This window comes from Hydra viridissima, unplaced genomic scaffold (genome assembly GCF_058129835.1).
Source record: "Hydra viridissima isolate aposymbiotic clone 2 unplaced genomic scaffold, HvirCarnegie_v1 scaffold_14, whole genome shotgun sequence".
Lineage (NCBI taxonomy): Eukaryota > Metazoa > Cnidaria > Hydrozoa > Anthoathecata > Hydridae > Hydra > Hydra viridissima.
The window spans coordinates 3905543-3976541 of record NW_028324313.1 but is presented as its reverse complement, the minus strand read 5'-3'; the positions used below and the strand labels follow the sequence as shown (position 1 = coordinate 3976541).

The 70999-nt window shown below is 28.8% G+C and overlaps 6 protein-coding genes and 1 non-coding gene across 15 annotated transcripts in view; 4 read left to right on the top strand and 3 right to left on the bottom strand.

Annotated features, from left to right (window-relative positions):
- The window catches only part of LOC145193177 (cilia- and flagella-associated protein 184-like), a 16109-nt gene extending 10399 nt beyond the window's left edge, over positions 1-5710 (bottom strand). Inside the window, exons 1-8 of the mRNA XM_090071307.1 lie at positions 5660-5710; positions 4118-4191; positions 3361-3565; positions 1138-1229; positions 926-1009; positions 619-688; positions 281-395; positions 78-156 (exon numbers count right to left, since the gene is read on the bottom strand). Of these exons, the coding sequence (XP_089927433.1) occupies positions 78-156; positions 281-395; positions 619-688; positions 926-1009; positions 1138-1229; positions 3361-3565; positions 4118-4156 (684 nt within the window). The 5' untranslated portion in view covers positions 4157-4191; positions 5660-5710. The remainder of the gene's footprint in view (positions 1-77; positions 157-280; positions 396-618; positions 689-925; positions 1010-1137; positions 1230-3360; positions 3566-4117; positions 4192-5659) is intronic.
- A 6823-nt stretch (positions 5711-12533) lies between these two features.
- Positions 12534-24589, bottom strand: LOC149878907 (uncharacterized). Of its 4 annotated transcripts, none has more exons than XR_016446815.1 (14): positions 24292-24589; positions 23957-24043; positions 21827-23499; positions 19888-19962; positions 17858-17893; positions 17652-17770; positions 17151-17180; positions 16593-16736; positions 16475-16519; positions 15833-15887; positions 15610-15704; positions 15480-15534; positions 13048-13210; positions 12534-12965 (listed from the first exon to the last, which is right to left on the bottom strand). XR_016446815.1 is itself a non-coding variant. In XM_090071345.1 (14 exons), coding segments are annotated over exons 2-14 (2586 nt in total). In that variant the 5' UTR covers positions 24030-24043; positions 24292-24589; the 3' UTR covers positions 12534-12964. The 4 variants fall into 4 exon arrangements, 3 of the variants coding, with proteins under 3 accessions (XP_089927471.1, XP_089927473.1, XP_089927472.1); XM_090071345.1 differs by having other exon boundaries at positions 15811-15887; XM_090071347.1 differs by having other exon boundaries at positions 15811-15887; positions 23957-24034; positions 24292-24565.
- A 3292-nt stretch (positions 24590-27881) lies between these two features.
- On the top strand, positions 27882-34894 carry LOC149878906 (uncharacterized). Of its 4 annotated transcripts, none has more exons than XM_090071787.1 (3): positions 27882-28002; positions 33287-33430; positions 33513-34894. In XM_090071787.1, the coding sequence occupies exons 2-3, from the start codon at positions 33322-33324 to the stop codon at positions 34574-34576; spliced, it is 1173 nt and encodes a 390-aa protein (XP_089927913.1). In that variant the 5' UTR covers positions 27882-28002; positions 33287-33321; the 3' UTR covers positions 34577-34894. The 4 variants fall into 4 exon arrangements, with proteins under 4 accessions (XP_089927913.1, XP_089927914.1, XP_089927915.1 ...); XM_090071788.1 differs by lacking the exon at positions 27882-28002 and adding an exon at positions 28806-28936; XM_090071789.1 differs by lacking the exon at positions 27882-28002 and having other exon boundaries at positions 33091-33430; positions 33516-34894.
- Positions 32017-32087, top strand: Trnag-gcc (transfer RNA glycine (anticodon GCC)). Its single transcript has one exon. It is a non-coding gene; the product is annotated as a tRNA-Gly (tRNA).
- A 4787-nt stretch (positions 34895-39681) lies between the features above and the next one.
- Positions 39682-41042, bottom strand: LOC149878905 (uncharacterized). Its single transcript, XM_090072138.1, has 2 exons — positions 40389-41042; positions 39682-40042 (listed from the first exon to the last, which is right to left on the bottom strand). Exons 1-2 carry the CDS (start codon positions 40806-40808, stop codon positions 39686-39688), a joined length of 777 nt encoding a protein of 258 aa, XP_089928264.1. The 5' UTR covers positions 40809-41042; the 3' UTR covers positions 39682-39685.
- A 1922-nt stretch (positions 41043-42964) lies between these two features.
- Positions 42965-61359, top strand: LOC145197769 (uncharacterized). 2 transcript variants are annotated; one of them, XM_090071583.1, is made up of 24 exons: positions 42965-43145; positions 47924-48035; positions 48238-48584; positions 48875-49849; positions 49981-50143; positions 50325-50481; positions 50881-51083; positions 51199-51480; positions 51992-52069; positions 52265-52552; positions 52636-52788; positions 52877-53101; positions 54132-54364; positions 54586-54768; positions 56556-56679; positions 57823-57969; positions 58089-58186; positions 58362-58793; positions 58903-59076; positions 59267-59423; positions 59593-59796; positions 59877-59945; positions 60073-60287; positions 60696-61359. In XM_090071583.1, the coding sequence occupies exons 2-24, from the start codon at positions 47930-47932 to the stop codon at positions 60807-60809; spliced, it is 5127 nt and encodes a 1708-aa protein (XP_089927709.1). In that variant the 5' UTR covers positions 42965-43145; positions 47924-47929; the 3' UTR covers positions 60810-61359. The 2 variants fall into 2 exon arrangements, with proteins under 2 accessions (XP_089927709.1, XP_089927710.1); XM_090071584.1 differs by having other exon boundaries at positions 43014-43140.
- Positions 61360-67792: 6433 nt separating this feature from the next.
- Positions 67793-70471, top strand: LOC145187691 (uncharacterized). Of its 2 annotated transcripts, XM_090071975.1 has the most exons (7): positions 67810-68172; positions 68249-68350; positions 68476-68913; positions 69263-69432; positions 69663-69727; positions 70140-70246; positions 70343-70471. In XM_090071975.1, the coding sequence occupies exons 1-7, from the start codon at positions 67956-67958 to the stop codon at positions 70438-70440; spliced, it is 1197 nt and encodes a 398-aa protein (XP_089928101.1). In that variant the 5' UTR covers positions 67810-67955; the 3' UTR covers positions 70441-70471. The 2 variants fall into 2 exon arrangements, 1 of the variants encoding a protein (XP_089928101.1); XR_016446959.1 differs by lacking the exon at positions 69263-69432 and having other exon boundaries at positions 67793-68172.
- Positions 70472-70999: the final 528 nt, after the last annotated feature.

Sequence of the window (70999 nt, the reverse complement as noted above, 5' to 3'; positions counted from 1 at the left end):
TAATACCATTCAATTTTTTTTAAAAAAAAAAAACTATTAACAAAAACTAAACAATTATTTTAAATAAAGCATCTTACCTTACTTGCTATTCTTTTACCAGAATGACTACTGATAGCATTTCTTCCAATGTTGTACTTGAAGTCAATAAATGCTTTACTAATGACAACAACAAATTATATTACTATTCTTTTTGTTGTTGTTGTTGATGTTTAACAAATGATTAAGTAATTTTAAAGAAATAACTCCAGAAAGAAAAAAATTTTCTTTTCCAAAAAATTACCTTATTTCCTCTACTTCTTTTAACTTTTCTCCACACCTTTTTCTAAATTCCTCAACTTGAATTCGAATACTACTTGTTTGATGAGCTTCCTCGCTTTGCAATTCTTTGAAATTTGCTACCAAAATTAAAAGAGAAAAGATGATTAAAGTTTGTTAGGAAATCAAAAAAAAGCAAATGGAGACCAAAACCTGAACTTCATTTAAGTAACAATTATCCACAACATAAGTTTCTACTTCTTGTGTGTAGTTCTTCAATAATGACAAACGAACAAATAAAGTGGTTTAAATCATCGTTGTAACTTTTTAAACTATGGTATATGTTTGTTAGAATCTACTTACTAATATACTTTGTGTAACGCTGGTCTTGTTCATTTTCATTTTTTTCTATATCCATTCCTTGTTCATCATTCTAACAAAAAAAATTCCTAGTTAAACAGATTTTAATACTTAGCAATTTGAATGCATACAATGACTTAAAAATGATTAAAATCTAAGAAATGGGAGATTAGCTTTATAAAGGCTTAACCAAAAAGCACTAATGTTAATTAACTTTTGCAAAGATTGAAAGTAAAACAGATATTACAGTATTACAATTTGTTTACATTAAAAGTTTATGTTATACTACAGACAATTAAAAAAAACTGACTCTTTTTTTTTGGAAATACTCAGCAAGTTTGCGCTGATATTGGGTGTTGTTTTTTTGCAATTTCAGTTTCTCTTCCATGATTTCCTACAAAAAGAAAGATTTAAGTAATACTTAGTATTAATATTACTAATAAACAGTATTTAAAGTTTTAAGACTGTTACATATCATTTTAAATTACCAAATGTTGGTTGAACCAAATCACAAATTATTACTTTATACTGCTTAATAAGTTCTTCTCTGTCATAATCTGCAACAGCCTCTGGTATATATTTTTCCCCATTTAAAATGTCTTTGTTTTGAAAATCTGACAAAACAATAGGGAAATAAGATTAATATTTAAATTTATACTCAATTAATACACATAAATATAACAGATATGTTATCAAACATATTTTCAATAAAATAAAAAGGACACTAAAGGATAGTTTTTTAAAAGAGCTATTATATTGCTCAAATTCTTAAAAATTAGTTAGGTGACTGAATAAGTAAATTGAGTAACTAAGGTTCATTATTAATCTACAAAAAAAAATATTTACATAAGTGTGTCCTTTTTAGCTTTTACTAAAATAGTGTTTGTCATAAACTGCATAACTCAATTGGGATAATGAAGTTGTGAAAAAAACCATAAACTTCTTTTTTACTTTATTTAAAGATAATTATAAAAATACACTTTAGATGTTTTTTTGGCAAAACATTTGAAAGTTAAACCATCAGTTAAGCTCCTTTTAGAGTCATAACAAAGTGTTTATTTCAAGTTTATTAGGAAAACTGATGTCTACACTTTTCAAGCAAAAAGAAAATGATAGGTCTTTTTAATGTAACTCACTAAAGATCAGTTATAGAATTATTTAAACAAAGTAATAAGTTAACTGTACCATCCATAAAATTCAAATTGTTACCTTTTTTTAAAACTTACCATTTAGTGAATTTCATCTTTTAGCTATGAGATTACTATTTAAACCTTTTTTAAAGATTCCATAAAACTTCAGTTTTCCTCATTATCTCAGGCCCATAAAATTCATTTTGGCAACTCAACATTTTCCTTTAGCACTGTTACTTCAGTTTCAATCTCAGCAATGGCTCTTTATTACAGATTCATTATTACTTGATTCATTATTACTTCATTATTACTTGATGCCTATAGCAAATAGCATTAAACCTAAAAGTTTAAGTTAGTAATGCTACCATAGCATTCAGCTCATTATTACTGCCATAGCATTCAGTTCATGAGTGTTTGAAGACTTTTGTGTAACTATAACTTATGATGACATGAAAACCTTTTTCCAGATAACATAGAAAAGGGTAAAGTATACAGTTATTGGCATGCTAAACTTATTTTATTATCACCTAGTGTTGTGCTAGACTTTAAAAAGATTTTTTTAAATAGTAGTAGGTCACATTCTCCTATTTTCATTTTTACCAAATATTATCATTATTCTGTGACTGATATAATGGGTACAAACAACTGAATTGTGTATTTTAATAATTTTAGTTATTAGCATGGGGTGCCAATAATTTAATTATTTATTAATTATATATACTAAAACTATTGACATATAATAGATTTTAAAATTATTTTTCATTAATAATCTAAGAAATTATTAATAATCCTGTTAATTATGTAAAACTATTTATTGACAAAATGCCAAAAGAAAAAAAACAAACTTTGAAAGCATATAAACATTATAGAGGCTATTCAGTTTAGTGAATAATCTCAAAATTTTGGTTGGTGAAAAAATTTGGAGTCCTTTGATCTACTCTACAATTCAGATTCAAAAATCCAAATAAACAAAATTTTTCATGTAGACCTTCAACAGTGCTAACTAACAATAAAAACACACTGGTAAATTGCTTTATATTCCAATCTCACAAGAACTTTGCACCTGCCAATGTTGCAGCATCTAGGCCTTTAAAAGCAGGTTGGAAAAAATGTCTTTTTGATGAGTGGAATAAAAATCTAAATAGTATAGTTTCTAAAAACAATTTGGCCCTAATTTGGGATAAAACTTGAAGAAAACAGTAAAATCTAAAGTTTTAATAAATGGCTTTAACACTTGTGGACTTTTTCAGGAAGACATTTAAAGAACATACATATTGCAGGAGAAAATTAGTTTCCAACAAATATTTACTTTATCTAATAAAAAAAAAGATTTGTAAAAAGACAGGTTGTAATACTTTATTACTAGCAATAATAAATTGCCTGTAAAAATTACATTAAAAAAAACAACAACATTAAACTGTGGTTGAGATTTTTTAATTCTGTAAGGATTAAATTAAGGGTTTCAGAGTGAAACTATTTTATAAAATTTTTAACATAAATTGAAATAATTTATATCATTATATCATCAGATACACATATATTAAACTAGACTTTATTGCAACAGGTCATAAGGTCATAGACTTAATATACTTTATATAAGTATCTGGAAGCTTACTGCTAATTTCTTCAAAATTTTTTTCTTCAATTTCATGACTGTTTTCCTGATCTTCTTGAATAGATTTTTCATCTTTTTCTGATATTGAACTTCTGCTTGACAAATAACTAGATTGAGATGATATGATATTGATTTCTTTGAGTAACTTTGGGCTTTGTTCTCTATCTTCTGGCTCTGCAGCATTTACCAAAATCTCTATTTTTTCCTAAAACAGATTATTTATACAATAGAAATAAAGAATTTAAAAAGCCATTGACCACTTAAAAAAAGGTAAGAATTTTTAAAAGAACAGCCCATATCTTTTTGAATAATTCCAGCTGACAACTTGAAAATCAAATTTCCAGGCCTGATTAAATGAATTACTCTAAGAATACCAACTTACACTCAACCAAAATATTGTACTGCTTTTTATGTAAGCCTCTTAAATTTGCAAAGCTAAAATTTTATTTTCTTTGCACTTAACTGGTGGTTTCTTGTAAACTCGGAGAAAAACTGTGCATTAAAAAGTGAAACATATCTTTTTAATTAAACTAAATTCCAAATTTTAAAAACACAACAAAAAGATAGTAAATGGTTAACACAACAACTATTCAGTACAGAAAGAATAAAACAACCTTAAGACCTCTGGTAGTCAATAAACACATATATGCAACTGTTGTAACATTAACCCTATAGCCATATGCATGGTAAAATTCATATAAAAAGCTACTATTGTTTTTACACTACGTTAACAGAATTTTTATTTTAACAAACTCACATTTGATCCAGTTGTATTTTGAGAAATTTCTTCACTCATCTCATCTATTGATATCTTGAATAAGCTAGACAACTCTATTTTAGTCAAATAAATTTAAAACTTTGATATGATCATTTAATTGTTAAATTAAAAATAAAATGTACACTGTAAGAAATAAAAGTAACTTCATAAAAAGTAACATTACATTACAACTATATTAAGTTATTATTATTATTATTATTATTATTATTATTATTATTATTATTATTATTATTATTATTATTATTATTATTATTATTATTATTATTATTATTATTATTATTATTATTATATATATATATATATATATATATATATATATATATATATATATATATATATATATATATATATATATATATATATATATATAATGTTTATGCATACTTTTTGTAATTTTTGAAAAATAACCTTTAGTAAAAATATTTTAATTTTTATGCAGAATACTTTAAAAGTACTTAAAATTTATTAAACTTACATACAAGGTAATTTGAATTAAGCAAATTGTGCAGCTTAACTGCGCAAATACAAATAAACAGTCAATGAACAGAATTTACTAAAGCTTTACTATACATATAAACAACATATGGAAATTAAATAAAAGTCTTTAAATATTTCAACCTGTGTTCCATACAACACTGATTTTTCTTCTTTTGATTACAACTTGTTTTAACGTTGTTTAAATTTCAAATTTATGTGAAGGAGAATGTTTACATTAAAAACAATCTTGCCTTGAAACATTTCCATTTAAGTGGTAACTACTGACATCTGGTGGCTGATATCACTACTATCATAACATTATAGCCATTTTCTTTTTATTGAGCTCTAATTTGTAAATTTATGTCATTTAAGCAACTTTTGAATTTGGATATTAAATGTATAATTAATAAAGGGTCAAAATTTATATATTTTAAACTATGTGGAATACTCAGCTGATCTCTGTTTTAGATAATAGCATATCACCAAAATTCCTTAGCTATTTATTTACTTCTACCCATTGTACCTTAGAAAAGTTAAACAGAAGGTACATTTTAAAGTTAATAGTTAAACAGAAGGTATTTTTTTGATTGAATACAGACATCATATTCCTTCCATGTTAATACATTCCAGAGACCATTTCAATGGTGACATGTAGACAGGTTCATCATTTAAATAAATAATTAATAAATATGTAACGAAAATAAAGCACATTTATAATTAGGTAAGGTATCACGCCTTCATAAATCAAAAATACATTATATCTAAATGACTTAAATAAATAATATTGTTTCTACCTGTTTGATTTCATATTTTATCTCTATTCAAATATCCTGATTGCTCTTTTTACTGACGACTGTCTTTTAAGAAAGCGAGAACAAGTTTTCAAAAAATAAAAAAAAGAGTCATAGCTATATTAAAGTTTCTGTCTTTAGTCAATATTTTTAAAATTTTAACTATTAGATTCAATTTCTTCACAACTTAAAATTTTTTAAGTTAATTACGTCCGAACACAATGAGTGCGAATATTACAATTACCATAGTTACCTAAAATCCTTATAGAACCAAACAAAGATGGCAACCCGCAATTTCGAATGAAATAAAGAAATTTAACATTTTAAGCTACTTACTCACAGTGGCGTATCTTAGGATAGGGCAGGCAGGGCACGTGCCATGGGCGCCAGCCTGAAAGGGGCGCAAAAGAGGCTTGGTTGCGATACAATAGGCGAGAATTTTGTAAAATATAAGAAATAATATATCATATAAAATAAATATATTATATAAAATAAAGTTTGTAACATCATTTATTAAAAAATTGTAATTAAGCACTTTATGTGGGGGAGGAGGGGCGGAGGTCGCTGTTTGCCCCAGGCGCTATATACCCTAGGTACGCTACTGCTTACTCATCTACACATTTCAAGGTTCTCATTTTCTAAAAGTTCATGAATTATTGTTCTATTGGAGTGTATCTTCGTGTGTTTACTCAATCCAAATTTTTATAAACTAAACAAAAAATTTGAAATAGAAGAATTTTTCTCAGAGTATGAAAAGATTAAAAAAAAAAAAAAACAGAAAAAAGTAGAGGTATATTTAGCATATCTTGGAGACCAAGTTGTGAGATAAAAGAGCTTTCTGATTTTTAAAAAATTAGAAAATTAAAAACATATAAAAAATTCGTTGGTAATGTTGTTCGCTAAAGCTAGGCAAAAAACCCGTAGGTGATTTAGACAAACAATTAGCCATTATACAAGCAATCTAGGAAAACTACTAATACCTCCTTGATACAACTTTTTGACTTTGAGAAAAAGAGAAATCTATCTTTATGTGATATTGGCTTCTTTTCTGAAGTTCTTTCGTTCTTTTTTTATAAAGAGCATATAAAATGCAGTAGTTCTGATGACTTTTCACTAATTTTTCATTTTTTTTACTTTTTTTGTTAAAACTCCACAGAAAGATGACCTCTTGTTTATGTACTTTCACATAACTAAAAAAATAGTATTAGCTTTTAGAACGACAGTTTCAGAGAATAACTTTTTATGTAACTAAATGGGAAGTTTTTACAAAAATACATTATTCTTTGTATGCAATAATATTAGGGTAAGTCCGGGAGATATTGTCACTCGTTTATAAAGCACTGTAATTTGACTTGCACATAACTAAAGTGATAGTATTAACTTTGATGCACTTCTTGTAATCAAAACTATTCCTTAAATTTTGCATTAGAGTGTTGGACAACTAACAGCAGTGGAATATTTATTGTTCCACTGCAAAGAAATTTTCAGCGTGTTTTAAAACAAGTTAATGAAAAAAATGTATTGTCGTTTAGAGCAACAACAGTAATAAATAGTGAAGATACAATGTGTTAGCCATCTGAAAGAGGAAAATGGAGATGTTTTCTTCAGAAACTGCCTTTAAACTCTTAACAGGCAATTACTCTTTTATTTTAGAAGAGTGCCTAAATAAAAGGAAGATGTCATTCTGCCGAGACAATTAAAACTGCTGGATTCAGCATTTTTTACAAACGATAAGTTAAACGTATCATTTAAACAAAATACAAGTTCACGAAAATAAAAATGTGAAGTAAATAAATCTATATAGTGGCACCTATAAAACAGATTTTTAAAAGAAGTAAGATTCAGATAAAATTACTAATACAATGTATTCGCATATTTACACGCATATATATATATATATATATATATATATATATATATATATATATACATAAATACACAACTAAAAAATTATTTGATGTACACACAAAAAAAAGTTAGAGAGGTTAAGAATGAAGTTAAGAGTTACTATTTAAGTAGAAATGGTGGAGTAAATTTAAATCCAGAATCTTAGACTTTAGGATAGAATTTGTTTTCAGGTTATTTGGGAATGTATTCCTAGGAAGGATACACTGGTATGTGGTGGGATTAATATCAGGTTCAGTCTGTTTTAGTAAAATATTTAAGTTACTGTAAGTGACTGATCTTAGGTTATGCACACACGCTATCGTTTTGTTAATAAAGTTATGAAATAAGGTTGGAAGAAGATTGTATTGTTGATCCCAGACAAATGAACAATATAAGAAATGGATTAAGTAATGGAAGAATACTTTTGGATGTAAGATATAGGATGTCATTACTTTTTAATCTTAAAATAGATTTAAGTTTACAAACTTATTTCCTTCATTAATATTTTAATACTTTATAATGTGTTTATTTATATATTAATTATTAGGTTGGTGCAAAAGAAAATTCGTTTTATTCAGTACTATTTATTAAATATAGTTAAAATTAAGAAGTCATTTGTCATCAAAATAATTTCATTGGCTATCTATGACCTTTCACCATTTTGTAACCAACTGACGAATTCCATCTCTGTAGAAAGACTGGGGCTTTGCTTCGAAATAGGCATCTAGCTGATTTTGTAAATCTTGATTTTCTTTGAATGATTTATCCCGTAAAAAATCTTCCATTGAACGAAACAAATGGTAATCTGATGGTCCCATGTATGGTGAATACTCAGGATGCGGCAAGACTTCCAAGCCTAGTTCTAAAATAGTTTCCTTGGTTCTCATTGCAACATGAGGCCGAGCATTGTCGTGTAGCAATATGACTTTACGGTTTCCATGACCTGGTCCGGATTTTTTTTCTAAGATTTTTTCATTCAAACGTCTCAATTATTGCGAGTAGCGTACAGCATTAATAGTTTGCTTCGGTTTCAGCAGTTCATAGTATACTATACCTTTCATATACCACCATACGCTAAGCATTACCTTTTTTCGATGAATATCGGGTTTAGGTGAGGCAGATGCTGATTGACTAGCACTCAACCACTGCTTTTTGTTGGAAGGATTGTCATAATAAATCTACTTTTAATTACCCGTTACAACTTTCCACAAAAAGTCCTTTTTTTTTGTACTTAGCCATATGAGAAATACAGGTGCTCAAACGTTGCATTTTGTTGTTTTCAGTCAAGTCATGTGGGACCCATTTTCTGACCTTTTGAATCTTTCCCATGTCGTTTAATTATCTTAAAACATTTGAATGATCAACTCCAAGTTGTTCTGCTAATTCTCGAGTCGAGTGCCGTGGGTCTTCTTCGAGCAATTCCTCTAAATTGTCTGTTTCCAGTTCCTGTAGCCTTCCTGAACGTTCTTTGTCTTTAAGATCAAAATCTCCGCTTCGAAACTTAGCAAACCACTTCAAACACAAACATTTAGAGTATCCAAACCGTAAACAGAACAAATTGCTTCTGTCGCTTTTGTTGCATTTTTACCCTGCCGAAATTCGTACAACATGCAATGTCTAAAATGTATTTTTTCCATGGACATTTTCTAAAAAAGAATTATATATATATATATATATATATATATATATATATATATATATATATATATATATATATATATATATATATATATATATATATACATTTTTATAAAAAAATTAGAATTTATAATTTTAAATGTGCAAATAAGATTGCTCTTTCAACTAATATATATATTATTTGCATTTGCATTACGCATGTACATCATATTTGACTTTGAAATTATGCGAATTTTCTTTTGCACCAACCTAATATAACTTTAACAATACTAAAACTGAACATGAAAAAACATTATGTTTATAATACTGTAATTGTGTATGGTATTTCTCGCAAAAATTTGAGTTCAGAGTTAAAAACTTAGCACCTCCTCACGTAGGGCCAATATCTATTTTTGGTCATGTAAATTGTTAAAGTTATGCATAAAGATGGGTTTCCAATGACGTGAAAAAATTTTCGTTTTTTAGCTTATAATTTTTCAGAAAAATTAGTTTTAAAACATAACTTGAACAAAGCCTCTAAAATGGCACGTTTGATTGGTTGGAAAGATTTTTGAATAAGCATAAAAAACTATTTTTACCGCCTGCATATATAATAAAAGAAAAAAAATATAAAGAGAGTATGAAGATGGTGTGGCAGCCGGCGTTTGCGTTTTTATGTTAGGAAAATTATAATATCTTACAAGTGATATTTTTCCTTCATTGGCTGAAAACCATTTTTATTCCTCATAAGCCAAATGAAAAGATTCTTTTAACTCTAATGACCAATCCTTGGATACATCTTCAAGTTCAACATTAAACTTTTGTCTTTAAAGTGAAATATGTTATTATGCTTCCCAAATGAAATAATATTATTATGCTTCACAAGTGAAATAATTTTTTTATGCGAAGTCAACTAATTACCTAAAACCACTAGGTAGAGCTATATTTAAATCTTTTAAATATTATTTTTACAAAATGTGAAAAACAAATCCTGAACGAAAAATAAAAGATTTATTTTGGAAAGCTGTTATTATATGCTTGGAGAAAATCAGCTACTTATTCAACTTTCCCAATACCAAAATTAAAAAAAACACAACTGTCAAATGAAAACTTCACGCCATAGAGAACTTAATTGCAAAGTTTTTTCTCAATTGATGAAGAAAATGATTGTATTTATTGTTAAAAACATTTTCATAAGTAAAAAGAAGGTGAAAAATGAATATAGTGTGTATTATGTAAAAGATGGTGTCATATGCTGTAATCATCTCTAAAAATAAATTCTTTTTCTTACAAATTTTGTTGCTAAAAATAAATTATTTTTCTTACAAAGTTTTGTTGCTAATCTTGAATCTCTTGACTTTTTAGTCTCCCTATTTGAACTTCACTGTCACACTCTCTCCTAAATCTCCTATTTGATGTCCATAAGAAAAATTACCTTTATTTTGGAAAAATTTATTGTGCAAAAATTAATCAATTATATTGAAATGAATTGGTAATCTCTCCTTTACTACTAGGAAATCTCTCCTCTAAAAGTGGAATTTAATTAAGTCTAAATTTACCTTGGGCCTCTTAATTTTAGGAAAATTCCAATGTAAATTGATAATTTTAGGAAAACTCTTAATTTTAGGAAAATTCCAATGTAAATTGATAACTCACAGAATTGTTAGTCTCTAAATCAATAAATTTTCAATTTGTTAAATTTTATTGGGTTAAAGTTAGTTTTTCCTCAAGTATTCTCTTCCGTATATTAATTTTTATCCTTAAGTCGATCTGTTAAAACTTCACGCAATTCTTATAATTAAAAAAGAGTAAATGCAGAAAATTGATGTAGGTTTTTCCAAAACACGGAAGGAATTTCAATAAATATTTTTCTATAATTTGAATTCACAAGTTATAGAAAAATATAGTTGTTTAAAAATCTTTAACAATTAAGAATGCTGATGTCTTCAAATATAAAATTCCGTTTTTCTCAAAGGTAAAAAAAATGGACATCTATGGGTCTTCCCCTGTAGTCTTCAAATATATTACATTCAGGATTCAAATTTCTTTTTACGACCCTTTTGGTAAAGTTAATCCCACTTTGCGTAAGCGAACGATCAGCAACAGCAAAATGATAAACGCAATATTGACTTCAGGGAAGCTTCAGATAAAAATTAACAAGAGCAACATTAAAAAAAACGGAGATAAAACAAAGACATCAAGAGGTGCAAAAAGTGTCGCAGAGTCAACTTAAAAGCTCAGCCAACTTAAAATACTATGTGGTAAAAATGTGAAGCTTTTAGTTGTAGTACTTTGGTTTGTCTAAAGTGGTAAACCCAAAAACATACAGTGAAGTTTTTTTGCATGAAAAAATGCCGAGGACCTGTTTTTGACCATGAACTAAGTCAAATTTAGAAATGATTTTTTTATGTATATATAATTTTTAATAAGATTAATTTTCATTTTATTTTTGATTAATTTAATTGATTTTCTTAATATCTTAATTTATTGTCATCAAAACTTAACCAGTTTACTTTCGCCAATTATATAGAGGAAAGTAAACGTTTTTTTTCTAAGTAAAAATCAACTACTTTTTTAATTTTCGAAATATTTTTCTTAATTTTTATATTTTTATAATGCGAAATTCTTTATAAAATAAATAAATATATAGAACCTAAATATATTTTTTCTTTAAAAAAATAATTGAATATCGAGCTGAATCATTTAGCCCAGTTTACTGTTCATTTAATGTGTAGTTCTTTTGGTGAATAGACAGTTCTTTTGGTTAATAGACAGTCAACAAAAACAAAACAGTAACGAGCAGGATCAGTTAATCGATTAACAATCACAAACATTTAATAACTAATCATGTTTTTTTGGTATTTCTTGCATGATTAAAAAAGGATTGCATGCTTTGTTTGCTACCGACTTAACAATTGAATTAAGCACTAAACTCCTATGCAGTCCAAGTATCAATCAAGTCGTAGCAAATCTCTTAACGATCAATCGTTAAATGAATTTCTTATGACTACAGTACGTAAGCGAGCGAAAAAGGTAAGCAAAAAAGTAATTGTCGAGTATGGTCGAGGAAAAGTGACGTGAGCTGAATTCACTTTCAACATACGTTACTTTTCCTCGACCAGCCGGCTAATGTAAATACGACATTTTTCAGGTTCGAGATCACGAAATCGGTGACAAAAATTTAAAAAAATATTTTTAATGACAACTAAGGCAACAATCATTTCGATCAACCTAAAGATTGATTACTAACATCAATATTATAGTTAGATTATGTTAATTGGGTTTATTTTTTTCAATTAGGAAAAAAAAATTCTCGTTACAGTTTTACCACTTTTTGCATTAAAAATACGATGACTCGCCGATGTAATTGCAGTATAGCCTTATACCTAGTACGTAATTACAGCATTAAATACGATGACTCGCCGATGTAATTGCAGTATAGCCTTATACCTAGTTCGTAATTACAGCATTAAATACGATGACTCGCCGATGTAATTGCAGTATAGCCTTATACCTAGTACGTACTTACAGCATTATTTCACACCCAGATATCTAAATCTTAAATTTTGGAGCAGATTTAAGATCGGATGTCTGGGTTTGAAAATAATAAAGCACTAAGGGTCAACTTTTTGGATCGTTTTATACCGACACGATGTGATACAACTTTTACAAGTTTATGTACTTCGATATAAGACAAGAGGAGTAACAATCTTGTCGTATATCGAAGCATCAATCTGTCAGTATAATATACACAATCATGAAACGTCCACATAAATAGTAAGCTTGATGACGTCAATGTGAATCAATCCAACTATAACCACCAGCCAGAACTTTGTACCATTGGGAATCGTCTTCCTCAAGAGCGTGTCGCTTTGACTTTTATCCTGTCTTTATTAACTCCTGGGATAAATTTCAAATGAGCCTAACGCATTTCACAAAAGAAAGTGGTGTTTTTAAAATCGAGTGCGCATTTCTTTAAAAAGGACATTGTTATCTCTGATATCATCTTCCTGAAATCCTGTTTTAAGACTGTTTTAAAATCTGCAGCGCTTGTTCTAAATCAAAATTATAGAATGTTTTAAAAACTAATAAAAAAGATTTCAATGACACAAGACAAAAAATTGTTAATACACTTACTACACGTTTTCAGGAGCTTGCAAGAGCATGAGCTGTGATGATACAAAAAGTTCATCTTGATTAACGGTAGCAAGATTTTCTTCTTTCTTTTCCGCTTCTTCAAACATCTTTCTTTCTTTTCTGCCAGCTAGAAAAGTTTTCATGTCTAACGGAAGACGATTCACTAAACAAAGCATTCACGTTTTAAATTCCCAGATAAAATTATACACCTTCATACAATTATACAGTAACACAAAAATCAATTCAACAACAATACATAAATTCAAAAAAGTTTTTTCTTCAGTAATAAACCAAATTATTTCTATAACCTTAAGTGCAATATGGTGTTTATTCAAAATCCAAGTCTAAAATAAAACACTTTTTTATTCTTTCATGTATCTTATTGTTATTCTGTATTTTATTCTTTCTGTAATAATTTCTCGCTAATTTCACTAATAATCCTTTTCAAACTCTTTTCCTACAATCACCATGGTTTCATATGGTTTAACGATTTATTGCCTTCACTGAAGTAATAATTGCCTTTACTGAAGTAATAAGAGCATCAAACTATATAAGTGGCCAAATTATCTGTTGGTCTATTGCACTACTAAATTGAACACCAATTTATAAAATTTAACTGATTACTTTGCACTTAAAAGATTCAATTTGAATTGTTACTTTTTTCCAAATTTTTTGAAAAACTAGTTTTACACTTGGCTTAAAATAAAAAGTCCCCTAACCTTCATGTACAGAAACAAAACGGAGTGTCTTTGTATGACTGTGCAAAAACTACTGCCCAAATTTTCTTGGTTGGCATGTGATATACCAAAATAAATCAAGAGCATATGATATAATATAAGGTTCTTCTGTAAACATTTTAATTCAGTTAGAATATAATAATGGTATGGATATCACTATGTACAATCAAATAATTTAAATACAACCACTCTTCTAGGCTGATAATTGGGGTACCATTCACTACTTGGATTTTTAGAAAACTTAATGGTACCAGTTTATGGTCTGCCTAATAGGTACTAGTGCATGCATTTTGAATACCATAATTAAAAAAAAAGCAAAAGTTGTCTCAAAAGAACATTTATGTTTACAAAAGAAATTTGAGACCAGTGCAAATAAAATTTTCAGGCTTGTGTTAGAATAGACTTGAATACTTTCTGATTGTGTTGAAGGTTGATGCAAAAACGTATACTGCCTCACTAACTGTGCACAAACATGTACTGCTACACTATTTGTGCACAAATATATTTAAATTCACCAACTTGTGCAATAAATAATGTATAGTTGCTAGTCACATACAATTATATTATTAACTGCATGTTTAAAACATAAAATAACAAACTTTTGTACAATTGAAAATTTGCTAAATAAACGGTTAACACTTTAGCGCCCATGGTAGCCATGGAGTCAAGGATACTAATGTCAAGGATACTAATGGTTCATTGTGACTATTGAATTTACATTTAGTTGTTGCAAGATTTGGACACATTCCTCCTGATGCAACTATAAAGTCTGAATTGGTAGTTTCAAGTTTACTTAGCTGCATAGCTCTTCTTTACTTTTTTTTTTAGATATGTAAGCTGTAGCTGTTATTAAAGTGATGTTATAACTTGCTATTGTCTGGGAAAAAATATGATAGCATAAATCTTTCAATTTGGTGAGTGAATGAGAAGGTACTTAGGATATCCAATAAATTGAATTAGTACGTTCTCTTGTATAAATATGGAATCTTATCACTGCACAATCTCACTTCTATAATGCACTGAAATTTTGCTTGTTTTATATTTACATTTTAGATTTGAAGTGATTTACTTATTTAACTAGCTTTTTTTTGATGCCATATTTAGCTTTTGACATATAAATTTGACATACATACATACATAAATATGTATGTATGTATGTCATACATACATACATACATACATACATACATACATACATACATACATACATACATACATACATACATACATACATACATACATACATACATACATATATAATGTATGTATGTATGTATGTATGTATGTATGTATGTATGTATGTATGTATGTATGTATGTATGTATGTATGTATGTATGTATGTATGTATGTATGTATGTATGTATGTATATATATATATATATATTATTATTACTATTATTACAAAAATTTGACAATAAAACGTTTTTTTATGAATTAAGAACATTTTATTAGCACAACGCAGAACACAATGCCTTGTTATATTAATAAAGCACAAAATTTTAAAGGTGAATTTTGGATTATTATAATTGGATAATTGGATTATTTCATTTGTCTTTCTTTTTTTGAAAAAAAAATTTAAAGAAATATTTTATTGAATATATGTACTTCTGAAATATTTTTAAATTACAGTGGTTTTTAAGCATAACTTTTAAACCCTACTTATTAACAGTTTTTGAAATAAAAAGCTTACTTACATAAAGCTCTATCAATTAAATCACAATTAATCTTTTCTTCCTGCTTAAATTTTTTCTAGAATAAAGAGAAAATTATAAGTTTTTTTTTACAAGCATAAAACACTATTTAAAAAAGAAAAATGTTAGATACCTTCAGCTCATTTCTAGTAAATCTTCCAAAAGCTTGTGCCATTAATGTAAAGTCAGTACCAATTTCACTTAAAGCTTTGTAAAAACGCAAAGTTTCTAAATAATCATAATTATTATCATCATCAATCATCAACATCATTGTCAGTGCCATCATAACTATTATTACAAACAGGTGAAGCAAAAAAAATTTAACAAAATTTACCCTCCATTCCCCAATGCTTTACCTTTCTTTTCTTCCTTCCAGAATGATAACTCAAAGAATCTTCATACAAAATTGCACTAAAAAATTATGAATGATGTAAAATTTACTTTCTTTTCACTGCTTTAGGAAAAACTCTTTTGCACTAAATCATGTTTCATAATGAAAATGTTATGGTGGAAATATTCAATTAAGCAAATCAATCAGTGAATATAGTATTCACAAAAAAATGATAGGAATCTCCTACTGAACTCCCTATAATCTATCCATAAATGGTAAAGTTCCTATATCCATAAATGGTAAAGTCTACAAAAACAATTGGAAAATGAGAATATCATCTGAGACTTTTGATTGCCCAGAGAAAAAACAAGCAACTCTGAACTTGAATTGACATATGCAAACATATGTAATGGTACCATGAGTAAACCTGAAGCATGCTTTGAATGTACTTTGGTATGTTAAATAAAGTTACAACTAGTAAAAAAAATTATTAACTTTGAATAGTTTTTAAAGAATGATTAATACAAAATTCTTAAGTAGGGAAACAGAACTTGTTAATGCAAATATAAGTTGATTTCCATTAACTGAATAGCTCTTATTTACTGACATTTTGAGACACAAAATAGAGATAATACACATGCATAAAACTCATACATACTACACATACCTTTTGTTAAGTAGAGAGTTATCAATTTTTTTCTTAATGGTTAAACTAAACAAAAAAATTATTTTAAGTGAGATTTCAATTCAAACAAAAACACATGCTAAAAAATAGTATGTATAACCTGTCTTGATTGATAACTATTTCTCCATCTTCATTGACCATGATTTGGGGCGCTATAACATCAGTTTCATCATCAACTAAATATTCTGATTCTTCCAATGGAATATTATTGGCTGTTTCTATTACACGCCCTTCCTCCAGAGAGCTGTAGAGAAACAAATGATTATAAATTCCAGCAAGTTATTATTTTTATATTTAGAGATACAAATATTTATATTATACATATGCAAATATTTCCTTTAAACAACACTTAATATATATATATATATATATATATATATATATATATATATATATATATATATATATATATATATATATATATACAAATTATAAAAAAATATATATAAAAAAAATATAAGTAAATATATAAATAAAAAAAAAGGGGAAACAAATTCTTAATAAATGCTTAAACTGTAATCTTTTTCAAAAAAATAAATAAAAGTTTCTTAACAAAGTTTAAGATAGAAAAGTTTAAATGCATTACTTTAGTTAAATGCATTACTTTAGTTAAATGCATTACTTTAGTAAAAATAATTTGATATAAAAAAAAATGCACCTTTTTGCTTTCAATTCTACCTTTTTGAAGCTTAAAAAAAACATTTTAAATTAAAACACAATAAACTTTAACTAGGAATAAACATTAATGCACAATCCCATTGCAGCTAAATACCATTCGAATGTTATCTAAACCTAATAAAGTATACATCAGATATTTAAGATCACAAATTTTTGAAGTTATAACTGTAAATATGACTGCAGTGACCCAAATTTTAATGCATTAAATAAAAAAGGTATTCTTGTTGTTTTAGACAATAATTAAGATTATTTTATTGTGGCCACATCCTTTGAGTCTAAGATCAGAAAAAACTCATGTCCTCTCTAAAACTTATAATGATTAGAGCTTGTCAAAAAAATATCAATGATTAACTATCTAATAAAACCTAGTTAAAAGACATAATAGGAGTTAGCTAAAAAATTTTTTTAACAATTTAGAAAAAGAAAAAAAACTAAGAAATGAAGTATGTTCTTTGGTGCATATGAGAAATGAAGTAATTACCTCTTAGGTCGATAGGAAATTAACTCTTGCATTGTTAAAACAGATAAGTTTCTTTCGATTGAGAAATTTTCCACCTTTTTTTTTTCTTCTTTAGTAGGTGCAGGTATCAAATTCTTTTTCTGAGTAAATAATAATAATAAACATCTAGTGCAAAAACAATTTTATAAAACATTTATTTTTTATCTTCCTTGATTTAACAAACTTACCTCCTTGGTTTTTATCTTTCGTTTAGCTTTTAAAACCTGAAACAAATAAAAAAATATCTCCCATTTTGAAATTAAAAAAACCAGTATTAGGATTCATATGAGTTTGATTGTGTACTAGTCACACAAAAAACAAATTTAATGGAGTTTATTGAAGAATTCTTTTATATTGTGACTGTTTTTACTTTCAAAATACTAGCATTTCCGTAAAATACTTTGAACTTTAATAAAATTTTAGGAGCAGTAATAGATTTTAAGGTTTGCTACAAGGGCTTCTGTTTTGTACTATGCTAATTTAAATACAGTAGCAGGAAAAAGTCTAAGGACAGTCTTTTATCTTTTATATTTTCCTCATAACTTTTTAATACAACATCTGATTATCATCAAATTTTCAGGAATTTTCAGAAATATCTTAAAATAGAAACAAACTTTTTTTTTTTTTTTTTTAATATAATTTTAAAAATATTGGATTGAAAAGCAGTGCAGCGGAGTGTTTAAGGACACTGATATTACCTTACACTTTTATTAAAACGTAGACAAAAGATTTACAAAAAGTGTTTCAAATGATGCTGTTATCTCAGTAACTTGTAGATCAACTCTTAGAATTAATCACTGCTTGGCATTGGCAATGCATTGAGCCTAAAATTTGATGAGTACACCGAATAGGATTATTTGCCATTCTTCATGAATCATTTTGAATAACTTATTTGTATTTGTTAGTTTTCGATTAGAGTTAATTGCCTGAAATGTGTTTCCAATTGGATTGAAATCACTACTTTGGGATGGCCAAATGACAAATAAATTTTTTTTGCAATCAAAAAAAGTTTTGATGGAACCTGCTGTGTGTTTTGGATCATTATCTGAAAAATTGCTGAAAAATCCATGCGTGTCTCATTTTATCATTTGCATGTGTCAGCATTACCTTCTCAATAATGTCCTTGCATCCATATTAATCAATAACTCCAACAATACAATGATAAGGATCAATTCCATCAAAACAAGAACATCCCCACACCATTATATTACCACCATCATGCTTAACTGTAGGAAGTTAGTACTTCAGACTGAATCTTTCACCTTGTGGATGACAAAAATGCCTAATACCATATGAATCAAATATGAACTTGGATTTGTCACTCCATAAAATTTTTGACCACTGAGTCTAATTTAAATGTTCTTTTGCTAACTTTATTTGGGCTTTACTGCTCTTGACTGAAAAAAATGGTTTTTTTGCTGTTCATCGAACAACTTTGCTGTTCATCAAACAACTTTGCTGTTCATCAAAAAACTTTGCACATCATAGTTGTTCTTTTGTTATTGTAACAGAACACATTAAAACTTTTTGCTATTTTCATATTTAATTCAACAACATTTTTCCTTATCACAACATAATTTCACTAACAACCTACCTTCTCTTTAACTTGTCATTCTTGGCCTGCCTAATTGTGGTTCGCTCTTAAATACTTCCCATTTCATGATACTTCTATAAAATAGCTCAAACAGCACTTTTGGAGTTATTTAATTCAGTTGAAATTTGACCAATTAAACTATTATGCTCTGTAGCTCGTGATATCAATTTTTTTCACTGGAAAAGTTTCTTTTGCTTTTCCCATTTGAATTTAAGTAATAAAAATCTCAAATTTTAGTTTAATCAATAAAAAATAAAAATTCACATTGCAGAAACAATATTTACAGAGGTCACTGCTGTTTACTTTTGTCCTTATACTTTTTGCCACACTGCCTTTCAATGAAATATTTTTTAAACTATAATTTAGAGAAAGCATAAAAAAGTGTTTTCATTTTTAAATTCACATATTTAGCTTTAGTTCTTTGAAATTTGATGATAATTCAATATTTTATTAGAAAATTATGGGAAAAAATAAATGACCGTCCTCAAACTTTCCACCACTACTGGACTCTTTAACTTGTTATTCTTGGCCTGCCTACTGGACATTAAAAATTATAAAACAAGCTAGAGAAAATACTACCAGATAGAGTAAAACTAACTCAAAATAAAGAATTGTATTCATTACTTGTTTTTTTTCATCTCCATCTTTTCTATCAGTATTATCTGCAGATTTTTCACCAATCAGCTCAATAGAATTTTTCTAAAGTAAATTGAAATAATGCTAACTAAACTATTGAGATTAATCACCTTGTAAGTCAGACATGTCTACACACACCAAAAGCAAAGTGTGTAGCAACAGCCTCTGTGGCAATCTAAATATCTAAACATAAAACAGTTTTTATTAAAGTGCATGAGGCTAACATATTCACTTATGTTATTTGCTGTTACTTGCTTTTGAACAGAAATCTCATATAAATAACAGATAAAGCTTTCATTATATTGTATTAGTATTGAGAAATCAGTTTGTATTTTTCTTTTTTTTTTAATTTCAATTATAACTGCAAGGTTTTTGTTTTATATAAATTTCACATTAAATTTTAAAATAGTAACCACTGGTGACAAAAATTTGGCACAATCTTTGATAAGCTAAAACTTATTGAATTTTTAGTTATCCAGTCTTATTTTTTTAGTTATCTTGTTTATAAAGTGTTACTTATCTTTTACTGAAAGTTTTGTTTACTTAGATTAATTAATAAAAAAGTTATCCAAAAATGAAGTCAACTACATTAATTGAAGAAGTGTACAACTATTGTAATTTGCATTCTAACGCTAAAACGAAGAGCACCGTAGAGTATTTTGTTGCCTCTAATCACCCCAAAAGAACCATTAAACGTTATATGGCAAAGTGGAAGAACAATGAGCCAAAGTCTCGTAAGCCTGGATCAAGCAGAAAACCAAAAATTATGACTGCTGGGAACATCAATCGTCTGAAAGGTCTTTTGAACAACCGGTCTGGAACTTCAACAAGAAAAATTGCAAATAAATTCAAGTGTGATCATTCCTACATTGTAAAAACAATAAAAAAAAAACAAAAATTTGTTATTTAAAGAAAAAACAAATCCCTGATCGCACTGAGAAACAGTTGCAACTGAAGTGTGGAAGAATTTGTCGCAAATTCAGAAACCGCGACTTTGTCATTGACGATGAGTCTTATTTTACATTTAAACATGCAAATAAAAATTCGAATGTTGGATTTTACTCAGATGACGCAAAAAATGCACCAAAAAATGTAAAATATAAGCGCAAAAGCAAATTTGAAAAAAAAATTCTTGTGTGGATTACCATATCCCCTCGTGGAATCTCGAAACCATTTATTGTTCCTGTGAGACTGGCAATTAACCAAACAGTGTACAAAAATTATTGCATCATCAAACGATTGATTCCTTTTATCAACAAACATCACAGTGATGGTAATTATGTATTCTGGCCTGACTTGGCCTCTTCACATTATGCTAGAAGTGTGACCAATTACCTCAATGAGAAAAATATCCGTTATGTAACAAAATTTGATAATCCAGCATGTGTCCCAGAATTACAACCAATTGAAGATTTCTGGTCAATCCTTAAAGGCTACGTGTATGAAAACAATTGGGAAGCTGAAAGTGAAGATCAGCTGCAAAAAAAAATCCATTCTTGTTTAAAAAAAATTGATAAAAATCTTGCACAAGGCATGTGTGAACATGTATACAAAAAAGTTGATGCCATACATAGTAATGGCAAGAAATCATTATTGCAGTCCCGAAAATAAAAAACTAATATATTGTTTAATATTCTGTACAACATTTTTTGATCATTAAACTTTTAGTTGTACTATTACTGTCTGTGTTTATTTTGTGCCAAATTTTTGTCACCAGGGGTTACACATAAAAAATAGCTATCTTCATAATTGCTTGTTTATTAATTATTCCCAAATAGGTGATAAGAATTGTACAATATCTTGACAAATGAATTGACACACCATGACAACAACTTTAAAAATCATTAATAGTTCTGTATTAACAACTAGAAATATTTAAAATGCTGTTATAGTACATTTTTTATTGAATTGAAAAAAAATGATAAACCTGTTTTTTCTTTTTCTTTTTCTGAACCTCTTCTTCTGCCTCATCACATGAAGAGTATGCTGAAAAAGAAGATAAACGTTTTTTTCGCCTTTGCAGTTCAAAATTTGGTCTAAATACTTTTTTCCCTGACACAGTTACTTTGGATGAAACTTCTCCATCTGATTGAGAACTGTAATCACTATGGATATCATTATTAATGTCCTTGAGGTCTTTAAGTTTTTCCTTCTGAGTCTCTACAACTTCAGTGGCTTTATCTTCAAAATCAGTTTGGTGATTGAACCTTACATGTTTTTTCTTCTCTGGAACATACATGCTAGGTAAGTCAACATCAAAAGATTCAATGTTATTCATTGAATTAATATCTGAAACAGCAACTAATTTGTCTTTTTTAGTACTCTTTTGAAATGATGTGTTTATTAGATCATTTTCTGTTCTATCAACCTCTTTGTTACTTAAAAGATCAATATTATCATATTTATTACTTAAAAGATCAGAAACTTTGTCCGTAGAAACAGCAGTTGATGTAAGCTTTTCTGAATTTTTTTGAAAAGAGTCATTAATTTCTTCATTATTTAAAGTAGAACTATCATCTATAACTTTTCTATTAGAAGAAACCTTTGGCAATATCTTTGTTCTTTTTTTAAGTAACTTTTCATTTTCTGAAGTTTGTATTTTCTTTTCTGGAACATCAAGAACAGGCACATTACCATCAATATATACATCTTCATTCGCAGAAACTTTGTCATTGGAAACAGCAGTTAAAACATTTTTTTGCAGACTCTTTTGAAAAGAGTTGCTTTTTGTTTTAACCAGATCAGTTTCATTAATTTCTTCGTTATTTAAAATGGAACTATTATCTAAAACTTTTTTATTAGAAGAAACCTTTGGCAATATCTTTGTTCTTTTTTTAAGTAACTTTTCATTTTCTGAAGTTTGTATTTTCTTTTCTGGAACATCAAGAACAGGCACATTAACATCAATATATACATCTTCATTCGCAGAAACTTTGTCATTGGAAACAGCAGTTAAAACATTATTTTCCAGACTTTTTTGAAAAGAGTTGCTTTTTGTTTTAACAAGCTCAGTTTCATTAATTTCTTCGTTATTTAAAGTAGAACTATCATCTACAACTTTTCTGTTTGAAGAAACCTTTGGCAATATCTTTGTTCTTTTTTTCAGTAACTTTTCATTTTCTGAAGTTTGTATTTTCTTTTCTGTTGCATCAAGAACAGGTATCTCAACTTGAAAAGAGTTGTTTTTTTTTAAACTATTTTCTGGTTTAATAATGTTCTTGTTATTGGAAACATTGGTATCATCCTGATTTTTACTTCTCAAAAAAACATTGGGAACTATTTTTGTTCTTTTTTTCAATAATTTTTCATTTTTTTCAATTTGAATTTTTTTCTCTGAAGCATCAAAAACAGGCATCTCCATGGCTGTTAAAGATTTAACCTCATTTGTCAAAACATCTGCAGGTAAACTATTAAATGACTGTTCTGTTTCTAAGGCTTCTTGGCTTAATTGATTAATATCAGCAACATGCGTTGTGCTGCAAATTTCCTCTGCTTGTTGTAATGTAATGATATAAGGAGTAGTAGGTATGACAGTATGTAATTTTGATGAAGTCTTTTCCACTTCATTTACATCTGCAGATACTGATCCTTCTAACTTCTCTGCATGATAATAAAAAAACAAATACCAATTCATTTACATTAAAGAATATGGAATCTAAATATCTTTAAAAAACTAAGTAACCAATTTACAGCATGATGAGCCTAAGTCTGGGATAATAATTACTTGAGGCAAAATTCAGATATACTTGAGGCAAAATTCAGATAAAATAATTCAGAATTTTGAGTGAGGGAATGTACCCTATCAATTGAACCAACACTATTCCTGAGGCTTTAATGAAAAGTTGATCTTAAACTCTAAATAATACTTATTCTTTAACTAGTGGAGTACTTTTCAGACTTATCACCTTAAGTAATATTGCAGATTCAGGCTGTTCATGGCAAAGTCAATAGATATTTATGTAAGCCTAAGTTAAGTAATATTTATGTAAAATTTATCTGAATCTATAACTACATTTTCTGGGACATTTGCTAAAATTTTAATATGTAAAAAACCTACCAATAGCTTCACAAGGATTTAATCGTTTTGAATTCTGTATATTTGGTTTTACCTGTCGCTTTCTGAAACTCATGATTTCTAAAAAGGCTGAGTAAATTAAAATAATTTTAGTATGCAAATCAAAACTAAAAGATTATATTTTAATAATAATGTTAAAAACAGACTTATATCATCAATTTGAATCCAAAATTTTCTTGTTGCTTGAGGAAAGAGGATTGTAAACGTTACAACATAATTTACATAAACCAAGATTTATTTCTATCAATACAAATATCTGTCAAAAGTATAAAAACTTACAACCCAGTTTAAAAAATAGTAACACAAAAAACACTTACATTATTTAAAGAAATTTAGTGAATCAGGTGCTAATAAGGCTTCAGTTCATGCTAGATTTACAATCCATATTGCCTGTCAAATTTTTTGTCTGCTCTGGAAAAGAGTTTTTGATGTAATGCTATTTTATTTTTGTACTTCATAACATTTCCTTAAGTCTGTAGGTAAATTTAACATTGGAACGGCAAAAACCATCTACTTATGAAGTGTAGACAGGCTACACATCAAAATCAAGGTTTTTGCGACAGACCCGCGTTGTGAAAATTGTACGGACTTGACCAAAATCAGCCGCATAATTTTATCGAAGTTTTCAAACAAGAACTTTTGTAAAGAATTACAGCTCACCTTTATTTTTTGTTCTAATTTAACAAAAATTGCAGGTAAACAATTATGAAATCTACTTTATTTCTTGTTACTTCTACTACAACTAAAACGTTTATAAATTGGTATGTTTAATTAATTCCAAATGGAAAAAAAAATTAAAAATATTCAATTTGTGGAGAAAATAGAATTAGCCTCATTAGCGTTATATACAAAAAATAAAGAAAATATTTTGTTTTTTCGCTCATTTAGTATTTAGTATAGCTTCCTGAATTTTTAATGACTTCAAATATGCGGTTTGACATACTAGTCACAAGATTTTGGAAAGTTTCTATAGATATTTCATTCCAAGCTTCTCTGATACGAGTTTTCAGCTCCAAGGTGCATTCAAATTGCTTACCATTTTCATAAACCTTTCTAGAAAGTATTCCCCATAGATTTTCAATTGGGTTAAGGTCTGGACTATGTGCGGGCCATTCCATTACGTGAATATTTTTTTCTCTAAACCAAGCTTTTGTAAGCTTTGAATTATGGATAGTAGCATTATCTTGTTGGAAAGTGAAAGTTTCACCCATCAATTCCTCACCATGTTCAAGTAAACTTATTTCTAATAAGTCAATGTAGTCCTGTGAATTCATTTTTGTTGAAATCCATGCCAGTGGAAGTTTTCCAGCAAAGGAAAAAGCCCCCCAAACCATAACATTCCCACCCCTAAAGTTACGACTCATCCGAGTTTCTTTCTCTTTTCGAAGATCGTGCCAGTAATATTGATAGCCATCAGGACCATCTAGATTGAACTTTTTTTCATCACTAAAGAGAACTTGATGCCACTCTTCTTGCCAAGACATGTGTTCTTTCGCATATTGTAATCTAACTTTTTTATGACGAGCAGTAAGTTTTGGCTTTGGTTTACGCTTTTTCCAAACTGTGTTTGGATCTTCATGTAAGATTTGTCTCACACGTTGAACAGATACAGGTAATTGTAAATCAGCACGAATTTGAGATGCAGTCATTTGAGCACGACGTACAATAACTCGTTTAGTACGATTATCAATTTTACGTTTGCCACCACTTCCCTTATAGGCTCCATAATTAACTCCAATCTTGAAGTAATTGTTAACCACTTTTGGAGATCTTTTAATTTTCTTTGCAATTTCCCGATTAGATAAGCCTGTATCTTTGTATGCTTTGATTACTGCTAATTCTTCATTCGTTAAACGCTTACCACGTCCCATTTCAAATAAAGGTATCAAAAACCAAATGTTAAAAACTTTATGAGCACTGATTTCACAGTCTTTGTTTAACTTACAAATAATAAAAAAAAACTAACTCACAAATGCGTATCACCAGATCAAAATATACAAGTAAACTGAAAATAATTATTGATGAGGCTAATTCTATTTGTTACCGCAAATATCAAGTATTATACATTTTATGGTTTTATCAAATGTTCCGCAATTTAATTATGCTATATTATAATCTAAAAAGTTGTTGTTTGTAACAGTAATTATATGTGTGTGGATACAAAAGTTGTACCGCACAAACTTGTTTACAGATTTACAAAATATTGGATCAGCACATGGTGAGGCTAATTCTATTTTCTCCGCTGTATAAGAAACTTACGTAGAAACTGAACGGGGTTTATTTCTAATCGCACATTAACAAAATTTTTCAGGAGGCATAAAAACTGTTTCAAGTTTGCATTAGTCTAGTTAGGAAGTGTTTTGTTTTTTTCAACGTATTTATTGTTTTTTGCCTTATGAGTTTCTGTAAAGAGATGAAGAACCGAATTATACATACTTCTGTATACTAAACTCAATCTTAACATTGATCCTGAATTTGTACGGAAGTATCTGAAGGTGCTCGGAATATCCAAAAAGTTAAAAATATTTTTCATTTATTTTTTTAAATTCATGTCATTTTAAATTATTCGGAAACATCTATATTATTTTATAGCATCTACTGGACTTAGAAGCTATAAACAAACTTATAATGTAACAATTATAAATTTTTTTTGCATAACTTAACCAGGAGGAACATGCCCGGCCTTATGTAGTTGTACGTCCGAGGCCAATAGCAAGATTGCCCCCAAAAAACTTTAGGTCATTTTTAGCTGATTTTTTTTCAAAATTGGAAAATCTTAATCATAATGTTTAGTCGTTTTGATATTTTTATTTAGATTTTATTTACTTTACACAACAACAACAGAATACTTACGATTGCTTATAATTTGCTCGCTGCAACCTAAAAAATGACTCATCCAGGGAAAAAATTTTAAAATTTGAAAGAAAATCAAACAGTTACAATATTTAAATCTGAAAAACAAAAAAAAAAAAAAATACTAAAGAAAAATAATGAAACAAGTTTAAACATATTTATATTTAGTCAAAAATTCTTTTTCAGACTTTCTTCAATCAAAAATTTATATAAGAGAAATTTTATGAGCTTTAATATTTGAAAATTTTCAGAATATATCAGTAAAGCATGCATCTTTTACAATCGAAATTAAAACGAAAAGTTAAACTATTCAAGTGTTTTCGGTTGTTGAACGTAAAGTTTTTGGTAATTTCAATTTTGATAAGATTCATTCATCAAGTGCAACAGTAGCTGGAATAGTCAATAAGATTCGTAACGCCACTCACACATCGTATCAACCAATTTATCTAAAAACATTTAACCCAGGTGATGGCTCTAAGCCGTGGGCCTACTGGCTTTGTCCTAAGATTGGTCCTGTCTGGTTTTATGTTTAATATAATAAAATGTTATATTCATTCAATATTCGAAAATTTTTTTATGCATTCGATACCCAAATTAGAATATCGAAAATTTTACATAAACACTACTAAAAACAAAAATGTTTTCTTTTGGTCAAATTTTTAATTTAATTTTTAATGCAAATGTTTAAAAAAAGAAACAATTTTTTCACCAGTTAGTTAAAATTATTAGTGAATAAATGACTTTTTAGTCTGAAAGAAAATATCTTAGAATCTTCTGTAAAAAATATCAAATATTTTTTACAGAGATATACCACGAATAAATCACTTTTTGGAGTTTTTTTTAACAGCCTCTTAAAAAAGATATTGCTCAATGTAAACTGTGCCCAATACAAATAAGCACCAAACAAAGTCGCACGATATGAATGTTTGCGTTAGAGGTTGTCATTGAACGGTTTTTTTTTCTTTTAATATTTCTCATGAGACAACATTACAAACAAAACAGATGCACTAATTTTTGCTCTTCTTTTTCATACTGGATGTAAAACGATTTCAGTTAAAGATAATGCAGTAAATATGCTTTCTGGAATGAAAAAAGCTGCAATGATTGGAGAAAATATTTCATGCTTAGCTTATTCGCTTCATCTTATCATTACTGATACTTCAAAGAAGTTGAAGGTAATATTTTTTATACCATTTTAAACATAGTTTTTAAAAACCTAAGCTAATAAATACATGTGCTAAAGAGTATCTTGCCTGTTTGTTTTTTTTTTAAATCTAAACTTTTGGACTAAATGAATGAGAAAAAGATATTTTGAAAGCATGATGATTTGGAGGGCGCCTACAGCGGATTCCGCCTCTTAATTAGTGGTTGACACCAAAATTTTTTATAAAGGCAGAATGTTTTAGAGGCTGCCGCCAATTGGGAGGCAGAAGCCACAGGAGACGGTCTCCAAAAACTTTGCCTCAAAAATATCCTTTGATGATGGTCGCGAGTGGCTCTCGCCTCCCGATTGGTAGCGGTGGCCTCCAAAACATTTTGCCTCCAAAAAAAAAATTCTAACGGTGGCCGGCAATTGGGAGACGGAAGCAACTGGAGGTGGAAGTCAGAACGTTCTACGAGAAAAAAATATTTTGGGAGGCGGCCACCAATTGCTACGAAAGAGAAGTGGAGGTGAGAAGATTTCTGCCGTTAATCAGTTTTGGCTGAAACAAAATAATAGTAGGTTTGTGAGGTTTCCCAAATTTTTTTTTGGAATCTTATAACTTTGTATGTTTGTATATAAAGATTATTTTAAATAAGATTTTTTTTCAAACGAATGATCGTGAAGTTTTTACTTAACAACTATTTCTACTTAATGGAAATACAAAACCCCGATGTTTAATATCAACCACAGATGTTTAGTTTTTGTTATAAACAAAAAGTTAAAATTTGTTCTCAAAATTGAACTTTAGTTAAAAACAACAGTTTTTAAAGAAAAATATTTTAATATTGATATTTTAACAGTACGGTTCAACCTAACATTCTAGGTTTAATTGTTCTGGAGTTTTTGGGCTTCTCCCGAAAAGCTTTACTTCTGTTACCTGTCCAATGAATAATCTAGTAGAAGAGGTATGAATTCTTAATTTACTGGATTTTTTGCAGGAATCTGTCATCTAATCTTTGCCAATAATAACAACGCTTCAAAACCTGAAGTTTCAACAAAACTTAGTTTAAAATGTGCAGAATTTTTTAGGCATTCTTTGAAGTATACCATTATTCTTTAACAAAATGACTACCATGAAATGGCTGCATCTAAGTGTTCAGCTTTGCAGGTCAGCATTTTGCTTCTGTTTTTTTTAAATTCTTCTTAAAAAGATGGTTTACAACCCCCAAAAGAAAAGAAAATTTCATTCACGGGATCAAATCTAGAATAAGCTAAGAGTCTTTAGTCATGATCAAAAAAGAGTTGATCACATTATTAAACTCCTTGGCTTTGCTTTTGTTTAATCCAACAGCAACAAACCTGTTGTCTTCTTGAGACTCCTCTGGTGGAAAGTTAAGATCGCATGAAACTTTAAACTTAGATTGCTTGTGTTGATCAAATCCAAGAGTCCTTAATGTAGGATTCTGGGACTACTTTTGCAATTAAAATTGTTCATTAGCGCTTGACTCTTATATCAGGAGTTGCTGACTAATAATGCGACTTGTTATTTACATAGTTTTAATGTTTTTTTCCAGCTGTACAGAAGTGAACCTCGACCGATGATTGTTAGACGTTTTGTGCATCATTTATGCATTGAATGAGGATCTTGAGGTTGATGAATATATATCACTCGTTTCTTTTTGTTTGTCTTTGACTAAATGCTTTTTATTAAGCTTTAGTTTTTCAACCGTGCAAATCAACACAAAAGCACAGTTCGGAGATTTTTTAGAAGGTGTTTAATATAGATTGAATCAAAAATAAACAACTCAGGCAATAAAATATATTTCTCACACCTTGATATCGTTTTTCGAATAGCTTTCGGTAGCTATGACAAACTCCTCTTGGAACCTCTTCGTATTTGAAATCCAAGCGATTTTTCACAAATTTGTGTATTCTTTCAACAACCATTTATATAAGTTCTCTTTTACATAATTGGTAGCAATTATAAGCACAGAAACCACACAGCTTTTCCATTTTTAAATGTTAACATTAAAAAAATTTTCTTGATTTGATATTTGTTGAATATTAATAATTACCTTTTCATCACTTCCTAAACATTATATTATACTTTTCGATTTTACGAAATTTATGTTACTTCTACTTTGTTATTACCCCAAGTGTTTTATTACTTCATAAATAAAAAAAATATGCTTACAAAACTAATATAGCCAATTAAATTCTTTTTGTGTTTTACACTGCAATAAGTTAAACATTAAAATAATGCATCATAATCTGAAAAACCCGATTTTTCAAATTTAAGAGTCAACAAAAAAGTCGAAAAGGGAGAGTTGACTTTAACTTTTTATTCTTGTAAACCTAAAACAATTTGTAAAAAGTTATAGAACAAATAGTAAGTAATTGCAAAACTATTGGAGGATGGTAGTTTTAGATTGTTCTTGCTTTTTTCTACCATTTTTATTTTTATCATTTTTATTTCTACCATTTACGAAAATTTGTGGTTTTAAATCTGTTTTTAGTTTTTCTGTAGCATATCTAGTTTTGTGATTACTAGCATGCCTAAAACATGTAAAAATCATCCGGACACATTTTACTATGTGAACGGATCATTTACAGCTTTGGGACAACGATGTAAAATTAAGAATGTCATAATGAAAATCTTTGAATTCAGCCATCAGACCTTTTCCACATAATGCGTCAATGCCTGTTCCAGTCCCTCCATTTGATGCACTTCAGTCTTTTGAAGATGAAGCTGAATTTAATACTTTTACTGGCAATAGTGATCAGGATTCTACAGATTTGGACTACACCCCTGGTTCTAATGTAGAACTGGAAATCTTTACCCAAGATGAGTTCAATGATTTGGTTAGAGACTTATTCTTGTCAAAAGAAAAAGCCGACCCTTTAGCATCTAGACTCAAGAAAAAACAACTACTTGGAACAGGCGTAAAGTTGTGTCATTATCTAAGTTTTTCGTTGTTGATGGCCTATTGCGTTATTGCACTAACATCAATGGACTTTTTGGAGATTTATTGCAGTCCCACATAGCTCCTGAATGGCTCTATTTATTGACTTTTTAAAGCGGGTTTTGAAAGCTGTGTTATTACATAATGGCAATCAAAGACCTAGCGTACCAATTGTATATTCCGTTCATTTAAGTGAAACACATGAAAACATGAGAATATTACTCGAAGCAACTAATTACAAACTCATCAATGGAATATCTGTGGTTGTTTAAAAGTCATTTGAATTTTAATGGGCATGCAATCAGGGTTCACAAAATTCAGTTGTCTCCTGTGTCTGTGGGACACGCGTGCTACTGCAGAACATTATGTCAAACGTGACTATTATCAAAGGGATGAGTGTAAAAAAATTGTGTCCGATATATTTCTTTGGTCGAACCTTAGAAAATTCTCTTACCACCTCTCCATATTAAGCTTGGCTTAATGAAGAACTTTATGAAAGCAATAGGAAAGACTAACTCTGAAGGATTTCAGTACCTGGTAAATAAATTTCCAAAAATCACCGCAGCAAACTGAACGAGGGAATCTTTGTTGAGGCGAGAATTCGTGAAGTATTGCAGGACAAAATCTTCATAGATTCTCTCAATGTTGAAGAAGATGTTTGGTAGACTTTCATGCATTTGTCAGAACTTTCTGGGCAATCGCAAATCTCCCTCTATAGAGTTGGCATTCAGAATTTGCTAGACGCCTTTCAGAAAATGAGATGTCGCACGTCTTTGAAATTGTTACTTTTACGTTTGCATCTTGACTTCTTGCCTGATAATCTTGGAACTGTAAGTGATGAGCAAGATGAATGATTTCACCGAGACATTCAACTAATGGTACCAAGGTATTTAGAATGAAATCATAATAGCTGATTACTGTTGGATGTTAATCAAAATGAACCAGATAAATTGCATAAAAGAAAATTGTATTCACAGCAATTTTAATGTTTCATTTTTGTTTATTTTTGTTCGATATACCCCTGTTTGTTAAAGTGATGTCTTTCATGTAACTTAAAATATTTATATTTTTTTAAACATCAAGCATTGTTGGTTCAGTGGTAGAATTCTCGCCTGCCACGCGGGAGACCGGGGTTCGATTCCCCGACAATGCACATTGTTTTTAACAAAATACATTTAATTTTACTTTAGCTTAAACATTTAAGTAAAATCTTTTATTATTATAAATTGTGTTTTTGTATAAAACATTCAATATGGTGTTTTATTTCTGGCTAGGGTAGGAAGCCCTATTTGCCTCACGTAAGACCGTCATTGGTTGTCAAACATAAAAAATTACTTTGCTTCAAATTTAATCACACGTTTTGTAACTTCATCTACTGCTTTCTGGGGGATATTGTTCAACTTGAGATCTAAACAATCTTTATCTCACGGTACGAAATGATGTGGCTTTCATTAAAACTTTTTTTTTTATAAACACTGCCAACTTAAACAGTTTTCACGTTTAAATTGTTTATAAATTTTATCTCAGTGTAAGTAAAATATAAATAATAAGTTATCTATTTATATTTTTCAAGTTAAAAATTAATTTCATGCTTAAAATATAATTTTTTTCTGCAATTTAAATTATTTCATTTTATTTTTAGCAACTTTCTCGAGCTAATAAAGTAAAATCCAGTCTACTTTCATACTAGTTAGAAAACGACTTCTATCAGAAAAAACTCTATAATCAGTCTATTCTACCATTCTATTACAGCAGTTTAATTTAAACGTTTCCTAAACGCTCACTGCAGTAGGGCGTTTGTAACATATCTTTCTAATCAATATATACATTTACAGGAGGAACTCTCTTCAAATAGCTAAATTTAACTTTATAAATGATTCAATAATTTCTTAGTACTCGCTTTTTTTTTTCTTTTTTTTTTTGTTGCGCAGAAAATGTTTCGGTCAAAGTTTTTGCTTTTTATCCTCAAAAACAGAGAATTAAAGAAATTGAAAATTCATTCGAAATTAAAAATATTTTTAATCGTTAAGAAAACATTAGTTTTAAATATTCACCATCGAGCAGTTTAAAATTTTGGGTGAAGTATTAAATACCTATTTTATAAAAGCAAGAAAAGGTATTTAGATATTTAAGCATAAATATTAATTAAAGACGTAAACAAACGTAGGTTGATGACATTATAATCGTTTTCGGTGAAATTTTATTTCTCAGAAGTTTTTCTCATTCATGTTGCTAATGAACTCTCATTGTTAAATAATTAAGGGCGAATTTCTTATGCTGCTTTCGTTACAACGATTTATTTTTAAACGCAGTGTAAAATATAAGAATTTTATTTTTGCTTTTTGTTAAAAGATGAGAATTTTGATTAAATGAAGTAAAGAAATCCAATGTCATCTCAAAAGTGGGTCTCGAGTATATCCGTAAAAGAAAGACGCCTTTCTACGCAAAGAAATTACAGCATTCGAAAATTCTCTCAAGTTCAAGTAAAATTTGAAGGTAAAATTTTTAAAAGTCGTAGCAAAAAGTCTCAAGTCAGTGAAGTCTTTTAGCGATTGTTCATTTATTTCGTTTTTTCTAGAAGAGCAGAGAGATCTCGAACCTTGGAGAATATTTGCAAAACAACTTGTCGAAGCTGGTAATGCTGATAAAGAACTAGAAAGAAGACAAGAAGAAGAAGAATTGAAAAAAAAGCAAAAGCAAGACGAAATAAACTCCTACGTAAAAAACGTTATTGACAAAAATAATTTTTATTTTAAAGATCCGTTACCTTCAAAAAAAATTTACAAAGAACGAGAAATTTTACAGAAGCAAAAAATAAACAAAGAAAAAAACCGAAGTGAGTCGAACGCAAAAGACTCCGGGGAGTCAAATGCTGTAAGAACAACCTTTGCAAAAGAAGTTAAAGGAATCGATATATTAAGTCAAACTAACCAACAAATTGTAAACAAGCAGGATAATAATAGTTTAATAGTTGCTAATAACTTAAGAAACAAAGAAATCAGCAAAAACTTACAAAACACAGAAAACCCCGAAAAATCAGGAAGCAAAGAAAACTACGAAAAGGACGGTGGCAAGAAAAATCATAAAAATTATCCGGAGATCAAGCCAGTTAATAGTAATAAAAAATATAGTACTGAAATTTTGATAGAAAACAATTTAAAAACATCGACAACTATAGTTATAAACTCTAAAGTACCTCAAATTAGTATAGAAACGGTAGACGATGAAAACTACTGTAGACTTGAGAAAGAAAATGGCCAAAAATCAAGTAACTCGTCTAGGAGATCTTCACTTGAAGTACCAACAAAAGTAAATACAAATCTTCACAAAGAAGTTGCTAAATCTAATAGAGAACTTATTTATGACAAGGTGCACAACAAACTCATTAAAGACAGCTTTGATCCTAAAAAGGGAGATACAGATAAAAGTATTGCAGGAAATAAGCGAGCCAAAGATAATAATCAAAATTCAAAGGGTATTCCAGTCATAGAGATTAAACAAGGTTCAGAGAATAAGCGAGTACAGTGTGAAGATGAGTTAGAGGAATTAGTTAATCGACATAAACAACGTGTATCATTAATTTCCTTCATACAACAAGAAGAAGTAAACAAACTCATAAAAGAACTCGATTTCAAACAATAATACAACATCAACTGTATACAAAAAAGAGATAAAAAGTATTATATATATATGTGTGTGTGTGTGTGTGTGTGTGTGTGTGTGTGTGTGTGTTTGCGTGTGTAAGAAAACAAATGTTGGTCTATTGTTAGTATGCATTTAAAAATCTATTTTTGTTTTTGCATTAATGTATTTTTTTCTTGTATATTTGAAAGTAGACTTATTTTTATGCAATTTGAAGATTTTCACTTCCAAACGAAGATAACCACGAGGCGCGCTAATTTGCTCATTGTTAAACTACCATAGATTAAATGAAATTGAAGAATATACATTGAAAATGCACCAAAATTTTATTTAATAGCAATTAGTACTACCACTTTCCAAATTTAAAACTATTCCAACTTAAGCCACAACACACCTTTAGGCCGACAATACAATATATTATGTTATTTAAACTTTAACATTTTCAAAAAAAAGTCAGTAATTGTAGATTGTCTTTTTGAGGCTTTTAAATCCATTTCAATGACACAATTTATGTCTTTAAGAGCCTTCGTCAAATCATCTCCAAAGTTAGAATAAAGACTGCAATTCTCGAGTACAGTGACAGCATGCATCGCTTCGTTCAGGCTTGGTTTTGTAGCATTGTCAGAAACACCAACGCATCCATCATCAGATTCCTCTTCAGTTTCAATAACATCATGCTCAGAAACTTCTGCAATGATGATTTGTTGACAATGCAAACATCTGATGATTTGTTGACAATGCAAACATCGAAATCTATGTCTACTAACTCTTCGGCCGTGAGATTAAAATCTGCATCGAATTTTCTTTTTAACAATTCGAGATCATCTCTTAAGTTTTCCATTACAGTCTCGTCTACATCTAAGCCACAGAAATGGTCGCTATCATCATTTACATGCTTTTCCACTGCTCCTAATGATATTCCTGATTTTTTGAAACAATTTATGAAGGTTTGATCTGGAATGGAATTCCATGCTTTTGTTAGCATAAACACAGCAGTTAAGATGGAAAACTTAAGCATCTTGTTCTCTTTTTCTAAGACATCAATTTGCTTCTTCACTGCAAGTGAGCGATATTTGGCTTTAAGAGATCGGATAACTCCTTGATCCACAGGTTGGGTGATCGAAGTTGTATTCGGTGGAAGAAAGATAAGCTCCACCCAATCAAGTTTCTGCACGTTAGGATAAGCAGAACAATTATCTATAATTAAAACAATCTTCCTTTTCTGAAAACTAAACTTTAGGTCAATTTCTTTAACCCCCTCTTCTTCTGCCGACATCCAACTTTTTGTATGGGGTTTATAGCAGCAAGGAATATTTTTCACACCTTTAAAACATCTAGGAAACTTCGATTTTCCAATTACAAACATTGAAAGTCTTTCTCCTTTAACATTAATTGCGGGAATCCCAGTCAGGCGAACTTTACTATGCTTGTCTCCTACGCACTTTTCATTTTTTAAATGTAAGCTTTTGTCAAGCAAACATTGGTAGAAAAGATCGAATAGAGTTTCGTATTTCAGCTTTAAATTCTTTCTTTACGCAGTCTTTTTAATGCCATGATTTTTTTAAGCAGAAGAAAATAATTCACGCTAATTGTTTAACAAAAATCAAAACGTTCGAAATTTGAAAAAAGAGTTCGATGGTTAACGAGCTTTTTGTATGACAAAAATTTAAAAAGTTCGATTTACAGATAGAACCTTACTGACTGGTCTAAAAAATCCATTCGAATTGTAGAGGTTTTCGAATTATAGAGATTCGAACTAGAGAGCGGACAACCGCGATTTTCGATTATCGATTAATGACCAACCAAATTAAAAAATTAATGATTAATATATTATTTATATATATTTATAAGACTCAAAATTAAAAAGACATATATATATATATATATATATAATTTATTATTATACAGTTGAAATGAAAATTTAACAAAAGATGAAGTTGAAATTAGTTGAAATTTGAAACACTTTTAGAATTAAATATACATCATTTAAATTAGATATATCTTTTGAATCTTACCTCAAGGACTCCTAGAATTAAGATTACCAGAGAATACTAATATATATTTTTAATAGATACTTTAAAATTTCAAGGAGGGAAAAAAACATGGAAGCTTTATTTAAAACACGTAGACAACCTAAAGGTATTTTAGTCTACTGGATTTAAATATTTATACATAAACTATATCATATAGTTTTATTATAGATATTTTATTTTAATAGAATAATATATCTGTAGATATTTTAATTTAGAGCTTAATCTAGAGATTAAAATATCTACAGATATATTAGTCTATTAGATTATAGTAGTATCTAGATACTACTTAAAATATATTTTTATATACTATACATTTATGTAGTTTTTCAACTAGCATTTATAATAAATGCTAATAAATTCGGCTTTGTTTTACTCAAAATATACTTGTACCTTTGATATTTTTCACTTGAATCTCCTTGAAATCTTTTCGCATACGTTTTGCGTTCCATTATTTAACTTTTCAGGTAGACAGAATGATCAACTGTAAGTAATGTATAGTGTAGAAAGACAGAGTAGGCAACTGTAACAAGCAATATTGCAACTTGCACGCTGTTATATAACAGCTACTCAAAAACACAATTACAATGGCGGTTAATAGTTCGCGCAAGCGTGTTAACACTTTTGACGTCCGTAGACGTCCAAATTAAAAATTAAGACGAAGTTCGACTAATTTGGACCTCCAAGGACGTCTAATTTGGTCGCGGAAATCCGGACCAGATTTGTTCGTCTTTGGACGTCCTAGGACGTCAAATGCCCACTGGGATAAGTATAGCTATAAGATTATAACAATGTTAAAATCATATAACTTTTAATATTTATAAGCAATAATTATAGCTATATTTTATAATATAAAGTATAGATATAGAACCAATATAAATTTATATATATAATTTATATTTTAAGACTAAAAACTAGTTTGATTTTTTTTTTTTACATCTTATTTATTCAATACTTACTGTTTTACTTAGTATATAATTTTATCAGAGTTATAAATATTAAATAAACTATTGTTAAAAAATAAATGTAATAATTTTAAGCATATATTTAAACACTAATAAGTTATAATCAGTGAATTTTTTATAAAACAGTCACAATATAAACATCGATCAATCTAAGTCTCATCAAAAGCAGGCATTTCAGTTGAAATGCCTGCTTTTGGTGTTAAAAAGACAGCTTACCAATATCCGAAAGCCAAACTCTAGATTTGTGTTGGCAAAACTATTATGTAGGTATGTGCGTATCTGCGATTTACGGCACCGATTTTAAAGTTAAAATTTTTTCACCGCGTGCTCGAGGTAGGTGTCATAAGAATGGATTTTTCTCGTCTTTTTTTTAGAACTTTATATTGACTTAGATAATATTTTAAAAGTAGAGTGTTTTAAGTTTATTGCAATCTGTTTTTTTTTTGCAGTTACTAACGTTTTTAGTGATTTCATTGCTATTGAAAACGTCATTCCTGTTCTGGAAGTGAATTGACATTGAAGGGATGATGGGTTTTTTTTCTAACTTTTGAATCAATTTTATATATCTATTTTCTATGTACCTGCCAAATTTTATTAAAAAATAATGACACGCTCATATTCTATTTTTGCACGCAGTAAAGGTACCAAATATTCTTCTGTTGGAGAGGTTGTGGGGGGATTCAAGATTATAAACCTTTTGTATATTTGAATTTTTTATTCATTAAAAAATTGTTTTTTTAGAAAAATGAAACTTTATTTAAAATATTGGTGATTTTTTTAAAGTATTCAAAACATGATTTACACACAAAAACACACAAAAAAAACCATATTCTGTTATTAGTTGAATAAAAAATATAACCGAGGCAAAGTAATGCGCTAAAAACTAAACAATGAAGTTCTATTATAAAACCACCATAAGCCGAACGCTAATTTTTTAAGTTAGGTGCAGTTTTCTTAAGCATTCCTTATAATGAATTTTTGTCACTTAAGTGGGCATAACTTTTAGTAGAATCATTAGTTTTTTATGAAATTTTCGCCATCGTTATACTGATTTAAAGCTCTTTACAATGATGTAAGATAATTAAATAGCTGAATAGTTTAAAAATTTTGCACACATACCTATATTATGTATCGCCGTGTGTTTACCGAAGCTGACATGCCGATTTAAAAACGTATCCACAACGAAGCGTTTTGCCGTTTTTCAGCCAACGGCGGTAAGCCAACACAAAATCGAGATAACGGTCCATCATCGGTTAGCCAGCAGCGGCAATCCGCATTAGGCATCATAGTGGGCCAGCAGCGGCATACCGGCAGCGGCTTTACGCATCACGGTCCGCTGAAAGCATGTTTGCTGGGAAGTGTCTATCAATCATATCTTTTCTCTTATGATCTAGTGTAAAGTTACAACTTGTGTAAAAGAGACGGCCATCGTCGGCGTGCAAAGTTCCCTTGGGATACTCTTTTGCGCGCTCGGCACAAGAAACATTCACGGCGTTCTTCAACATAATTAAATGTAAGATGTTTATTGATTGACATGCAACTCGTTTACGAAAAAAATGGTAATTACTAACTGGAAATGACAGATGAGTTGACGTCAAGCAATTACCACTAACAACAAGTAAGAGAATAGAGCGAGTTAATTTAAAAAAAACAACAGAAAATCAAGGTAAATCTGACAAAACAAGGAAAACACGGCAAATGACGAAAAATACGGAAAACACGACTTCCGTGTTTTCCTGTTTTTCGCTTGTCCCTAACTATTACCCTCCAATAAACCTAAAGGTTGAAACTAGACTCTAATTTAGAAACTAACAGCACCCCCAAAAATCTCTGTGTAAATAATAAAAGTTTGAATCTCCTCTAACGATTTCGTAGCATCGCTCCTAACTTCTTAAAGTTGTTTTGGCCCAAAAAAAAACCTATTTTTGGTTTTAAGATTTTATCAAAAAAAAAAAAAGAAAGAAAGAAAGAAAGAAAGATTTGGTAAGAAAGTAACATTCCATATTGCTATAGTACAAAGAAAAAAAGCTGTAATCTTTTCAACCACAAAACCCGATTTAAAGTAAAGACTAAAAAATGAGTTTTAACCCAGAAATAAGCAACCAATAAAGTTACTATTTACAAATACTTGGGACTCGAAAAACTTGGTCACTTGGTGATTTTGGAACAACTGTTATCGACGTCCAAGACACGACCTCATTTTGCTTCATAAGTGCACTTCCATAAAAATGTTTTTGGAAAAGTATCGGTTCTAAAGTTTTGGTTTTCAAATTACTTTTGACAGTCCATTCCCACGAAGTTAAAGATTCACCAAGATGGCGCCTACCTTTACGAAAATACCAAGTTTCTTCCGTTATGTAGTAACTGATTTTTTTACTTCTTATTCGTGTGAAATGGTTAAGTTCATCGAGAAATGCACTGAACTTGTTTAGTGAAGAATTGATGCAGTTTTTAGTAAATGTTCCTTCATACTAAAGTTTAAAATAAGAAAAGATTAACAGCAACTTAACTCACTTAAAACTCTCTTTCAAAAGTAAGAGATATCAATTTACGTTTAAAAACCTCCCATTCTTAGTTTCAATTTGAATTAAAATAGAATTGTTGACCAATTGAAAATGAGAATTGTTGACCAATTAAAAATTTACAAAATCAGAGATTTTAATGAGTATTTAAACAAATTGTATAATTCCAAAAATATTTTTGTAAAGAAAAAATTTGCAAAAAAAAAATTTTGTAAAAATATTTTTTTTTTACAAATGTTTTAAAGATTCATTAACAGTAAAAGAAATAAGAAAAAAGACTGATAAAATGCTTTACCATGTTGAATTTGCCTTTTGTATTGGGAACAATAAGAACAAACTTGCGTGTTGAGCCAACAACATCTTCTTGAAAAAATGTTTTTTTCTTTATGTTTTGTTGAATCGTACCACGAAGATGTTCAACGATTTTTCCTTGCGGAGTCTGAACCGTTCGATAGCCTTTATAATCTAAAATAAATGAGCCAACCATCGGCAGTGGTTTGTAGAACTCTTCACAAGTATTGTTAGTCGGACATTTGTAATCTAAGTAACAGGAACATCGGGTGCCGCTTCGACATTTTTTATACGTCGATTTCCCTTCAAAACAGGTATAATAGCCACTGAGGTTTTCGCTGCAGTATCTTCCTGGAGGACCAAAACGACAGTTAAAGCAGCTGCAAGCACTAAGATAAAGTAGTCCCAATACAATATAATACATTCCACATACAAGTTTTAGTTGATCCGGATGTAGTTAAGTAGGTGTAGACCATCTGTATTTTTAAACTAACAACTATTTATCTGTATAATGCCCAAAGCGTCATCACACGTCATCGCTCGCCAATCTTTATTTAATAACCACTAACTTTCAGACTTGAGATAAAACTCATTAACTGAAAACTTTTTTTGAAAAAAAAGGTAAAAATAAACTCGACAATTAATGAGCTCCTGACATGCTTGGCTATAAATATAAAGTGTGATAATTTCATCCTAATTTTCGATCTTCAAATTGCACAAATCGTTTTGTAATAAACTGTAAAGGAACCGCACTTGTTTTTCCTTTGTCAATATTTGTATTCGATATTTTGAGCCCATTCTCCTAACACGCAACTTCACTAAGTTAATGTTTTTTTATATGCTGATGCTAAGTTAAAGTTTTTCATCAAAAAGTTGTTGAAAGGGTTTATTAAGTTTGCCTCCGTAAAAATAAAAATGGTGGTAAATATTTCTAATATAAAAACAACTTGACAGCAGTTCTATCTTTTTTGCGACTAATTAATCACCTGTAATTACCTAACACATTATTTAACCTTTATAGTACAGACATAGCCTGTATAAGTCTTCTTCTATTGAACTAGCCAGTAACTTTCCCCTTAACCATTAATATAAGGGGAAGTTTTCACACAAACGTAATCTCTCTAAAAAGACTAATTTAGTAATTTTAGATTATTTTAACTCTGGATATAATTTTTTAAATTGACCAATTTAAATAATTATTTAAGTAAAGTTATATAAGTAAAGTTGTTATAATAAAGTTATATTAAGTCATTATTGTTATTATTATTATTATTATTATTATTATTATTATTATTATTATTATTATTATTATTATTATTATTATTATTATTATTATTATTATTATTATTACTATTAATTATTATTATTATTATTGTTATTATTATTATTATTGTTATTATTATTGTTATAACTATTATTATTATTATTACAGTATTACTATTGTTATTATAGTATAACTTTCCCTTTAATCATTAATTTAAGAGGAAATTTTCACACAAACGTAACCTCTTTAAAAAGACTAATTCGGTAATTTTAGATATTTTTAACGCATACTCTGAATTTTTTATTTTTTAAATCATTTTTTTAATTGACCAATTTAAAGTGTTATTTAAGTAACATAAATAAAGTTGTTAAAACAAAGTTATTTAAATAAATTTATACAAATTAAATAAAAATATTTAACGCTTCACATTTTTAAGTTAAAAGCAAAATGTGCCACGGATGACAGATTTTAAAATTTTATTGCGTTTCTTATTTCTGTATTTTATGCTCAAGGTGCTTGAATTAAAGCGTCATTTTGTTTACAACAAGTTTCTAAAACAAATCGCTGTTTTCGTTAAAGCGAAATGCCTCTGGTGATCAATCGATTCTTACAAAAATCCAAAAACAAAAAGGGCAGATAACCTGCAAATATCTTATTTCTCATGTCAAAGCGGGAACATAAAGAATTCGTAGCTCTCCAAAATTTATTTTCATTTTAACTTTTTTATTAGGGTAATATTAAAATCATTTTAAATCATTTTACAAAAAAAATATAATGATAAATACAAAAATAATAGTAGCGTTAACAAAAGTAGTAATAATAATAAAAATAATAATAATAATGATACTAATAATAGTAAAAAAAAAAAAAAAAAAAAAATAATAATAATAATAATAATAATAATAACAATAATAATAATAATAATAATAATAATAATAATAATAATAATAATAATAATAATAATAATAATAATAATAATAATAATAATAATAATAATAATAATAACAATAATAATAATAATAATAATAACAATAATAATAATAATAATAATAACAATAATAATAATAATAATAATAATAATAATAATAATAATAATAATAATAATAATAATAATAATAATAATAATAATAATAATAATAATAATAATAATAATAGTAATAATAAAAATAGCAATTATAATAACAGCAGAGGCGACTGCAAAAATAATAATGATAATAAGGAATGAAAAAAAAAGCAATTTATAATTTAGCAATACGAATATTAAATTTTGGTAAATTGATCAGTGAAGCAACGAAGTTTATGTCTTGTGCGTAAATGCTGTTTGTAAGCTGTTGTTTTCGTTAGCTCAGTGAATAAGTTAAGAAAATGGACACTGAACATATTGAGGATGAATTATACAGTTTTCATAATCAGTATTAGAGTTATGCATTGGTTATAGAAAACTTTTGGTTTTGATATACTGATACTTTGACACACGCTACACCAATACACTGTAAGGTTGGTAAATCCGTTTTTAATAGCTCATATAAAGGATAGAATATTGTTAAATGAACTTAAAAATCCTTTGTTCTTAAGTTCATTTTACTCGATTTCTCCTCCCAATTACATCTCAAAAAAATGTACTATATATTATAATATATAAATTATTTGGGTGGTTACTGAGTATATTTTTGGGGGGTGTCAAAATTTAATACACTTTATTCACTTTATTAGGTGTATCAAACTAAATACACTTTATTTTTAAGCTCATTTAAAGTTCGGAAGATTTAATGCAATTTGTGATCAATTAATTTGCTTTACACAAGTAAAACCACATCATTTTAATTTACCAATTTTCTCTATTGAAATGGCGGTTTCCTCAAGAAAAAAAAAAATGGTATAAGGAAAAGAACATATTAAATTAGAATTATATATATATATATATATATATATATATATATATATATATATATATATATATATATATATATATATATATATATATATATATATATATATTTATATATATATATTTATATATATGTATGTATGTATATATGTGTATGTATATAAATCATCACTTACTCTTTCAATACAGTACTTTTTAACTTTTTGTTAATTGTTCAATATGCAGTTATAAGTCGTTAACTCGTTAAGTCGTAAGATAGCATTTAGTTAACATTTAATGTTTGACAACTCATCATTTTATACTGGTGAGTTCTCGTTAGAGGAGCCTTATTAAAAAATACTGTTCAAAATATATTAATTATTGCTTTACGGACCAAAGTTTATAAATTATTGCTTTGCCTATCAATAAATGTTAATTATCGCTTTAAGCACCAAATTTGATTGAAAACAAAAAAGGTGTGTTAAGTGTGGTAAGTCACACTTAATACCCCTCCACCCACCCATCCCCTGTGTCTAGAAGATACTGAAACTACTGAAGTAATTCTTAAGTTTTAGATTTGTGTAATTCTAAAATTTGGGGAGATAACGAGAAGTAAATCTTTCTAAGCCACGTGTAAAACAAAAGCATAATTTGTTTCCTCAGAGGAGGGTTTAATACAAGATCAGGTTATGGATCCTGTCCAAACTCTAGAGCTAAAAATAATATCTAAAATGATTATTTTTATCTAAATTATACTGTGATGTCTTACAGCATTTAGTGGCATTTGAACCTAAAAGGATAAATTTTGGTACATGCGTTTATACACATATTTTATGTTTAACCACATACTTTACATTTATATTTTATGTTTAACCACATACTTTACGTTTATCCACATATTTTGAATATTTTGAATTTTTTATTTAACTTGCTATTATTTTTTTCAGTATTTGAAATTGGTAAATATATTAATGAAACTAAAAAAAAAAAAATGTAATGAAATTAAAAATCAATTTTTGTAGCGCTCGCCTAGAATTGCAGCGCTAAAATATTTAAAATATTGGTATTAATACGTGCATTGTGTGATTCTGGATGTGTTTTTAGCGGGTCAAACCTCAGACATCTTATTCTGTAACCACTCCGCTCCGCCCAAATAGTGGGTTGAAATTGCGTTTATTTTATCAAAATGTTTTATCATTTTTTATCGTCAGAATGTATGTTTTTTATTTATTTTTGTAACTTTCTAGTTTTATTTATTTTTATCATTTTCTGTATGTGAAGTCGGTAAAGCATAAACACTTTTTTTTGCACATTTATTTTCAAAATCTGAAAATAAAGATAACGAATAATATAATTTTATATTCAAAAAATATAAATTGGTTGTTTCCTTTGGCTACAAATAAAAAGTTCAGCGACACAGAAAATTTTTTTTAATGATTTGTTTTTTGTTGACAAAACAGGATCAGACGTGCAAAACAGTCTTTTTTAGCATCTTTACTTTGCCTCGTTCTCGAAACTTTGCGTGAATGGCATTCATAATAACATTCAAACTTTTGTTTCGAGACTCTTGAATTTCTTCATTTAGAAGACCTATTGCCAATGCCATACCTTAAATTAATCATAGTTAATCTTGAATTAAGATTATTCAAAGACTCTGTAGAATGTAATACCTATAGAACAAGCTGGAGTAGAGTTTGGCAGTTTCTTAACAAAACTGACATTAACATCAACTTTGCGTAGTTATCAAAAAGCCCCATTTTCTGGTGGAATGTCTTTTTTTTTTGCATCTTTCTCTGTGTTTCGCTTGAAATCTCTTCATCTAATATGCAATATGAATGACACTCTAAAAAAATCTTTTTTGACTTTATTTTATTACAGTTATACAGATGTGTCTACTTTGCCTTTCACTAATTTTTTTTCACTTCATTTTTATTTATTATTTCACTTCATTTTTATTATATTTGTCTAGCACTTTTAATTGCTCGATAAAGTAATATGTTCAAATCGAGTAAGAATTACAAACTTATTTAAAATTTTAAACTTATGTTTTTATAATATCTTCCGTTTTCTTTCCTCAGAGTTTGTCACATTTGATTGCGCTGTAAGGACTTTCCCAATTATCGTACTGAATTAAATATTATAACTGACTTGAACTTCCGAGATTTCAACAAAATTTCTATTGGAGATCACATTTTTTCAAATAAGTTTCTTCCGCATTTAATGTAAAGGCAAATTTTTTTTTAAATTTGAATAATATTAGACAATAAAAAGTAGATAAAGGTTTTGGATTCCTCCAAAATTTTTGCAATCTCAAGTAGTAGAGCAAAAAAAGTACAACAAAAAAAAGTAGAGCGAGGCAACAAAAAAAAAAGTAGAGCGAGGCAACAAAAAAAAAGTAGAGCGAGGCAACAAAAAAAAAAGTAGAGCGAGGCATGTTAGGAGCATCTACTCTTTTTCTTTTAAACCACGAAAAATGAACGTGAATTGTTATAGTTTTTTTTTTTTTTATAGAAAATAGTTGTACGAAATTTTTTTATTTTATGTGTATTTACACATCTTAAAGTTGTATAAACAAAAACTTGTTGAAGGTTGAAGAGAAGTTTGTATTTTAAGAAGCACAGTATTTACTTTTGAAACCAAAAAAAAAAAAATTACTCATCCCTTGAATCATTTCAAAAAGTCTGATGTATTGTTTTCAATGAATTATGTATTCAATGAAGTTAATTTAAAGAAATGATTACTCAACAAAGTTCAGCTTTAAAAATTCTAAAAAGGTGTTATAAAAACACGTGTTAATTTTGTAAATAACCCGATAAAATAACAATTGAATGGGTAATTAGAATGTAATTAGACACCGATATTTCTGCTAATAAATGTTTCGAATATTATTCCGCATTGTTTCGAACAGATTGCCAAATTTTAAATATTTGATAACAGCCAAGTTTTGATAGATTCAATACATTTTGAAAATCCTCTTTTACAGTAAAGCTGGTCCCATTTTTCTATCCTTTAAAATAAGGGAGACGAAATATATTACAGATCTCCTTAATTTAGTTCATATTTATTATATTTTAACCGTGTTCACACGCTTAATTGCGATAGGTAACCACTAATGTATTAAAAGAAAGCTTTAAAGTAATTAATGTCAAAATTACCCCGTATTAGGGGGTGTTTACATGAAAAGCGGGCTAGCTCGTTTGCAGGGCTAGCCCTTTTACCGAGATCTAGACGTTGTCCTTATTTCAACTTAATTTTATTTTGCGTTTATATGATTAAGAGAGCTAGCCCTGCAAGTGAGATCTCATTGTTTTTTGCCGAGATCTCGGCAAACGGGCCAGCCTTTGTCCATATAAACAGCCCCTTAGATTGATGTTACAAAAATATTTATAAAATAGCTTTTTTATTATCACTGCTAAATTTCAAAAGGAAGGCTTAAAGTTCGTCAGTAAACTGTTCGTAATCCCGCAATGATTGCAAGTATTGAAAGGTACCAGTAAAACGTAGTAGTAAGGTTTTTAATTTAAGCTTTGACTTCAAAAGCCAAAGAATATTTTTTCACATTTGTTTAAAACAAGAGTAATTAATCTTTTAAAAATTTTTCAATAGCCAGGTTTACTTTTTTCACTTCCTCCCTTTTAGATTTTAGATAAAAAAAAAAAAAAAAAAAAAGTATAAATAACTGCTCTGAACTCAAAAGAACTATCTCTGATGGTTAATCGGGGCATCCTTGAGCGTTGCCAGAAATTTAATTATGCGTTGAAAACACCGCTCTGAACGTTTTCCAAATTAATTAGTGTAAAAAGGCTGAGCTTTAAAAACAAACGAAATATCCTTCCCTTTTGTAACCAATATAAACACTCACCACGTGCGAGTATCCAACGGCGCGATACTTGAGCCAAACACTTTAATTTTGTAGTTATTTAATATCGTTACATATAGTTATTATATCAATGCAAGATTTTCATGCAAGTATCTTTACTTAGAGCAAATTTTCACCACAGTAATAATTCTGTACCAGTGTTGTTATTAGTAATGTTAAGAATGGCTGTTAGTTTCAGATTAAGGTATTTCTAAAAAAGTTAAAATTTTTTTAAAAATGTTATCATTATTATATTCCTTTCGATTTTTATGCTTTTAGTATTAATACGTTAGGATGGATAGACAATTCTTGAATTAGAGAAAAAATCTAATGATCATAACACACAGCTCTTACCATTTATACTAAACATCCTTGCTAATTAATTTTTATTTTCTGGAGACTTGGGTATTTTATAGCTTTAAAGTTCAACTATCTAATATTAGAATTTTTTAAACATTAAAAGCACCAAATATAAATCTTATATTTCATAATGTTACTATTCTCAACTTATTTGGTAAAAACTATATAAAGAAGTTTTTCTAATTTTAGGTCAGGATGCACTTGGTCATTATTCTTACTGTATTCATATGTTTTGCTGAATCTCACCAATATATAAAAACACAGCTTCGTAAAAGAGATATTTTTAATTTACAGAGTGAAAGTAACTTTTTTTTTTGATTATGATAAAGTGTATTTTTATATCATAATTAGTTCAGTGGGAATTCAATATCCAGTTGCATGTAGTTGTACTATTGTATACTAATATTATATAACATAAGCAGACACAGATGTATATTTTTAAAGAAATTTTTAAAATTAAAAAGTTTGCACAAGATTTATATATCTATTGGTTTTTACTTTAGATGGTTTACCTTCATTTGCAGCATTATTTGGAGAAAAAACCCCTGATGGTGGAACCTCTTTTGAGGTCATGGGATGTACTATCAAAAATACTAAAAATGGTTGTGTTTGGACATTAGTACCAGATGAAGCATGTGTTGAGAAGCTATCACTTAATAAAGTATTTGAATTGCTTGCAAGCAAAACAGAGAAGTTTAAGAGCTTACAAAATTTGACAAAAAGTGCTTTCTCACCTGGTGCTTTTGTAGTCAAACAATTTGTTTTGTCTACATGTGGTGAATTGAAAGGTGATGTTCAATTTAGCTGTCAGTCTGTCCAGCCTTTTGATGTTATCAAAGATAAGTTAAAAGTGAGTACCTAAGAAAGTTAATCCATTTTTGATATATCGTTTTGTTAAATAAATTACTAGCGTAGTTTTTTTTTAACTTGTTTATAAAACTTGTTTACTTACAAATCAAATTAACAACCGATCAGATCATCAACCATGATGAAATTATCAGCCAATCACCTCATGGAACAAACAGATGAAATTAGTTTAATTATCCTTAATTATTTTTGTTAACTGTTAAATGTTTATTTATATGTTTAAAAAGAATCATAACAATTATTTTTAACAAAAATTCAAAATATTTGTTTTAGATAATTAAAGGTGATTTAGACTTGAAGTTTAATTATTTGGAGCTGCAAGAAGAATTTAGTTTTAGCAACGTTGAGTTTGACATAAAAGGTACTGTAGAAATCGCAGGCCAAATTTTATCTGTTCAAGCAAAAAAGGACAAAAAAACTTCCTCATCAACTCTAAAAGTATTTGCAGAAGAAATCAAAGTTACGGATTTCTCAAAGTTCTTTTTAAAAAACAAAGAAGTTGCTTCCGCTGAAGTAATTGCTGGAAAAGAAGATGAAAACGGGGAAGCTATTGTCAACGAAGGAGGCATTTTCTCCAAAATGTTTATTGAAAAACCAATAATCAAAGTTCTGAGAAACGAAGATGGAAGCTACGAAATTGTTATAAATGGTAAGGCCACTGGGATTACAGGGCTAGGAGACATAAATGCTTTGTTAGTTGTTCAGAAAACAGATGATGGCCCTGTTGGAGTAGGTGTTGTTGCTTCTCTTAAGCAAATTCAACCACTAAAAGTCATTTCAGCAATTATCAAAAAAGACCTGAATGAAATAGAAATAATAAAAGATCTTGTCTTAGATATTTCAATAGAGTATGCTAACAAAGATATACTAAAGTTAAAAGACTCAGAAATCAAAGAGCTATTAAAAGCTTCTATTCCAACTCATTCAGAAAGTCTTTCAGAAGGTACCATTGTTAGTCTTAATATTCCAGTAAACAAAATTCTAAAGAACATTGGCTCTCCTGCAAACCTAAACAACATACCAAAAGACATGGCGTTCCAAGTGATCATAAAGAGCGAGAAGGTTTCTTTTGTATTTCCTCCAGACATTTTTGAAGACGGAATGAATATTTTAGCTGCATTAGCTCCTAAAGCCACTGAGCTTCTTAACAAATACGTCTTTAAGTCAAAGTTTAAGATTCTTTTCAAAAAGTATGATGTGAACATTAAAACCAAAGAAGTAGAAATTTCCATACAGATCCCTGATGAGGTACGTTCTTTTTACGCACATAAAGCATTCAAAAGATGAAAGAGTTCTTTTGTACAGACTTGCTATTAGTAAAAAAATAAACATTTTTTGTTTGTAATGACCAACTAAATGCATTTAGTATACTTTTGTAGATCACTCTTGGTAATACCTTCATATCTGTTAAAAACGCAGAGTTTCAACTTAAGCATGATGTTAAAGGGAAGTTCCACTTTTTGCTAAATGCTGAGCTCCAGCTAGCTGGTTCATCAATTAAGATTAAAGTAGAAAAAAAAGATGAGAAGTTTGATTTAAAAGGTAAAAAGATGTTTTACATTGGCCTAATACTTTTGTGCAATATTTTAAATCTTTGAAACAAACAGTTAAATAAGCCAAACTTTTTTCTAACAATGACATATGTTAGAAAAAGGTTTGACTTCTTTAACTGTTTGTTTCCTTCTTATCTTAACACTTCTAAATGAAATGTTTTTATTTTCAGGCTCTATTGCTTTCCTTTCATCTGTTGAATTTATAAAAGCGTTTGGTACTAAAGGGCTGTCTGCTGAAATGGAATCCAAAATGTCAAAGTTTAATTTTGGAATCAAAGATCTTACTGTAACAGCTCAGTTTGGTCTTGGAGTTCCACAGGAGGTTAGGTAAGTAACCGGTTGTAGTTTTAAAAAGCTTCTTCAAAGTTTCAGTAGATTTTTTTTCTATTTAGTCTATGTTCAAAAAGTACATTTTTACTTTACATACAAAGTAAAAAGCACATATTTACGTTTTTTAGTGTAATTTAGTTCTATCGATTTTGAACCCAGAAAAAGCTTCCTTAAAAAGTCTGTGTAAATGATATGTAGTTGATTAAATCAAATGTTAAGCAGAACATCAAATTAAAAAAAAAATGGAAAAAATGAAAAAAAATGTTTCATCATTAAGGTGGTTCAATCATAAGTTGCATATTGTAAAAAATACATACCGAAGCTATAATTTTACGGAGGAATAGCTAAGAAGTGGTTCAATGAATAAATTGAGACAATGTTTTTTTTTTAACTTAGATTGATAGGAAATCCTATTTTATTTAATTGGGAAGGAATGAAACTTGAAGCGTATATGCTAAGCAAAGAAATCCCAGTCTATCAGCTTCCTAAGCTGTCTGAAAACTTCATTGTAAGTAATGACAATCACGCTGCTCAGTTCATGAATCAAAGTAGTGTTTCAGCAACAAATCTCAATCCGTACAAGGTTAACTTTCGTCTAGGTTAGGTTTATCATTTTTAGTTTACTTTGTTGTTTTTCTGTTTTTCAAAAAAAAAAAAAAATTACAGAGGAAAATATTTTGCTATATAGAGTTATCTGGTTTTTTGAAATTTCAGCTAAGAGAAACAGAACTGACTCAGGGGAAGAAGTTGATTATGAAGTAGAGAAAGAAGAAGAAGAGACAGAAGGCTCAGCAATCGAAAGTTCTGATGTGAAAAGGGAGTTAACAAATGCTTATACCCACAAAGAGGAACAAGTAGTTTCAAGCAAAAGGGCTATGAGCGAAAGACAAATGGGGTTGGCGATTTTCATGAAAGATATCCGTATCGACAACATTTTTCAACATCTTTTTAACAAAACCATCATGGGCACTAACTGGATGGTCAATCTTAACATTGGTAAACAGTTTCAAAAATCTTTTAGCTAAATGTTATCATACATTATGATTATTTACTTATATTACATCACAGTAAAACAACAGTAAAATGAACTTTGACTCCATTATCAGAACTTTCATTTATGTTCCTTCCGCAACATCTTTGCAAATATTTTAGTAACTCATAATGATTTTGTCACAGCTGATAAACAATCAAAGAGTTTTTCTTTTTCTGAAAGAATACGCATGACAAGACCTTTCAACTGAGATTTCAAATTGTTGTGTCCTTTATTGAAAGTTGTTGAAGTTGTAACTTATTGCATTACAAGTTAATGTGAGAGACAAGATGCTAATTAAGTGAACTGATGTTGCTAGAAATATATGACAAGTAGTTCTTACATTTTATCTTCTTTAATCATATTTCTATCTCCGTTGTTTTTCTGCAAAAACAACGGAGATAAGTATGTCAATCAATAAAGAAAAAGATTTTTGTAAAAGCAAGTACTATAAATATATATTTGTTTTTTGTTCAGCGCTTATTGTATCAAGTACTGACAAAAATTCATTCACCTTGCCTGAAGTTAAAAATGCTGTTAAAGAAGTTAAGAAAGGTAAGGACATCATTTTCAGTATTTTAGTTTTGTTACTGAAGCTTTGTTTTTTATCTCTTACTTTTTAGACTAGTTAAAGTTATTTTATTTTTTGCAATTCTTTTATTTATGCTGTAGTTTTTTGTTAATTCTTTTCCTGTAAGTCATAAAATAAATCTTTTTACTATTGCTAAAAATGGTTTGAAAATTGTTTAGGAATATACTTTCGAGGGACATTGACAATACCAGAAGATTGTTTGAAAAACGAACTTTGTGAATTTGCAAAGAAGAGGATGTCCCCAAATGCTATACTATTTGTAACTGCTGGATTTCAAGATGATAACTTTTTTTTACAAGCTGGTTATGAAGGAGGGTCATTGGAGCTCAGCAAAACGGCTGTGTTAAACTCGATATACTTTGAGGTGAAATTCGGATTAAAGAATGAGTTGTCTTTAAATGGCAAACTGACACTGAAGTTAAAACCAGAACCTTTGGTATTTGAAGGTGAGTCAATTAGTTTTAAAACATTTTCTTATTTATGCAGTTATTTTAACTGTTGATAAGTTACTCATGTTTTTCCTTGTTAGTTTCTATAAGATTGCATGCAACTGGTGGTTTGGAACTAGCTGGAACAATGCGTGGTATATGGCAGAATCCTTTCGGAATACCTAATTTGGCTTTTGGAAATGCTGGCATCAGCGTTGCACTTCAACTTCCAGTATTTACTTTACGTAGTTTTGGTAAGTTTTTTCATCATGCCACTTTAGATGTGTAGTAGATTTCAATTTTGACTGAAGACACTAATGTTCTGTGTCTTTTCTCTCTCAGCGCTCTCAGGTGAAGTGCGTCTTGGAGTTCCAGGAAAGGAAATCATTGTAAAAGCTGCAGGTGGAATGGACATGGCAATAGACAATCATTTCTATGCAGAAATCAATAAGCTTTCAGTAGGTGCATGCTCTGAGGCATTTGGTTACAATTTGAAACTTCCCCAAGTGATCTTAGATTCAGGTTTTCCAGAGGGACTCACGATAGGATTTTCTTCTAACCCAAAAGGTAGAACTAATTTTTTGAAAGGTGTTTTAGATAAAAAAAATTTATTTTTATCTCAATATTGTTATCAGTTCTAGAAAGGTTTTTACTGGTACAGGTAAGTACAAATATACTTATTGTTTGTATATTTTTTTAAATCAAAGAGATGGTCTCTGTTGATAGCCCTAGTTGTAACATACATGCGGCGGTTTCGGAGTTAAATTTCTCTTCTATGGTGATAAATTTCTGGTCACTGAATCTAGCATTTTCAGGATTGAATTTCATGTGGCAAGTCTTCAGGAGTTTTACTTGTCAAAGTTTTTCTTGAGGACCAGTTGTTGCATAAAGCTTATTCTTGTGATGTTTGAATGTCAACATATTTAGATCATCTTTAAAATGCAGTGAATATTTTGTGACAAATTGTGATCACTGGCTAGTTTCTGCTGGGAATGAGCTAGATTTCAACAAATTTTTCTTCGTAATCAGCTTGTTTGCCTTTTTCTTGTTTCTGATGCAGGAGAAGTTTGTGTCTTCTTTCTTTTGATAGATTCAGTGTTGTGAAACCTGTAATAGCTGTTGTACACAGTCTTATGTTTGTTTCTTGTGAGTCCCACCTTCTGTATGGCAGTTGAAGATTGAATTTCTTGTTGAAAGTGATCATTGTGATATAAGGGTCTCTCTCATCGATTGCTGTAGCCTGAAAAGAGAAAGAAAAGGAATCGTGGCTGCAAGTCATCTCTTTATCCTTGACAGGCATTTTAATCATTAAATGAATCCAATTGGCACAGATTTGGTACCTGTAATTAGCATATTACTCTGGTGTAAAACTAAATCACCCTGTATTTTATCTCTCTTAATACTAAATATAAATTTTGTAAATCATCTTTAAGATTTTTTAGATAGAATTCATCTTTATTTTGAATGAATAATTAAAAGTAATATTCATTTTCAAGAACAAAAGATTTTTTTAAAAGGAGAATTTATATCAACTTTAACTTTTTTTTTTTTTAATCAGTTTTGATTAAACAAAAGTTGTTAATTTTTCAATTTTCAGGCAAGGAGATTAAGCAGCTCGGTAAAAAGATTGACTTTGGATTCCAGCTGAAGGGTTTACTTCATGTTCTTGGTTTCAAAGCCTATAGTAGAGTAGTGGTCAATCCAAAGAAACTTCTAGTTGACTGTGAATTATCACCTATTGAAATTTTCAATGGTGCTCTGAAGTTGGCAAGATCTTTAAAAGATCAAGAAAATGGACCAAAGATCTTAATCGAAATTTCTCCCACATCAGTAGGCATTAATTTCTTAACTTGAATTTTACTTTATATTTTTTATTTACTAGATAGTTTTTCTGGGAACAGCAAATGGCAATCAAACTTAACTAAATCCATGTGTAAAACAATTTTTTTACTTTTGCATAAATATAGCTTTGTTGATCAACTATAGAGCATCATTATTTTATGCAGATCAAAGTGTTGTATATGGTATGCTGTTTCAACATTTATTTATAGGCTAAGTTCTTTATACAAGGTGCTATTTGGATTCTGGGTATATCATCAGCTGTTACAATTGACATTGGTGAAAGAGGCATGCAGTTTGATGTCTCAGGAAGTCTGTTTGGTATAGTTGCTGCAAATTTGTCTGTAAAGGCTCCGTATGGAAAAGAAATGAATTTAGACAAAGCTGGATTTCAGGTAATTAAAAGCGTTAAAAACTCTTGCTTTTTAATTACCAATAAACAGAGGTGAGCACTTCCGATGTAAGCTCCATTATTCCGATATTCCGCTAGTATTGTGCAAAGAAAAAAATGATGGACTATCGGACTAATATATGTATCGGACTTTGACTATCAAACTGGTAATATAAGATATCCAATATTTTGATAACTATCAGACTATTTAAAAAGTATCCGACTGTGGGGCTAAAAAAATTACTATTTGACTTCAGTTATTGGACTGTCCAATAGTTGTATTTTTGTCCTCTGTATTTTTATATCTGTAATAAATTATTTTTTTTGAACTAGTTCAGATTAAAAAGTTATGACAATGATATTTGAGGTGTGTGTATTTGTTCTGCACCATTATATCATATTCTGTTATAGCCTTTTTAGTTTTTACTTTTCAACAATCGAATTATGATTTTCTAATTAATAAGTTTCAAATTACACATGCACACACACATAAACCCCATCACTGTGGTGCCCATACAATCAACTAATGGCAATAGTAGATGTTAGAAAAGTGACCTTCTACTCTTTAGTTTTAGTTGTGTTTCCAAACTGAATCAATGTTTGTCAAAAATTAAATCTACAAAACAGTACTTGTTACAAAATTCTTAACAATATAGCTTCTTTAGTATGTATTCATTATTTTTTTTAGTTCATTCATAATTTAACATAAAGGATAATGAATATTGTTTTCCTAATTTTTGCAGAGAGAAAATTTTAGAAATGAAAACTCTTTAAAATCAGCCTCTTTTTTTTTTTTGTTTCTTTGGTAGAGTTTAGAAATCTGTCTGATTTTGTGGTTTTGAAAAGAATTTAAGAATATTGTAGCTTTTTTACAATCTGATTTAAAAGTGGTAAACTAGTTATCAAAACCTTAGCAAAAGTAATAGTTTTTTTTGCCAGTATACTTTTCCTTATCTATAAATATAAGTAATTAACTGATTTTGTGAATGAAACTTGCTCGGTATTTTAACTTATGTTAGGATAGGATAATGCAGATTGGTTAAGTCTAGGCTAAGCTAAGTAGGATAGATTAGGCTAAGCTAATCTTATTTAGGATAGGTTAGGCTAGGCTAATGTAGGTAAGGAAAAAAAAGTTACCCCCTCCTCCTGTAGAAAAAACCTAGTTACACCCCTGGCTCTTTGAAAAACTAGTGTTCCTCAAAAGAAATCTCCACCTGCTGGATGAGAAGTGGATGGCCCTGATGGAGAGGGCAGTCGATTGATTTCATAGCTTATGTACTTTTTGTGTTAAAAAAATAAATTCAACATATGCCTAGTTTTTCTTGCACTGTATTTATTAAACTTTGTATGTAAGTTAAGAGTGCACACTCTACTTATAAATCTAAAGCCATGCTTTCAATTTTGAAAAACTTAGCCAAAAGTGTAAATTTTTCAAAATAAATAAAAAAAATCAAAAATAGCTTTTAAATTTTTAAAGCTATTGGACTATCGGAATATTGATAATTGGACTGGCAAATCAAAAAAATATTAGGCTATCAAGATATTGGACTATCAGATATCAGACTCAAAAAAACATAATGTGCCCAGCTCTGCCATTATGTACTTACAACTCTTACATACTGTATACTTGAATACATTTTACATTAAAGTTTAACTAAAAGGTCTAAGTTAAAACTGTTGTAAAGGTGGTTTATGTTATGGAAATGATCTTTTTAGAATTTAAAACAATTTAAGACATTTTCAAAGATTATTTTCAAAGATTGGATTAATATTGGTTTGTTAAATATTTAGGTTGCAGCTTGTTTATCAGCTGATTTAAAGGAGGCAACCAGTGAGGCTAATAATGTGGTTGAAGATGCTGTTGTAAAAACAAACGAAATTATTTCAACCACTAATGCTAAAGTCAATGAGCATGGTATGGTTTTTATGCATTTTATTATTTTAAAAAAATCATTGTTACTGAGATGTTCATCAAAAATGTTCAAATGTATCAACTAAGTAGAGGTCACTTTTTAACCCTTTTTAAAGTTCAAATTTCTAAAAGGTCCCACATAGACCACCTCAGATTTTGGGGAACCTTATTTTGGCAGTGTATATCAATGAGATAAGCAATTGCTGAGAATTTCAGCTCAGTATCTTATATAGTTCTAAGTAACAGCTGATTAAAAAAGTAGGTCATTTTATATGAAGTCTCCCTTATCAAATATAAACTAAGTAAAAAATGGCAGGCTTTTGAATTGCTACAAAATAATTTGGATGTTGATATACTCATACTGGATAGACATTGGGATAAATTCAGGTGATAAGAGATCTTTTTTCAAAAGCTATAAATCATCAAAATGTACCTTTCCCAGTTTTTAAAATTATCTTCGATTTAAAAGGTTCATTACATGTCTCTCAAATAAAAGATTTTTATAGAACAAGAATGATTTACATAGTATTTTCTTTCTTCTTTTGAAAATAACCTTCAACCCCCTCATAACTTCAACCCTGACTTCTACAGTATTAGGGAGTTTTGAACAACTACCTTAATCATGTTTTTGCATTTGAAGAAAAAAATGTTGATACAATCACAGGTGACAAATTTTTTGAATCAAAGAGTTATTTAAAAAACCAGCTTTTAAGAACAAGCTCTTTATTTTCTTTAAATCATAAAGTCTTTAGAATGGAATTTTTAAGTTTAGCCTGTCAAAGTTTAGAACTTCATTTTTTTTTTCATTTGAATTAAAATTTACTCAAAAGAGAAATTTCACATAAAGCAGACTAGGTTTCTTAAATGAGCCAATTTTTAAGACTCACATAAATATTGAGCTGAAATTTTCAGTATTTCATTGACTTACATCACCCCAACAAGCTTTATTAAAATCTGTGGTGATTCATGTGGGGCCATTAGTTTATTTGGCATGGAAGGAACCTAAAGGTATCTAAAAGCCTAAACTTATAACTTAATTACCAAAAAAGCTAATCAAACATTACAATCTATTTGAATTCATAAAATGGTTAAAAAAATTGTAAGGAAAATGTATAAAAATTTCATCATTTTTATAATGGGTTTTAGCCTCATGGTACAGTAAAATTGTTTCAATTTTGGAGTCTTTAAACAAAACTGTCCAGAATATTCTTGATAAAATGGCTGTTACAGCTGGTAAGATTAAAAAATACCAAAGTAAAATTGACAGAGATTGTGCAGACAAATGTGAAGACGGTGAGTGCTTTTTTTAAAAGTTTTTTTTTGGGTTTTCTGGTTTTTAAAATTTTTTCATCTATGTTTTTTTTTTTTTTTTTTATTTTTTAAAAACTTGCTTGCATTTTTCTTTTTAATAGTTGATGGATTCTTTAAAAAGAAGAATTGTTTAGCAAAGTGTGTTGTTTATAAAAAATACCTCTCTATTAAAGTTGCCACAAAGAAAGCAAAACAAGAGGTAAGTGGAATAAAATTCATTTTTGTTGCTTAAAAAGTAAAAAAAAATTAAAAGTTTTTTTAACATTTTTCTTTTATACTATCATTTAATTGGTTTAAACTTCAATTTAATATATATATATTTTAATATTTAACATTGCTTTTAATGAAATATATAAGTTTAATTTTAACTCAAGGTACGTGAGTTGCGATACAACTTGTTTATGAGTATTTTGAATTCAGCAAAAGAGTTGGTAGAAAAATCTAAAAAAGTTATTAATGCAGCTGAGGCTATAAGTAATAGTGTCAGTAATTATGCTAAAGCCGGACTAAAAGCAGCAAAAGATATTTCTGAATATGTAAAAAAGAACATTATTGAGATTCATCATGCCTGTTTTAATACTTCTCTCGAATTAGCATCAAAGGCTTGCTTTGCTGTCAAAGTTAATGTTACTGTTATGGGCAAGCATAATAAAGCTCTTGAAGCAGAAACATGTTTTGAGATGGGATTTATGAAATCAATTGGTAAAGCAATCACAGATAAACTCTATCCTGGACTACTAGCAATTGGAGAAAAACTCAAAGAAACAAAAGCAAAGTTTTTTAAAGTGGATGAAGACAAAAAAGAAGTGTGTTTTTGTGTTATAAGTTATATTACCTAAACTGTGTATTGATTTATCCCTCATGGGATGTATTTTATGATGTCTTATGAAATTTAGTGAAAATTTAATGTTACAGTTAAATAAAGAAAGAGATGAAAACGAAAAAAAGGTCAAGAAACTTGAAGAAGAAGTAAACAATAATGATGACAAAGATGATGATGATGATGATGATGATAATGATGAGGAGGAGATGAATGTGGAGGAAACTATTGGCGATGGCAGTTATATTGGTGATAAAAAGACCAGAATGGTGCAAATTTTTAAATTTTATTTATGTTCTACTGTTAATTTTTTGTTTTTTCTGTTCATTTTTTTGAGTGAAATTTTTCTTTGTATCATAAAATTTAAAATTTTTCTTTCATAATACTTAAAGTTCTAAAAGAAATAAGTAAAAAACTTTTAGCTTATTTAAATATCTATAATTTTGAAATTTACTTTAGAATGATATACATCACAATATTTCAATGGATGAGATAAGGCATCAAATATACAATGAGTTTCATGAAGTGTCTCTAACTGATAGGGATGTCCTTGAAGCTTTGGATGTAAATCCTGACTATACACTGGAGATAAATTTTGCAGAAGATGAGTCAGTGGGTATGTTCTTTCTCTTCAGTTAAGAAACGATAAATAGTAGTGTTTTAATTTTGCTAAGTAATTTATATTATCCACCACTCAATGTAAAAAGAATTTTTATAATTTACTTTTTTCAAAGTTTTTCTCTTTGCCATGTATTTTAAGCTTCATGCTTCAACAATCTCTTTAGATATGAATGAATTGACCCAGCAGTTAGTAACTGAGAAAAATAAATGTAAGCTGGCACAAGGACTAGTGCGAAATTATGGTAGAATTTCAGACCGCTTGAACAAAATGCTGGCATTTTTAGAAAATCAAAAAGACATGCATAAAAAGCAGTCTTTAGGTGTTGATCATATGTTCAATAGTTTGGAGAAGGCAGCTATCGAAAAATGTATGTTCGATTTTTACAAAACATTTTTTTAAAAAAGAAGCTAATAATTTTGATTTAATGTTTTTCAACTCATTTTATAGGTAAGCGAGCAAAATGTAGTGAGAGACAAACTGAGGAATTAGTTTTCTTAGCGCACAGTCTGACTCATGGTAACCTTGATTTTTCTTCACTTCTTGTGTGTTTAAAATTCTGTTATCAACTTCATTTTGTTTAATTATTTTAAAGATTTTAAGTGTCTGTTTAATGTTTAGTTTTCTTTTTCTTTTAAACATCAAGCCCATGCAGTACGTACTAAAAAACTAGATGAAGACTTTGAAGCAATTGGTAAGAGACTCATCAAAAGGGAGAGAGAGATGATGACTCGAAAGATTGATAAAAGTGGTATGAGTGTGAAAAAGTTTCTGTCCAAACTTAAATATGCTACTGAAACTGCTTCCCTGCTTCAAAGCAATAAAAAGGAATACAGATCGCATTTAAATGCATCTTACAGGGTAAATCTTTAATATGACTCATTCAAACTTTCTTAATAAATGGCTGTGTATTTGATTATCATGAGGCTTTTTCTTAAAAGTCTGGAACGTTTTTACTAATAAAACCATCTTTTTTATATGATGTTCACTTGTTATCATACTTTCAACATTAGTTATTTTTACCATTTTACTCCACAAGAATCTTAATCTTTTTAACTTATGATTTTGTTAAAGTTTTAACTTTTATAACCATGTCTCTGTTGTTTTGTTTTGTTTTTTTTGTTTTCTTTTTTTGAATTTTAAAAAGAGTATAAGTTACATTGGATTTTTGTTTTACACTTATTATATATTGAGTTGCTAGGTTACTGAATCAAGTTATTTATCGTTTCAAGACTCACTTCTAGACTTTTATGATTATGTTCACTTTAGGCTGTACAAGATCTGTTGCAGGGTGACCAACCATACAAAGACGCTGCTCGAAACTTTCAATCGATGAAAAAGAATTTAACATACCTAAGAGAAAATATTCCTTGTGCAGCATAGAATAATATTTTTTTAGAAATATTAAGCACGAACTAAAACTGTTATGAGGTACAGTGGAGATCCATAAGCTCTGGATAGTTATGGAAATTGTATTTAAGGTTGCCATATTTTTGAGAGAGAAAAAGTCCTGTGAATAGTTAGATATTGCTTTTATGTGCAACATTTAATGATATTTTAGTCAAATTATTCCACATAAATTGGAAAGACTTTTTTTTCGGATATTTATATTAACAGACTTATTGTCTATTATTGTTAGAAGCTTATTTATTATATTTATTTAGCACTAAAGGTTATTATCATAAAATTCTATAATGTAGTTTTTTTAAATACTGAAAAACAAATGTGAATATAATACAAAACAACTTGTTGAATTAACTGACTATTAAAAAATAAAATAATCATTTTTTTAATATGTTCTCATATTTTCATGCTCTCAATTTTACTTATTTTAACCATTGTATTCAACAAGAATCCTGTTTTTATTTATTTTTTGTTTATTTTTTTTTTGAAAGAATAGATAAATTGAAGATAAAAGAGCTGTAAAGAGCACGACGTCATTCGTATTTCTTTAACCATTCATACCAATTGCAATTTAAAGTCACTTGTAGATATTTACTGTTAAAAGAATGTGAATGCTCTAAATAGCGAAGATTTACGAGCTTTAATGCTCTAAATAGCGAAGATTTACGAGCTTTAATGCTCTAAATAGCGAAGATTTACGAGCTTTAATTGCGATTGGTTTGAGAGCGTAACTTTTATTACATTTTTATTTTACAGTTATTATATATTGAGTTGCTAGGTTACTGAATCAAATTATCGTAATTCTCCTTTCTAGACTGTTATGATAATGTCTTATTTCAAACTAATGTCTTATTTCAAACTAAAACTAAACACTATTTTAATAAACAAATACAATATTTATTAAAATTTTAGAAATGCAATAGCAAACGAACTAATGCGTATTAGTTCGTTTGTTACTAGTTTGCTATTGCATTTCTATTTATTAATTGTTTTATTAATTGAAGGCTATATATTAGATGATAGTACAGTTTGTAAAGACATTTCATAGATATTGTGCGCTTAATACTATTTTATGTTTTTCTGAGAACAAAACTTTTTCTAGTTGTGTTTATTGTTACTAAAGTGTTAAAATGGGTAAAATTCCACTAATGGAACGTAAAAAATGCTGTTCCTCATGATGAAGGCTAAAAAACAAAAATAATCGTCATTCATGAAGAAGAATATTCTCAACGACAAATTGTCCAAAAAACAAAAATTTCAAGGACAGCCATTTTTAGAGGAATTATTAAAAAGTTTAAAAAAACGGAATCTCTTGAGGATAAAAATTCAAATGAAAGACTTCCAAAGCTTACAAAACATGACATAAAGTATTTTAAAAAAGTGTCTGCGGAATCGGAAAAAAACCTCCAGTAAACTGGCCTAAGACGTTCAAGCTGCGACTGGTACCAACGTTTCCTCATCTTGGATTCGACGATATTTTCTATAAGATAGGTTAAGAGAGTGTGTTGTAGTTCGAAAGCCTTTATTACGTCGTGAAAATAAAGAAAAAAGACTTAAATATGCAAAACAGCATAATCATTGGACCCAAGAAATGTTAAACCGTGTACACGGATAAATCAAAATTTGAATTGTTCAGTAGCAGAAGACGACACTATGGAAAAAGAATGGTTGGAGAGGCTTATCGCCCTGATTATTTACATCCAACAATCAAACATGGTAAATGTTCTGTTCTCGTTTGGGTTTGTATTTGATCATCTGGAGTAAGTGATTTAATTAGAATTGATGGCAAAGTGACAGGAGAACGATATGTGGAAATTTTAAGACATCATGCAAAGCCATCTGGAATGAGACTAATTAGTAATAAGTTCATTCTGTAGCAAAACAATGATCCCAAACATTGTTCCCGAGTGACCAAATAATATTTACAGAACATGTGTGAGGAGGGAGTTCTCGAAGTAATGAACTGGCCTACTCTAAGTCCAGATTTGAACATTATTGAACATGTTTGGGATTAATTGGATAAAAAAATGGTCGAATGTAACCCCAGAAATGTCAAAGAACGTTTCCCAGTATTAAAAAGGGAGTGGGCTAATATTCTACAAAATTTAATTACAAATTTATACAAATCAATTCCCAGAAAATTCGCTTTTGTGATCAAAGCGAAAAGCGGACATACGAAGGATTAATTTTTTTTTCTATTTGTACCATATTTCATTAAATTATTTCTAGATATTTTTGTTTGTAATATGTCTGTAAACCTGATTTTTTTACTTCAAAAGTCCTTCATATTTTTAAAAAAAAAGATAAAAAGTAGTTGGCTGAAACTTATTCACAGAACTGTAGGTCACTTTTTTAAATGAAGTATTACATGTAAATAACCTTAACAAAAATAACCTCAAGTATATTTAAAAGAAATTTCAAAAGTAGTTCATGAAATTAACAAAGACTTATCCGAATACTATTTCTTACTACAGTATCGGACAAAACATGGTGGACAAACTCAAATTTAGAACAAAAGTTGATGAAAAACTAAAAAGAACTAGTAAAACAATTGTACATATTAATTTTTAAATAATTTATTATGTTCTTAACAAAATTTAAAACGTTTGAATCATACTATATTTATAACACATTTTTCTCAACAAAATACATTTTTACGAAAAACTTGAACTACAAATCTCTAATCGCACTGTGCAACAAAGAGCTAACGAAGCAAAATTGTTTTTGCGAATGCCTGCCAAGAAACCGCTAACTTCCTTTAAAAATAGAAAGCTAAGACTTGCGTTTCCCAAAGCACACCAAAATTGGACTGTAGACCAGTGGAAAAACATACTTTTTAGTGATGAATTAAAATATAACCTTTTTGGAAGCGACGGCAAGAAGCGAGTCTGGAGACCAAAGAATACCAGATTCAATGCTAAATATACCAAGAAGAGTGTTAAGTATGGAACGTCTGCTATGGTTTGGGGGTGTTTCTCAGCACTAGGAACTGGTCCTATTCACAAAATTAATGGAATTATGGACCGCTTTGTTTACAAAGATATAATGGAAGATGTTATGTTAATCAATTTTCCATTTTCCATTATATCTTTGTAAACAAAGATATAATGGAAAAATCCATTTTCCATTATATCTTTGTTTACAAAGGTATAATGGAAAATGGATTTTTCAACAGGACAATGATCCCAAACATATGTCAAAAATTGTAAAACAATGGTTCAAGGACAAGAATATCACCATAATGGAGTGGCCTGCACAAAGCCCTGACTTGAATCCCACAGAAAATTTGTGGGAAATAATTGACAATAAGATTGAGCGTGCAAATGTGAAGACCAGTGAGGAATTATTTGAACAAATCGAGAAGGCCTGGCGAAAGATTGATATGAAAATTGTTGACTCATTAATTGCGTCTATGCCTCGAAGAATGAAAGCAGTAATTAAAAGTAAAGGAGGTCCTACCAAATATTAAGTTAACTTTTGAAGTTTTTTGAAAAATTATAAGTTAATTTTTGATTTTTTCTGAATTTTCAGTCAATTTTTTGAATGTTCACCTTGTTTTGTCCAAAGAAAAATGTAGCTTGTTAGGGAAAATGTGTTTTAAAACTTTTTTAGTGATTTTTAGTATGATTCAAACGTTTTAAATTTTGTTAAGAACATAATAAACTACGTAAAAAATAATATGTTCAATTGTTTTACTAGTTTTTTTTAGTTTTTGTTCTAAATTTGAGTTTGTACACCATGTTTTGTCCACCATGTTTTGTCCACCATGTTTTGTCCGATACTGTAAATTACTGTTTGTTTAGCAGGCTGTGTAGGATCGGAGATGAAGGATTGCTCATTAAAGAAATAGAAACTTAATTTTCAAACTTAAAGTTTCAAATCTTTTTATTTAACTGACGTGATTACCTGTGTTTGAGCGCTCTTTGAAATTTTGAATTGCAACTAAAACATTCTTTAGTCCTATGTGATTCTTGGTTTCAAACTATGTGATTCTTGGTTTCGAACTATGTGATTCTTGGTTTCAAACTATGTGATTCTTGGTTTCGAACTATGTGATTCTTGGTTTCAAACTATGTGATTCTTGGTTTCGAACTACAAAAAAAAAAAAATTTTTTTTTTTCAAATATAATATAATCATGTTATAGATTATGAAACATACCGGTAATCTCTTTAAGTAAATATTTATCTTTTTATTTTTGATGTACTAGTTAACATTATTTTTAGATATGCTCTAAATATAGTTTTAGCATAATAAGGATTAGGCTGCCTTTCTACAAAACACTCTGGGTTTAGTCCCAGCAAACACACGACGTCGCAACGACGTTGTAAATAGGTTATTTTCAAGTTATAACGTCGGACGACCTTGTAAGGACGTTGCTAGGACGTCGTATCCACGACGTCTTTTAAAGAATCTTATTCAGACGTCGTAGCGACGTCAGTTTAACGTCGTCTAATAAAAAAAAAAAAAATTATCAGATTTTTTTTTTTTTTTTGTTTAACTGTTGCGTCAGGTCCGAAACTTTAATAGAAGCTAATTTTAAAAAGAAACTAAGAAAATGAGTAGAAAAGAGTATATGAAAAAATGGAGAAGAAAGGATAATTTGTTAAGACAATTTCTATACGAGAGTGACAAAGATGAAGATTTTTTTGAAAAAACGTTTGAAGTGGAAAAAAATGATACGAGCAAACAAAAACCATGCCACACAGAAGATTCATTCACTCAGCTTGGTTCTTTGAATTGCAGTAATCATTTAAATCAACTAGAGTCTTTGAGCCAGCTTGATTCTTCTGTTCGTTTTGATTTATACAATGAACTTGATTCTTCCGGCCGACTTGATTCTTCCAATCAATACTACTCTTCTAGCGAACTTGATTCTTCTAGTCAGATCGATTCTTTCAGTGAATTTGGTTCTTCTTCAAGAAACGACGAAAATGAAATAAAAATAGATGAGAGAAATAGTGCGGTTGACCCTAATGAAACATATTTTATTTTAAATTTAAAAAAATGGTTGATTAAAAATAGAATTACTCACACAGCAAGTACTGAGCTGCTTTCTCTTTTAAGATGCAATGGACATGCAGCTTTGCCTAAATCTTCTTGTACTTTGTTAAAGACTCAACGCTGTGTTTTGACAGAAAAAACATGTGGTGGGGAGTATATCTATTTAGGGTTAAGTAATGGTATTAGTCAAACTTTCAGAGAGAATCCTTTATTACCAGTTGAGAACAACATCATATCTTTACTTGTAAACATTGATGGTGTGCCATTGCATAAATCTTCAAACTCTCAATTTTGGCCTATACTTTTCCAGTTTAGTAATTTTACACCATTTATTGTTGCAATTTTCTATGGTAGCCAAAAACCAACCAATTTAAATGATTTTTTATATGATTTTTTAATTGAGTTTGCGAATTTAAAAGCATGTGGTTATAATAAAGATGGAGTTAATTTGTTGGTTGAAATCCGTGCATTTATTTGTGATGCTCCTGCTAGGCAATATCTAAAATGTGTTAAAGGTCATACAGGTTATTTTAGTTGTGAAAGATGTGAAATTAAAGGTAAGTACAAGTCGTTTAGAATGATTTTAAATACTACAAATTGTGTGCCTCGTACTAACAAGTTATTCAAACAGTATTTCTATGCCAATACACATCAAATAAGCCGTAGCATATTAATAGATTTTAATGTTAATTGTGTTGATGGTTTTGTCTTGGATTATATGCATTTAGTATGTCTTGGTGTTGTTAAGCGAATTCTTATTTTTCTAACCAAAGGACCTTTCCCATATAGATTGGGTTCTGCTCAATTGTTGAATATTTCAGAAAACTTGTTAAAGTTTAGTGGTAAATTTCCATCTGAGTTTGCTCGTCAATCAAGAAGTTTACATGAAGTAAAGAGGTGGAAAGCCACTGAGTTTAGGCAATTTTTGTTATATACTGGCTTTTTAGTTTTAAAAGATGCTTTTACTCCTGAACGTTATCAGCATTTTCTTTCTTTAACTCTAGCAATGAGAATTTTTCTAGATTCTAATGCGATTGTCCGAAATAATCATCTTCAATATGCAAAAGATTTATTGAATTACTTTGTAGTTAAATCAGAAGAATTTTATGGTCCTACTTTTTCTGTGTATAATGTACACAGCTTAACTCATTTACATGAAGATGTTAGCTTTTTTAACTGTTCCTTAGATGAAATCTCTTCTTTCCAATTTGAAAACTATTTGCAAGTAATTAAAAAGTTCATTCGCAAACCTCAAAGTCCATTATCTCAAGTTTTAAAAAGATTTTCAGAGCTTGAAAATCTTGAAATAAGTTGTAATCAGTATGCTAAATCACATAGAGTTATTTTTTCTCCAAAATTTAAAGACTCTTGGTTTCTCCTATACACAGGCGAATTTGCCCAGATTATTGGAAAATTAGACAACAATCAATTTAACTGTGTTGTTTTAAAAAATTGTGTTTACAAAAGCGTATTTACAGATCCATGTGACTCTAAAATCTTAACCATTGTTTTTGTTAGAGATATAAAAACTCACTTGAAACATGTTTGTCTAAGTAAAAAACATTTTCAAAGAAAAGCAGTATGTCTAGCTTATAAAGAAGGGTTTGTCTTATCATGTTTGTGTCATGACATATAAAATTTGTTTACAACCCACTCTTTAACTAAATAATAAACGTTGAAAAGTTTTTTGTACCTTTGTGAAGTATTAGATCAAATAACAATATACTTAATATATATTTTACAATGTTAAACATCAAAAAAATTGAATTTTTAAAAGTTTACCTATTTGGTGATTGTCTGTATTGTTGTAAGATTTTAATATTGTTATTTAAATATTTATAAATATAAACAAAAAAAATTGTTTCATTTATTTAAATAATCATAATAAAGTATGTTAATAAAAATTATTATTTGTTAAATTACTTATAGTAAAATATGTTACTGTTAACATGTTCTATAGCTAAAATTGTTCTATAGCCAAAATTTTTCTAAAAACAATTAATTGTTATTAGAAGAAATTAATATATATTTTTAATAATTAATCGTTTAAACAGTTTTTTAAACAAAAACTATTATAATATAATATTATAATATTATTATAAATAAGTATAAAAAATTCAAAGATGTCAATGAAAGATTTATGGGCATTAGTTGTAACTTCAAGCAAAGACAAAATTGGAAAAACTAGGGAGACAGAAACAGTTGTTCCATTTCATTGGATTTCCTCAGATGAGAAATGGTTGTATTGGCCTCCTTCTCGAAAAGATGAAAAACATACAAAGGCAATTCCCAATGAGGTTCTTTGGAAGAAATTTGAAATTTTAAAAATAAAATTACGAGGTAATCATTTTTTTTTTCCGGATTTGTTCTAACTCTTTTATTAATAATTTTTCTTCTACTTATTTAAAACTTTTAGGTGAAAAAGATTTGTGTGAATATGTGTCTGGAAACAATTTTATGTCCTCATCAAGTGAAAGAGAGAGTGCAGTGAATGAAAAAAGGGATATTGATTTTAACAGTAAGACAAACATTTTGATTTAGGATTTTGGATTTTTATTTAAATGTTTTTTGCAACCTAATGTTAATTGCAGTATTAAAAATATTGTTTTTTCTTTGTTAACAAATTTATTGATATTATTATAGAAGTGGAATTGCCTAAAAAACCTACTGAAAATATTATGTCAGCGATAATTTCTTTGTCAAGTAAATCTATTTTAAAACAAGAATTGTATTCACAATCAGCATCTTGTAAAAGTAGTTCTTCTGATTATTTATCACCAATAAGTTCTGCGTCACTATCACCTAGACATAAGTTAAGATTATGTTCTCGATCACCTGTCTCCAAAAGCAGGCCATGTTCGCTCTCACTTTCACCAGTCCTAATGTCTAGATCAAGTTCATGTTCACTTTCGCCTATTCGCAAGCCAAGATCAAAATCTCGCTCCCCTTCACCTGTGCATAGTTCTAGATCATACTCAAAATCACAGAATAATCATTCCCAATCAGTGTTTTCAAAGTCAAAATCTAAAGCAAAGAAACTGGTTCGATGTATGAATAGTAATTTCCCAATGGATGAAGCACGTAAGTTAAAAAAGTTTTTTTCAAGTTTTATTGATAAAATTATCTATTGAATTCATCTAGAAAACACAGAGAGATTTGGTTAACTGTTTAATGTCAGTTTTGCCAATATAATTACCTAAGTACTTTTATTAAGTTTACTTAATTTAAAAAAATGGTATATGAAGGAATACACAATTTTTATGACGAAAATTGTCTCATAGATTCAATTTTGAAAATAAACTTTTGCTCTATACTATTACTTTTGGTTTTAAACTGACATTTTCTTAAATGTAAATATTATGTAATTTATATACTGTTAATAAGTGAAACAAAATTTAATATTTGGATTTTTTAATATATGTAATTTTAGGATTTCAAAAAAAGACAATATCTCTTTTAACTTGTATCGTTGACCTATTGGAGAATCAAGTTCACCAAATAAATAATGATTGTACAAAAGATGTGGAAAAAATTGATAACATGGATAAATTCAAAGAACTAGAGGAGTCTTTATCAAAAAAAGACTTTTTTTCATTTATGGTGAATTGTTTTTGAGAATTCTTTTTCATAAATACCCTATTTACTACAATAAAATTTTTTTTGTGTGAAATCTTTAATGTAGTCTTTGTAAAAAGTGCTACCAACATGTCCGTTTGATATTAAATTATGTATAAAGTTAACAATTAGAACTCCTCTAGCTTCGAAGTTATTAATGTTAGTTTATGTTTAAATGTTATTCAAATATGTATAAGCAAATATATATATTTTAGGTTGGTCAGTTAAAAATGGTCGGTGGCAAGACAGTACGGGAAAATGTGAGAAATGTCATGAAAAGGTACACAACAATATACATTGATATGTTTTCCAGGCCTATATGGCGTCGTATTCTATATTAATGGATTAACTAACTGATAGACAATAATATGGATTAAAAATCAAATTAAATGTTTTTCAAATTACATTTGAACAGGTTGCAAGGTTGACTATAAAAATTCGAACTTGATAGCCTAAAGTTCAAACTTGAATTCAAAAAGTTGCCTATAAAAATTGGAATTTAGCAGGTTGAATTCAAGGCCTTAAAAAGTTAAAAATTAATTGTTTGTTAAACCTGTTTTAAATGATTTTTTTTAAGATTTCAACAAATTAAGTAACAATTTACTCAATTACGCAAAAATAATTATTTTATTTAAGTTTCTTATTTTATGTGAGTTTTTTATTAACAGTTCTGATAATTTCTTTTAATTTAGGTTAATGTCCTACTCTGTAATGTCATGTTTTAATATGCTTGGAACAAATAGACACGAGCAAAAAAAGTTATCATTTAAAGAGACAAAGATATGTAGTGTGGTTGTCGGTGAGTTTATATTGATATATTTATATTTAAGATTGGTATTCTATAAAATGAGTAAAAATAACTTTAAAGTGTTTTAACATATTTCATTTTGTTTAGCGAGTGTGTTGTCAAATCACGCGACAACTGAAATCGAAGTTTTGGATTCAGTGAAAAACGTGTTAAAATACGCTCCAGAAAAAAAAAAAGATGTATAAATTTGAATTTTGAAAAAGAAATCCAAGCAGCTGCATTATATTTTTATTTGAGACTTTATCGTGGCCATTCTTTTATGTAAATAAAAGTGTAATTGGTAAAAGAAACTGTAATTGGTAATATTTTGGCGCTTTAAAATAGTTCAGTTTTTGAACATGTTACACATGTTACAACATATGTTCAATTCTTTAAAGAAGTTGTTTAAATAAATAATAGATTTTTTAATAGAAAATATAAAAATTGTATGTAAAAACAAGAGGCATATTTAGTCGGTTTTCCGACCAATAACCGATATCCTGTAGATCCTTTTTGCGACGTCGCATCGACGTCTATTTTTCACCCTGGATACGACGTCGTAAAATTGTTACACTTTACGACTTTACAGCGACGTCAAAACGACCAACCTCGCGACGTCAAAACGACGTTGTACCGACGTCATTGTGCTTGCTGGGGTAGAATGTGAAAAATATTTGCTTGAAATGAAAATAGTTTCATTTTCTTCACTGCAAAATTTTTTTTCAAAGTCCTTGTTTAAAAGAAATTAGGCCACACTACTACTGA

What these genes read in the sequence shown, in the direction of transcription:
- LOC149878907 (XM_090071345.1), bottom strand. Translation starts at nt 24,029, where the DNA reads ATGAGTTTCAGAAAGCGACAGGTAAAACCAAATATACAGAATTCAAAA. An exon ending in AAATCCTTGTGAAGCTATTG is followed by an intron (nt 23,500 to 23,956) that starts GTAGGTTTTTTA and finishes ATTATCATGCAG; the next exon opens with AGAAGTTAGAAGGATCAGTA. An exon ending in GTAGAATTGAAAGCAAAAAG is followed by an intron (nt 16,737 to 17,150) that starts GTGCATTTTTTT and finishes GTTTCTCTACAG; the next exon opens with CTCTCTGGAGGAAGGGCGTG.
- LOC149878906 (XM_090071787.1), top strand. Translation starts at nt 33,322, where the DNA reads ATGTCATCTCAAAAGTGGGTCTCGAGTATATCCGTAAAAGAAAGACGC. An exon ending in AGTTCAAGTAAAATTTGAAG is followed by an intron (nt 33,431 to 33,512) that starts GTAAAATTTTTA and finishes CGTTTTTTCTAG; the next exon opens with AAGAGCAGAGAGATCTCGAA.
- LOC149878905 (XM_090072138.1), bottom strand. Translation starts at nt 40,808, where the DNA reads ATGTATTATATTGTATTGGGACTACTTTATCTTAGTGCTTGCAGCTGC. An exon ending in CAAAAGGCAAATTCAACATG is followed by an intron (nt 40,043 to 40,388) that starts GTAAAGCATTTT and finishes TTTAAACTTTAG; the next exon opens with TATGAAGGAACATTTACTAA.
- LOC145197769 (XM_090071583.1), top strand. Translation starts at nt 47,930, where the DNA reads ATGCACTTGGTCATTATTCTTACTGTATTCATATGTTTTGCTGAATCT. An exon ending in TGCAGACAAATGTGAAGACG is followed by an intron (nt 57,970 to 58,088) that starts GTGAGTGCTTTT and finishes TCTTTTTAATAG; the next exon opens with TTGATGGATTCTTTAAAAAG. An exon ending in TGGATGAAGACAAAAAAGAA is followed by an intron (nt 58,794 to 58,902) that starts GTGTGTTTTTGT and finishes TTAATGTTACAG; the next exon opens with TTAAATAAAGAAAGAGATGA.
- LOC145187691 (XM_090071975.1), top strand. Translation starts at nt 67,956, where the DNA reads ATGTCAATGAAAGATTTATGGGCATTAGTTGTAACTTCAAGCAAAGAC. An exon ending in TTTCCCAATGGATGAAGCAC is followed by an intron (nt 68,914 to 69,262) that starts GTAAGTTAAAAA and finishes ATGTAATTTTAG; the next exon opens with GATTTCAAAAAAAGACAATA. An exon ending in AAGACTTTTTTTCATTTATG is followed by an intron (nt 69,433 to 69,662) that starts GTGAATTGTTTT and finishes TATATATTTTAG; the next exon opens with GTTGGTCAGTTAAAAATGGT.